Source organism: Vipera berus (genome assembly GCF_964194415.1).
Source record: "Vipera berus genome assembly, chromosome: Z".
Lineage (NCBI taxonomy): Eukaryota > Metazoa > Chordata > Lepidosauria > Squamata > Viperidae > Vipera > Vipera berus.
In genome coordinates, this window is record NC_138205.1 from 11,360,844 (window position 1) to 11,432,932 (window position 72,089).

General features: G+C 40.0%; 5 protein-coding genes across 5 annotated transcripts; all 5 read right to left on the reverse strand.

The window, feature by feature from the left end:
* Positions 1-4,156: 4,156 nt before the first annotated feature.
* On the reverse strand, positions 4,157-5,083 carry LOC308678621 (olfactory receptor 4N5-like; the record flags this gene model as incomplete). The annotated part of the gene is made up of 1 exon (XM_081345848.1): positions 4,157-5,083. One exon carries the CDS (start codon positions 5,081-5,083, stop codon positions 4,157-4,159), a length of 927 nt encoding a protein of 308 aa, XP_081201974.1.
* Positions 5,084-9,041: 3,958 nt separating this feature from the next.
* Positions 9,042-20,546, reverse strand: LOC308678622 (uncharacterized protein; the record flags this gene model as incomplete). The annotated part of the gene is made up of 2 exons (XM_081345849.1): positions 9,042-9,979; positions 19,631-20,546. 2 exons carry the CDS (start codon positions 20,544-20,546, stop codon positions 9,042-9,044), a joined length of 1,854 nt encoding a protein of 617 aa, XP_081201975.1.
* Positions 20,547-29,847: 9,301 nt separating this feature from the next.
* Positions 29,848-38,918, reverse strand: LOC308678623 (uncharacterized protein; the record flags this gene model as incomplete). The annotated part of the gene is made up of 3 exons (XM_081345850.1): positions 29,848-30,800; positions 37,365-37,440; positions 37,986-38,918. The coding sequence occupies 3 exons, from the start codon at positions 38,916-38,918 to the stop codon at positions 29,848-29,850; spliced, it is 1,962 nt and encodes a 653-aa protein (XP_081201976.1).
* A 7,048-nt stretch (positions 38,919-45,966) lies between these two features.
* LOC308678624 (uncharacterized protein) lies at positions 45,967-56,447 on the reverse strand (the record flags this gene model as incomplete). Its single annotated transcript, XM_081345851.1, has 2 exons — positions 45,967-46,925; positions 55,541-56,447. 2 exons carry the CDS (start codon positions 56,445-56,447, stop codon positions 45,967-45,969), a joined length of 1,866 nt encoding a protein of 621 aa, XP_081201977.1.
* A 9,455-nt stretch (positions 56,448-65,902) lies between these two features.
* LOC308678625 (olfactory receptor 4Q3-like) lies at positions 65,903-66,865 on the reverse strand (the record flags this gene model as incomplete). Its single annotated transcript, XM_081345852.1, has 1 exon — positions 65,903-66,865. The coding sequence occupies exon 1, from the start codon at positions 66,848-66,850 to the stop codon at positions 65,903-65,905; it is 948 nt and encodes a 315-aa protein (XP_081201978.1). The 5' UTR covers positions 66,851-66,865.
* Positions 66,866-72,089: the final 5,224 nt, after the last annotated feature.

Here is a 72,089-nt window from a genome sequence, read left to right on the forward strand (position 1 = left end):
GAGGAGGAAAAAGAGAGACAGCAAATTTTGTTCTAGCTTAGAGACTGCTAACAATTCATGCACATGAAGATTCAGAAATGGGATGTTTGTGCACTTTTTATTCATGACTAGGCATTGCTCATCAACTGCAATCCCTCTGTGCTGCAGAGAAATTGAACTGGATCCAAGTCAGAGTTGGGAATTGGAGTATGAAAAAATCCTTTAGTTCATTCTAGGAGAAGACCTTATTTCGCGGGGGAGAGGGCAGGGATGGACATTGTGGGATAGAATAGAATAGAATAACAGAGTTGGAAGGGAACTTGTAGGTCATCTAGTCCAACCCCTCACCCAAGCAGGAGAAATCTCTTCCTAACTTCATAACAGTTTTCATAACTGGAAAACATTTTCTTAGTAACTGAGAAAATTATCAGAGCTCTAATAAAGTCTGAAAATGCTGATCTAAATGACCCACCTACTGTAGAGCAGTGCCATACCTGGAATATAGAGATGACAAACACTTTCTTAATTCTTTGGTGTCCACTGTAGAGGTCCCTACTTGTTTAATTGTGTCCATGGGTGCCGATAGTGATTGCAGAATCAGTTGAATCAATTATTCTGGTATACAAACACAGATGCACATAAGTATAGAATTAGCAAACTGCAAAACTAGAGCTTTCCCAGAAAACGAAGGTCAGAACTGCTCACAGATATAAGCATGGATGGCATTAGCTTGTTTTGTTTTTCAATTAAGCAACATCAGGAAAAATGCAGGAACCCCCCCCCAATGTCTATTAAAATGTTAATTTTAATAGTAATTTTAAAAGTAATGAATGCACAATAATTCAGATAAAATGTACTGTATATTTGGGAAAGAAAGGACGGAAGGAAGGAAGGAAGGAAGGAAGGAAGGAAGGAAGGAAGGAAGGAAGGAAGGAAGGAAGGAAGGAAGGAATAGTCTGGAGAAAACTGAGTTTTCTATCAAAGGAGTTTAGGAAAGTGGATTGAACCAGCATGAATTCTATTCCATCCGTATACTAGTCTACTATTTCTTTTGTTCAAGTGAGCCAGAAGGAAAATGATTAGTGTGAAAAAAAGGAAGGGGTTTCTCTCTCTCTCTCTCTCTCTCTCTCTCTCTCTCTCTCTCTCTCTCTCTCTCTCTCTCTCTCTCTCTCTCTCTCTCTCTCTTTTTCTCTCTCTTTCTCTTTCTCTTTCTCTCTCTCTCTCTCTCTCTCTCTCTTTCTTTCTTTCTCTCTCTCTCTCTCTCTCTCTCTCTCTCTTTCTTTTTCTCTCTCTTTCTCTTTCTCTCTCTCTCTCTCTCTCTCTCTCTCTCTCTCTCTCTCTCTCTCTCTGTGTGTGTGTGTGTGTGTGTGTGTGTAGCTGAAAGTCTGAGATGGAGTTGCTATTTACCCTTCTGCTCTTCAAATGTTTGGAAGCTCTTAGGGCTTTTTATACTCCATCCTTAATATCACCTGTGGTCCTAAATAGAATGAGAATTGAAGATGTGTTTATTAAAAGAGAAAGCACGCAACACTTTCCATTTCTTACACCTGGGCTGAATTAAAAAGTTAGCCCCACATTTTCCCCCCCAGGGTATTACTCCTTCAGAGGCATTAATCAAAAGTGTATGATAGGGCAATCTGCTTTGTATTTGTCATCTCATTTTTTTTTCAAATTTGCTGCCCCAAATAGTCTGCACAAAATACTCACAGAGAATTGCATATTTGGCACCCTTAACATTTTCTTCCTGTTTGATTCCATCTTTTATGGATAAAGGTACTTGTCGACTTACAACCACAATTGGGACTGGACTTTGTTAAGTGAGCTGTGCCTGATTTCATGTTCTCTTCTGCCATGATCATTAAGCCAATCATACGGTCGTTAAAATGAACCATATGTTAAGTGAATCCAGCTTTCCCCATTGACTTTGTTCGTCTGAAGTTGCAAATAGTGTTCACATGTCACTGAGATACCCCAACCATTGTAAATATGGGCTAATTGCCAAGTGCTCAAATTTTGATCATGTGACCAAATGTTGTAACTTCAAACGTTCATTAAATGATGGTTGTAAGTTGAGGACTACCTGTGGATGACAAACTGTTGATGCATGATATATCTTCTAATACATCCCCTTTTCAAATTTTCTAAGTCAGTGTTGGAGGTCACACACACCCTCCCCCAGAGAAGGAAATATTTTGGGGAATATTAAAAAGGCAGAATATTATATTTCCCCAAAGGATCTTAAAGGCAGAAGAGCAGGCCCAGTTTTTCTTAATAGCCCCAAACAGAAATTGAGCAGGCCAGCTCTGTGGAAGTGCAGATTTGATAATCCCATTCAGAAAGACTCAGGCCCCATTCATGAGCAAATACTACCAGGCAGAAGCCAATTCAAGGCAAAATATTTTGAAATCCCTGGCAGCAAAACAGATAGCTAACAATAGCAGAGTGATAGAATTAGAACCAGCAGCCGCTCACCCAAACATCCAACACAGGACATAGCCATCAGCCCCAGTCCCAGAGAAGCAGGACATGGCCTTTAGGACATAATAGGATTAACCCAGCACCATTAGAATACCAAAAGGGCACACTGAATCTCAGGCCAAAGTTCATGCCACAGGAACATCTCCAAACACAAAAGCCCAAGATGGTATAAAACCCACCATTGCCAGTTCCATGTGTTCAGCCACCCCAGAAACACATGCAGTGTCACTGAAGTTTCTGGCAACTCAATAAAGAATCTTCCTTCCAAACAGCCTCCATTTTCTTTATTCCCAGCTTGGACTGGATCCTGATGATTTTTCTTTCAACATCAGTGTCTCTCAATCTTGGCAACTTGAAAATGTCTGGACTTCAACTCCCAGAATTCCACAGCCAGCTGAGCTAGCTGTGGAATTCTGGAAGTTGAAGTCCAGACATCTTCAGGTTGTCAAGGATAAGAAACACTGTCCTGGGAGACATCTGATCGCGTGGTTGAAAGAAAGAACAAAGTTATGTCTTTATCAACTTTCTTTCCTATGGTATCTTCCTGATGTGGTAAAAGGACAGTTGTGAGACTTGTAGAAAATTTTGGGACCTTCTATCTTTTCCCTTGGAAAACCTAAAGTGGATTCATCTTTATCATCTTTACTGTTTTGACTGGTTTGATTGAAATATAATTTTAATTCTGCTTTGATTGTATTTTAATTTCATTGTGATAGTTAATAGGAGTTATTCTAAATGGCAGCTGATGGTTGAGTGGAACAAAATATGGTGAGGTGGAAAAAGAAATATTCATCATATATGTGGCTATATGTGCAGTCAATAAATATTAATAATTAACTATAAACAATTAACCAGTGTAACAAACTGCCTTCAGAAGTTGTGGGTGGTTCATCACTGGAGGTTTTTAAGAAGAGACTGAAAAGTCACTTGTCTGGAATGGTATAGTATCTCCTGAAGAATAATTCCATATTAAAATTGACATTGAAAATTAGTCTTCATTGTGTAACAAAGTATTATGCCACAAAGCTAAATGCATAAACCAAATCCACTTTCTGCAACCAATTTGTATCATTCACATATCTAACCTAGAAGGATTCTGTACACATTTATACAGTTTTGTCTTCCACAGAAAACTCTGAAAATGTATCCCTTGAATATTGGAAAACTGTCTCATTTATATAATTACATCAGAAGTGGTTTACAGAAATCTTTTTTGCAGGTATTACATTAGGTCAGTGGTTTTTGATCTGGGCAATTTCCCAATACGTGAACTTCAATTTCCATAATTGTCTAGTCAATATGGTGATTGTTGAGAATAGTGACAACCAATGTTCTGGAAGTTATCCAGGTTGGGAAATTATTACATTAGATTTATGGCAATCAATACATTATCCAGTCATCCAAAAATGGTTTTCTCTTTGCTGATGATCCTCAAAATTATACAGAGTATATGTTTACAAATGGCATTAAAATAATCTGGTACAAGCAACCAAGATTATCTAAAAAATAAATGAATGTTCCTATCAGCAAATTTCATTATTAGATAAAGAAGGAAAGATTTGATTTTCATTTATTAAAAAAAATAGAATTACATGCCAATGTTAGACATTGTATCAGACATTGACAGTCACACAAAAGAGACTGCTGTATGGTTATGAAGTCCAGTACAAGGAAATTAAACAATAAAAATAAATTTCTTTTACTTCTCCCACTGAATGTTGCAGTTCTTCAACAGTCTCCACATGGCAACCTTGACTTCCTTATTCCTCAGTGTGTAAATCATAGGATTCATCAAAGGGAAAACCACAATGTGGAGAAAGCCCACCATTTTGTCAAAGGGAAAGTCATAGAAGGGGTGACAGTAGAGGTAAATGGCTGGACCAAACATGATGAAAACAATGATGATGTGAGTGATGCACGTAGAAGATGCTTTGCTCTTCCCTTGGCTGGTACTTGTCCTCACTTTGATCAGCAGTGCCCCATAGGAAATGAGAAGGAGGATGAAGCATCCAGCAGTTGTAAGGCCACTGTTGATAAACATAACAAATTCTAGACTGTAGGTGTTGGTGCAAGCCAACCTGATTATTTGGGTGACATCACAGAAGTAGTTGTCTAATTTATTGGGACCACAAAAAGGGAGTGGGTGGATGAGAATGATTTGAGTTATGGAATGCATGAATCCTTCAGCCCATGCAGTCACCACTAAAGCCCAGCAAACTGGCTTGGTGATAATAGTTATATAATGCAATGGAAAATAGATGGCCACCAACCGATCAAATGCCATGGACATAAGGAGACTGACCTCAGCTCCACCTAGAAAGTGGATGAAAAAAATCTGTGTCAGGCAACCTGTGAATGAGATAGTTTGGCATCCAGAGAAGAGGCTGACTATCAACTTTGGAGGGGTGACACAGCTGTAGCAAATGTCCATCAAAGCCAGGTTGGCCAAGAAGAAAAACATGGGAGCCCCTAATTGAGGATCTTTCCAAATAGTCACAATGATGAGAATGTTTCCAGGAAGAATGATGAGGTAGAAGATCAAGAGGAGGACACAGAGCAAGACTTGCAGTTCCCTGGTCTCTGCCAACCCTTCAAGAACAAACTCGGTGTGGTTGCCTGAGACCATCCTTTTTGTGTATTCCTGTAGTGGAATAGTGATGGGAATATTAAATGGGAGGAAATTTGTAACAAGTAAGGCTTTCCCCCCTCTTGTATACAAACATCTAGGCAAGAGAAAACAGTGTCACTCTTTACTGCCATTCAGGTTTTTTTCTTGTACTTTGCAGCCCACATATGATTGTGCCACAAATCCTTTGTTTTCTGTTTCTGTACATGGTCATGTTTGCAGCTTTTAAAGTAGTTGTTTGGAAGGCAAGTGTCCACTGGTCTGCCTAAGCTGCTTACTTTTTCCTCTGTCTGGGCCATCTGATGTTCCATATTCAGAATAATAGAGTTGGAAGGGACCTTGCAGATCTGCTAATCCAATCCTAGTCCAGGCAGGAAACCCTATCCAGGGGTAGGCAACCTTGGTTCTTTTATGACTTGTGGACTTCAACTCCTAGAATTCCTGAGCCAGCCATGCTGGCTCAGGAATTCTGGGAGTTGAAGTCCACAAGTCATAAAAGAACCAAGGTTGCCTACCCCTGCCCTATACCATTTCAGACAAATGGTTATCTAACCTCTTCTTAAAAATGTTCACTGTTGGAGCATTCCCAACTTTGGGAGGCAAGCCTTTTCACAGATTAATTGTTCTAATTCCCTGGAGGTGAGGTCCGATTCATTTCAAAACTAGTACATTGTAACCAGCACCTTTCTGAATAGGACAGGTAAGGATCCAATGTTTACTGTTAAAATGATCAAAGTCTTTGAACAGTCTCCTTGTTCATAGCAGATCCCCAATTTGAAAAGGCTTTGTTTTTGCCTACAATAAAGAATTTTACTCTGCAAATTGAGAAGTTAAACTGAACTTACAAGTTGTTGAAGAGGCACTTAATTTCAAACACATCTTTTTGGGGGTCTGCTTATATCTGGAAGGAAAGATCTTTCAAAATCACTGTGCCCTATCGGCCTTCTTAGTTTTATCTAAAATATATTCATTCCTTCATTGAATAGATGTTTTCTCAAGTCACCTCTACCCACAAAAAGGTACCCTACTCATAACGTGAATTAGAGCAATCTTTGAAATGCAAATTCAAATATCAAGCAACAGGAGGGCACATGGAAATAGAAAATAGAATAATGTCAGTAATAAAATTACTTAGTTCCAAGCACCTTTTGAGGGTCTGCATATAGGATTTATCTGGAAGGAGAGATCTTTCAACATCCTTGTGCCCTACGGACATCTTCAGTTATATTTAAAAATGTATTTATTTATTAAGTCGCTGTGCCACCCATCTCCCCTACAAGGTGACTTTGTTCCTTCAATGAATATATGTGTTGCCTGCTTTTCAAATCATCTCTACTCATACAAACTACCCTTTTCATAAAGTGAATTAGAGCAATCCTTGAAATGCCAATTAAAATATCAAGCAACAGGGAGGCACATGGAAATAGAAAATGGAATCATGTCAGTAGATAAAACTGTTGTTAAAAATAGTAACACGTCAAGCCTTACCTTAAGCTCTTCTCAAATGTTGTTCCTGGCCTTATTTTCACTTTGCTTGTTTCCTACAATGCAGTCTCTAGTAGGAATTATATTATGGTTGTTGGCTGATCATCTCTATTAAATTGATGGTTGACTAGCTACCCCAAATCATCTCTCAGTAATCATCAGTCAGACCAAGCACAAAAAAATATCCCCTTCATAGTTGGGAGTTTCTTTCCTTGCTTCCTCCTTCCCTCCCTCCCAATCTTAGAATGAGGTTTGTGTTGGAACTAGAGAAAAAGAACTGAGATGCAAACATGGGTGATTAATTTTAGAGTTAGCTGGGACTAACTATACATTCTTGGATGGAGGAGAAGTTCCGATATTGTTCTTAACTGCCTGCTTTAGCTGTCCCTGTTTTCTTCCATCAAATGGATCTATTTCCATAAAGTAAATATTCTGAACTCCGAATATTGGTTCTGAACTCAGAACCAATTTTTTGTTCAACATCATGATAGCAGGAACATCAGAAATATAAAGGTAGCTATCCATCTATTCAAAAGGAAATACAAAAATTGCATATTAGTAAGCCTGTTTAACAAATATCTAAGGACTGGGTTGTTTCTTTTTTCTTTCTTTCTGAATTTGGAGATCAAAAATTGTTAGTCCAGTATTAAGCAGGCCCAGATTCTGTGAGATGTTATCTCTTTATTGCATTTCAGTCTCATAAAAAACTATGAAGTCCCCCATTGACAAGGTTGAAAAGAGTGAATGTTCCCAGGTGAACTTCAATACACAATTGGGAAGAGCTTTAATAAACCAATGCATTCTTCTTTGATAGCAGAAAGTAATGTAAGAAAAGAAAGGAGCCCATTGGGCCACTACTGAGCAGTATTTTCAGAAAGTGAATTCATCCCCTGAGTCTTTTGCCTTAGTCCTATGTCAGCGTCTTGCTCTCATTCCTTCCAAGGTCTAGTTGCCATTGTGAGTGAGATGGACAGTTGGATGCCTTGGAGGAAGTGAGGAAATGAAATGGGTAAGATGGCCATATACCTCTTCCATTCTACCTATCAAGTAATTATTGATCTTCACAGGTATAATACTTCTCCTTTGAGCAAGCTAGAAGATTGTGGGTGTCCCTGGATAAACCGGGCCCTTGTGTACGATTCTTTCTGCTGGTCTCCAAGGACCTTATTAAAAAGTTCACGCTAGTCAAACTTTTTTGAAAGCAATTCTGCATTGGATTTTCCCCAAGCAAACCTACTCTGTAGGTGTCTTAAATCACAGAGACCATCTATTCAGGTAATGTTGTGATTCAGTGTCAGCCTGTGGGTTCAGCAGCTGAATCAGACAATTCTGAGGAGGAGGAGGAGGAGGAGGGGATTGGAGAGCCTGCAGAAGAAAGTTCTGAGGCATCACAGAGCTCTCAGCCAGGCCCCTCCCATCTTGTTCCTCCTCAGACCCAGCTGTGTGAGCCTGAAAGCTTGGACGAAGATGATTCACAGCTGGCTTTGTTCAAGGACGCTCAAAGCAGGAGGCAGACAAGCAGGAGTGAACAAAGGAAGGCAATGAGGCACCTCGGGAGGAGGCAAAGAGAAGCCACGCCTTGAAACTGTGTTTAAAAGGGGAATGTGTGGGAGGTGCTGGTTGCTGAAGGCAACCGTTTGAACAGCTTCTGATTTAGTCATGTTAGTATTTGTTTTGCTCTGTTTTGGATCTGTTTCATTTCATTTGTGTAAATAAATTTGGTTGGCTTACTTTCAGCCTATTGACTATTGAAAAGGGGTTGTCCCTGACATTTCTTCAGGGCCAGTAGTAGGCTGGAACAGAACAGGTAATGGCGGGATGATGGGAATTATCATCCAATCAATCAATAGGGTGCTGGCTTCAGAAAGTCTATTTCCATCAAGAACCCTGCTCCTCAAACAGTCCCCAGAAACATGTCTTGTATTTATTTAATTTATATACCATCCGTCTCACTATCCAGTCATCATGTTGTCTTCTGATGATGTGCCTGGTTTTATATGATTCAGACTGCCCCACTACACATGGTTAGTTTAATTTTTCTGTTTTGTTATATACTACCATCCCAGGAAACTAGAATTAATTAGCAAAAATGCCACACTGAGCCTATTGTGGAATCATTCAATAAAGGTTTATACATATTAGCAGTTTCTTCACTTCTACACAGTTTCACGTCTAATTCAGTCTTACCATTTTCAGACTCATAATTCTTCTATCAAGCTTAAATCTTTCTCTCAACTGAGAATAAGAAAACATATAAAGCCTTTCAACTCCACTTTTTTTTCTTCTTGTTTTCAACTTAAAATCTTCCTGGGGAAAAAATTAACAAACCAATCTTGTTATTGTTGACTCAGCCTTCCATCCTTCCGAGGTGGGTAAAGTCAGGACCCAGATTGTTGGGGGCAATATGCTGATTCTGTAAACTGCTTAGCACTGTGAAGTGACATATAAGTCTAAATGCCATTGCTATTGCTATTTATCTGCTAGTTTTAATATTCACAAGTAGTCTCCGCATGGCAATTTGGATCTCCTTGTTCCTCAAGGTGTAGATCACAGGGTTCATTAAAGGGAAGACCATAGCATGGAAAAAGGCCACCACTTTGTCCAGTGGGTAATCTCGGAAAGGGTGGCAGTAGATGTAGATGGCTGGACCAAACATGATGAAGATGATAATGATGTGAGTGATACAGATAGAAGAGGCTTTGTTTTTTCCTATACTGGAGCCCATCCTCACTTTCATCAGCAGTGCCACATAGGATATAAGAAGGAGAATGAAACATACAACGCTTGGTATACCACTGCTAAAAAACATGACAAATTCTAGAGTGTAGATGTTGGCACAAGCTAATCTGATAATCTGAGTGATATCACAAAAGAAGTTATCCAACTCATTGGGACCACAAAATGGAAGTAAAATGATGAAAATAACCTGGATGATGGAATGTATCAATCCTCCAAGCCACGAAATTACTACCATAGCCCAACAAATGACCCTGGTTACCACCATGGTATAATGCAATGGATGGCAGATGGCTACATACCTGTCAATAGCCATGGCAAAGAGGAGGAACATCTCAGCTCCTCCTAGAAAATGAATGAAAAATATCTGAGTGATACAGCCTGAATAGGAGATTGTCATCCAACCAAAAAAGATGTTGAGGATGAGCTTTGGATGGGTGACACAGCTGTAAAAGATATCAATCAAGGCCAGGTTGGCCAAGAAGAAAAACATGGGAGATTCCAGAGAGGGATTCTGCAGAATTGTTACAACAATGAGGATATTCCCAGGAAGAATGGTGAAACAGAAGAGCAGCAGAAGACCACAAAATAATACCCGAAATTCCCAGATTTGTGATAATCCCTGGAGGACAAATTCAGTCACTGGTGAATAAGTTTTATTTTCCATCCTTATACCTGTAAAGGGATATAAATTTTAAGGAATCAGTCTTAATTTTTTTCCATTTAACTTTATGCAATTCCAAATATATCCCAGCAATGGATCTAGTAGTCCTGGGGACAGTAGGTTTTTAATCCTAGTTGGATCTCAGAATCTGTCTGGACCATCTGTTTTCCTAGGAACCATTCATTAATATTTCCTTAGGAGGAACTCTAATCTGAAATAGTTATTAAAAGGCTGGATCCTTCCGGATATTCTGGATTTCAGAGTCTAAGATAACCAACCAGAAAGGCTAAATCCTGCCTTACAAGAAAATTAGTTTTCTATTTTCACTCTTATTGACCATATGGATTGTTGTTCCCACCTTTATTGTGTTATCCTGTTATTGCCATCTGTTGAATGCCAGGGAAATCAGGAGATTCGGGCAGTTCAAATAAGTATAAAGATTTATTGAAAGCTTAAGCTCTCTACAAGAATCTGAGCTACTAATGGTCAAGGGAAATTAGCGGGAGTTAAGAAAGGCATTCAAGGTGAGCTGGACTAAGATCTCTTGTGGGTGTCCAGGAACTCATGACTGATGATGCATTTGACCCTTCCCTCTAGTTTAGCCTGATCAACTCCTACCCCTTTTAGTTGCATTGTTGGATAGCAAAGGTGGCTAACAATCAAGTACTGGGATGCATAACACCAGGTGTGTCACTAGAAGGGAAAATCATAAACCCGTGTCTCACTTACTTTGGCCATGTCGTGCAGGGGAATTCACTGGAGAAAGCTATTATGTTTGGAAAAGTTAATGGTAAAGGGAAACCAGGCCATCAAAAAAACATTGTGGCTGGACACTATCAAAGCTAACAAGCTATCAGAGCATAGAATAACTCAAAGAAATAGTGCAAGATCAGAAGATGTGGAGAATCCTATAGAATCACCAAGAGTCAGACATGACTGAATGGATAACATCAGCATCATTAGATGCATAGACACTTCACAGTCAATTTTAAGAGAACATGATCCTTTAACATTTTCTAGCACTTCTTACTCTCCAGGAAAATGTTTATCTTAAGCTTCCCCAAATCTGGTACCCTCTGTAACTGACAAATTACAACCCCTAGCCTGGAATTCTGATTCAACATATTTGTAGGATCTAAGATTGGGGACAGCTGCATTAGCCTGTTTTAATGTGGAACATGATATAGTATACAAATGGATTCAATAACTCAATAAAGCTATACTTTTACTCCCTGTGAAGCATTTTTAAGGTCTAATTCATTAGAGAGTATCCCATTGACCAAAATGGGTCCGATTGATAATCAGAAGAGAAGATGACTTAAAATGTGCCCTACAGTTGCCTCCCCTCCCCCACCAAAACAAAGTCAGGATTTCTCTATTTCTACATGAGGCAGTAACATCAAGAGAGAGGGAATTTTGAAAATAGACAAAATTCAGTAGTAACCAATGTAGAATTCTTTTGTCACAGAAAGCTGCTACCATCACTCTGTTTTAAGATCAGCAGCTCATTATTCATTATGATTTCAACTGAGACAACATGTTACTTGTACCATAGATAGAGTCTATGACTGGATATGACTTGAGGTGAGGGTCTGAATGGATGTGACGTGAAGTGAGGGTCTCTCAACTGGCTGCAAAGGAACTATGTTGAAAGGACTTACCACTCAGCTCCTGAGAAAGTATTAACACATTCTGAATTCTCAGCCTACCTGTATAACTCAGAATAACAGAGTTGGAAATGAACTTGAAGATCTTCAAGTCCACTGCCCTCCTCAAGCAGGAGACCCTATACCATTTCAGACAAATGTCTGTCCAATTTCTTCTTAAAAACCTCCAGTGCTGGAGCATCCACAAGTCCTGGAGGCAAGCCTTGCCATTGAGTAATTGTTCTAACTGTCTCCTTAGTTCCAGGGTGATCTCTCCTTGATTATTTTCAATATGTTGCTTCTTGACCTGCCTTCAGGTGCTTTGGAGAATAGCTTGACCCCCCTCTTCTTTGTGGCAGCCCCTCAAATATTGGAACACTGCTATCATATGTCTCCTAGTCCTTCTTTTCACTGAACAAGACATACCCAATTCTTGCAACCATTCTTCAAATGTTTTATCCACCAGTCCCCTAATCATCTTTGTTGCTCTTCTCTGCACTCTTTCTAGAATTCTGAACATCTTTTATATCGTGGCAACCCAAACTGGATGCAATATTCCAAGTGTGGTTTTACCAAGGCATTGTAAGGAGGCATTAACACTTTACGTTAACCCCCCCACCTTTTTTCTAGCAGCTGCAAGGGTAATACATATTCCCTTCTTCCACTCCCCCCCCAAGTTCTCAGTGTGGTATGTTGAGAGAGGGATAGAGAGCAAGTGATCTGAAGTCACTCAGCAATCTTCCGTGGCAAAACCTGGATCTCCACAATCCTAGTCCCACAGCCTATCTACTACTACAGCAGAGAGGATCTGAGAGTTGTTAAGGGCTCAGAAAAAAAAAGTGATCTGGTAGCAACCCAAAGATAAGAGGTGAAAAAAAACCCTTTTGGTTGAGGAAAAAAACCCTGATCTGTTCTGTCAAGTGAGTCCTTGTCTTCTCCTCTGAACAGCAATCGGAAAATGTGCTTTGCATGGAAGAATCTGGAGGAAGCATGCAAGAACTGAAAATAAAAGATATGGGATGGAGCTGATGGCTAGAAATAAATTAAGAACTTACCATTTGTTGTCCTCTCTTAAAATTGCTGGCAGACCCTTTGGTTGACCAAGTTGTCCTTTAATGATGAAACTTCGTAATAAGGTTTATTCAAGTCAGTCACTGTACTGTAATGAGATGTAGTGCTTTAATTTCCAAGACCGTTATTGTATAAAAAAGCAGCCCAAATTGTGTTTTCTGTTCCACTAGTTTTGATTTAAGTGTTAATACTGTACACTTCTATTTTTATATGGGAACTAGTCAAGGAGAGAAGCAACCTAGAACTAAGGAGAAACTTCCTGACAGTTAGAACAATTAACCAATGGAACAACCTGCCTCAAGAGGTGGTGAATGCTCCAACACTGGAAGTTTTTAAGAAGAGACTGGACAGCCATTTGCCTGAAATGGCATAGGGTTTCCTGCCTGAGCAGGGGATTGGACTAGATGACCTCCAAGATCCCTTCCAACTTCTTCTTCTTCTTCTTCTTCTTCTTCTTCTTCTTCTTCTTCTTCTTCTTCTTCTTCTTCTTCTTATTATTATTATTATTATTATTATTATTATTATTATTATTATTATTATTATTATTATTTATGTTCAACTGGATGCTATGGTTCATGACTGTCTTTGTATTATCAAATAATAAAACTATCTGATGCAAAGTCGGTTATGGGTGGACATTAACAGTTTAAGGAATCCAAGTTAAAACATCAGTTCCCCGAAAATACTGAAGACTTGTCAGCGCTTCTGCCTCATTTAAATGTGGAGGAGAAATCTGTTGTCTTCATACCTGTGAAGCCACCAGGAGGTAAAAAAAGACTCGAAGGAGACCTTACCTACTTTCTACAAATGTGAGCTTCTTGATCCAGATGCAATAACAGATTGGCATCCCACACAAATCTGTTAGCACAGGACCTTGCAAATTAAGGTGCCTGAGCCAGTAACATCATCACTGCATTCTGGCCCAGTTGATACCTTCTGGATTATTATTATTATTATTATTAAAAAATCAACTTTTCATAGAGTGAATCAGTGAATCAATCCATCAATCCTGGTGGATGAACTCAGGAAAAAACAAACCAACCAACCAACCCACATCTAAAGTTGGTGGTTTTTGTAACTTCCAGCCCAGGTCTCTCCATTTTATGAGGAAGCAGCTTCTGATGCTGGAGCTAAAAACATATAGACTTCTAAAAGTAACATATTAACTCTGGGCTACCACTGTATGTGACTGTTCAGGGAGACTCTCACCTGAGTGCCTTCTTACCTGAAATCAGTCTTTGAAGCTGAACTTGCTGGCAGGGAGGATCTTAGTCTAGAGGTAATTCATGAAAACATTTCTGAAGGTGGAATTGTGCAACATATTGGATCAGAGGTTGGACAATAAGGTTGCAAGCCATATAGTTCAAGTTCTAACTTTCTCTGATTGATATTTCCAAAAGACATGGCAATAATAGAAGAATGTTAGTTTGCTCTCTCTTGCTATTAAATTTGCAATCTCGGCAATCTTGAACACTTGATCATCAATGAAGAATAATGGCAAGATGTGGTTTTTCTCACTTTTGCTCTCCTTCTCGGTCAAGGCTTGAAATGAGATCTGCCGAGGAACTGGATTAAACAGACTGAGATGCAAAAATGGAATTTGGAGAAGGGGATCCTTGGTGATGGAGTTATTGGGGAATGAGAGAACATTCTCAGAAATGAGAGGAGTTCAAAAATCCTTCTAATTTATCAGTGCCCTTTTTCTTTCACTAATTGCATATATTTCACTAAAACATATATACTGAACCCAAATCAGTTTCATGCTTCCACCCTGTAAAAATATTCACCAGCCCCATCTATCTAGTTATATGAGGACTGGCAAAAATGAAGTAAATCTATTTTAGAAAGAAACAAAAATCAGAATATTGGTGGGATTTCATATCACCCAGAATATCTATAAGTTGCATACCTGTCCCATAAAAATATATGCTAAGTAGAAAACAGCACGTATTTCTTTATAATACTTCAAATAAATTAGAAGTAGTGCTGATGATTATGTAGATATTGCTGGGATGGGACCAGGGGAATATTCAAAACAAAACTTAAATTTAAGCATAGTTTTGGAACCTTAATTAAAGAGTTTTTAGAAGAATTGAACACAGCCCCTCAAACTTTTACTCTGGCCTTCCATTGGCCTTCCTCTAATTCACTTTTCTTCCCATGCCTACTAAGAAGATTATGTGATGGGAAAGGGGGAATTACAGAAAGGGGAAGGAAAGGGAAGGTTCCTTGCATTTAAGTTCTGACACTCGTGCATTTCTACAAATGTGTGTCATCAGACAGCCAAAAGATTCTGGATTTCCCTGGACAAACTGATCCCTAGTGTAAGATTCCTTCAAGTTCTCTCCAAGGTCCTTATTAAAAAAATGAATTCCAGGCAAATAGTTTTGAAAACTTGTTCTCCATTAAATTTATTAACTAGATCTGATTTTTCCCCCCAAACTGGTACCTTTCAAAGTGTTAATTAAAGTCCTCATCTCTTTGTGCAGTGCAGACATTCTTGCAGATGTTTCATTACCCAACTAGGCAACATCATCAGGACTAATTTACAGCCATTTCTTTTTTCCCAAAGAGGAACTTCTAGAACCAAAAAGTTTTGTGAGATTTGGTTTGTCCAATTCTGGCTAAATAAATAGACCTGAAGCAGGTTTCCTCTGTTCTGATTGGTAGAAGAATTGTTGATGGACTTTTTTAAACAACAAAACAGATTATGGAACAGATTGGAAGTTTATTTACTTTAATGTTCACAAATAGTCCCATTAGATGGCAGAATTGACCTGATCTCAGCTAATCCCCAAAAGGCAATCAGTACCGACTTTGAAGGAAGACCCATTGGAAAACCCCAGGCCAACTGGCAAACCTCACATGTTATGTTTATGTTCTGTTCTGTTCTTTGCTTTGTTCTGTTCTGTTCTGTTCTTATGATTTGACTTGACTTGGCTTAACTTGACTTGACTTGACATGACTTGATTTGACTTGACTTGAACTTTTTATTTGCTGCCAGATACTAACGGACTCTGGGTCATGTTCAAAACTGGAAAATCCATAAAACCAGATAATACATCAAACCAAATGAACAGCCCAAAGTAAATAAATCTTATAAACAACACCAAAAAGGGACTCTAGTTAAACAATAATATGCCAACCTCACCAAGCTTGGGACCAAATTCACATTTCAGAGTTTTCTGGACTCTTAAGAGGATTTGGTCCATATCTCTGTGGGGATGCTCTTCCATACCATAGGTTGGGCTCTGAAATGGGTCAATTTGTTGCCACCAACTTGCCATGGCCATCTTACCACAGTCAACTCGCCAAGGCTTTCTCGCAGTGGTCAACTCATCGTGGGACAACTCACCACACCCTGGCTGCATGACAACTTGGTGTGGACAATTCCATGTGAGACAATCTCAATGCGAAAAAGATATGGTCATATAAGGACAATGATGAATGACTATGTAGGAGATATACTGTACATAAATATGCATGCAGTCACCATGAGTTGCAGAGGACTCAAAGGAGATTTTACTTTATTCAAGAAAGTGTGCTTTATTTCTATCACTATTATTAGGCACAAAGTATACAGTCAGATTAACATCATGCTGGCCACGACAGCAGAAATGTCTTCAGACAGCGCTGGCTCAATGGTTTTGCAACAGAGATGAGCATCGACCCCTATAGTCAGCCACGACTAATGGAATAAAATCTTCATGGACTCCTTTTTTGTAATACACTCACATAGCGAAATGTCTATGGAGATTTTCAGTCATCCAGGTCATAGTTATCCCAAAGATGCTTTTTCACAAGGCAATTGGATTTTCTTATTTTTCTTTGAAGATGATTCGCTTTTCATCCAAGAAGCTTCTTCAGCTTTGAATGGATGGTGGGGAATGGAAAAATTTATACTCCTTGCAGATAGCTGGTCATTTGGATTCTTTTAGCAAGATGTTAGTGCTACCTGGAGGCTTATCTGTGTCTTCAGGGTCACCTGAGTAAACACAGATAAGTGAAAGTGACCATGTCATACTGGAATTTAATATAATGCAAACACTAGCAATAGAAAACAACCCAACCCGTATCTTAAACTTCAAAAGAGCTGACTTTCACAAACTCAGAGAGAACCTAGGAAAGATCCCATGGATGAAAATCCTAAAGGAGAAAACAACCCAAGTAGTGTGGGAAACCCTGAAAAAGGCAATCATAAAAGCTCATACCAGCACAATACCATTGAGAAAGAAAAACAAGAAATCCAAGAAGAAACCAGCATGGCTGCACAAAGATCTCTCTGACAAACTGAAAGACAAAAGGGACAAATACAAAAGATGGAAAGAGGGGCACCTAAGGCCAAAAGATTGAGGGCAATAGAAGAAGGGGACGACAGAGAATGAGGTGGCTGGATGGAGTCACTGAAGCAGTAGGCATGAGCTTAAATGGACTCCAGAAGATGGTAGAGGACAGGAAGGCCTGGAGGAACATTGTCCATAGGGTCGCGATGGGTCGGACACGACTTCGCAACTAACAACAACAACAAAGGCCAATTATCAGCAGACAGCCAGAACATGTAAAGATGAAGTCAGGAAAGCCAAGGCTCAGAATGAACAAAGTCTTGCAACAGAAATCAGGGATAATAAAATAAAAGTTTCTTCCAAAATATTAACAACAAGAAAAAAGTCAAGAAAACTGTAGGCCCACTAAAGAGAGAAGATGGCAAGGAAATAACAGGCAACAGGGGAAAAGCAGAGCTGCTTGACTCATACTTTGCATCAGTCTTCACACAAAAAGAAACTATAGCCCAACATACCCAAAAAAAAAACCCCACTGCAAAAGACATACTAGAAACAAAAATTAAAACAAGCAAGAAAATGATAAGAGAACACCTATCTGACCTTGAAGAGTATAAATCACCAGGACCTGACAGATTACATCCCAGAGTTCTGAAAGAGCTGGCAGATGTTATCTCAGAACCACTGCACTACATCTTTCATAAATCCTGGAGCACTGGGGAAGTACCTGAGGATTGGAAAAGGGCTGATGTGGTTCCCATCTTCAAGAAAGGAAGAAAAAAAAAACGGACCCAGGAAACTACAGACCAATCAGTTTAACATCAATACCTGGGAAGATCCTAGAAAAGATAATCAAAAAACAGATCTGCGAACAACTAGAAGCAAACAAAGTCACAACCAGTAGCCAGCATGGGTTTGTTAAAAACAGATCATGCCAAATCAACCTTATGTCATTCTTTGATAAAGGGACTAAACTAGTAGACCAGTGAAATGCAGTGGATGTAGTATACTTAGATTTCAGTAAGGCATTTGATAAAGACCACAACCTACTCTTTAGTAAACTAGAAAAAAGGTGGAATAGACAACATCATCACCAGATGAATCTCTAGCTGGCTGACAAACTGTACTCAATGAGTAGTCCTCAATGTCACTACATCCACATGAAGAGAAGTAAGCAGTGGAGCACCACAAGGTTCTGTCTTAGGCCCAGTACTCTTCAATATCTTCATAAATGACTTAGATGAGGGAATTGAAGGGGAACTCATCAAATTTGTAGATGACACCAAACTGACAGGAGGAGCCAACACCCCAGAAGACAACCTCAGGATCCAAAAAGTTCTAGACAAACTTGAACAATGGGCCCTATCCAACAAAATGAGTTTCAATGTGGAGAAAAGCAAAGTTTTACACCTAGGCAGGAAGAATCAAAGGTACAAGTACAGATTAGGCGAGACCTGGCTCAAAAACAGTAACTGTGAGAGGGACCTTGGAGTCCTAGTGGACGATCACTTAACCATGAGCCAGCAGTGTGCAGCAGCAACCAAAAAAATCTAACACAATCCTGGGTTGTATAAACAGAGGCATAGAATCAAGATCACACAAAGTATTAGTGTCACTTTATAAAACCCTAGTAAGACCACACCTGGAATACAATTTTGGTCACCAAATTGAAAAAAATTCAGAGAAGAGCAACTAAGATGATCAAAGGCCTGGAGACTAAAACATACGAAGAATGGCTACGGGACTTGGGTTTGGCTAAAGAAAAGAAGAAATAGGGGACGCATGATATGGTATTCTGGTATCTGAGGGGCTGCCACAAGGAAGAGGGGTTTACTTTGTTCACCAGAGCACCAGAGGGAAGGACAAGAAACAATGGTTGGAAACTGATCAAAGAGAGAAGCAACCTGGAATTAAGGAGAAACTTCCTGACAGTGAGGACAATCAACCAGTGGAACAGTTTGCCTCCAGAAATCGTGGGTGCTCCATCATTGGAGATTTTTAAGAAGAGACTAGACAGTCACTTGTCTGAGATGGTATAGGTTCTCCTGCTTGACCAGAGGGCCAGACTAGAAGACCTCCAAGGTCCCTTCCAGCTCTATTCTATTCACTATTCACCAGCTGTCTGCAAGGAGTATAAATCTTTCCATTCTCCACCATCCAGTCAGAGTTGAAGAAGTTTCTTGGACGAAGCTTCAAAGAAAAACAAGAAAGTCCAGTTGCCTTATGAAAAAGCATCTTTGGGACACTCACATAGCATTCAGATCAATTGGAGTTAAAATCCCATCGTGTTGACTCAGAGATGCTTTATGTTTTTTCAAATACAAAATATTACACTGAATATGTCAGAACTGCACAAAGGTTTCACAAACTTCCTGATTTGCTAGAACCACGATCCACCACATCATAGAATAGATTATCAGATTTGCTGATAAGAACATATTGAGGATCATAAATTATCTTATGATATCCCCAGTACGCCACTGGTCTGAGAGTATATTATAAAATTTAATGCTTTTCTGCTGTTCAAAGGCAAAATCCAAAACCAATAATTAATAACCAAAAATGCAACACTAAATAATACTTCCCTTTGAAAGATCTCAAAATGTATTAATGTATTAATGAAATACATGAAATGCATTAAATGCATTCATTTAATAAATAAAACTAATATTGTTGATCAGTCTCCACATGCCAGTTTGGATCTCCTTGTTCTTCAAGGTGTAGATAACAGGGTTCATCAAAGGGAAGACCACAGTGTGAAAAAAGGCTACCACTTTGTCGAAAGAGTATTCTTGGAAAGGGTGGCAGTAGATATAGATGGCTGGACCAAACATAATGATGATGACGATGATGTGAGTGAGGCAGGTAGAAAAGGTTTTGCTTTTCCTTGGACCAGAGCCCATTCTTACTTTCAACAACAGTGCCCCATAGGACATGAGGAGGAAGAGGCAGCATGCAACACTCATTAGGCCACTGCTAGCAAACATGAGGAATTCTAGAGTGTAGGTATTGGTACAAGCCAATCGGATGATCTGGGTGACATCACAAAAGATATTATTCAACTCATTGGGGCCACAGAATGGAAGTGGAATTATGAGAATGACCTGGATGATGGAATGTATGAAACCTCCAAGCCATGAAGCTACTACCATAGCCCAGCAAGTAACTCTGGTTACCACTGTGGCATAGTGCAATGGATGGCAGATGGCTACATACCGGTCAACTGCCATGGCAATGAGGAGAAACATCTCAGCTCCTCCCAGAAAATGAATGAAAAATATCTGATTGATACAGCCTAAGTAAGAGATTGTTCTGCAATCAGAAATGATGTTGAGGAAAAGCTTTGGATAGGTGACAAAGCTATAGATGATGTCCAGAAAGGCCAGGTGAGCCAAAAAGAAAAACATGGGGGATTTCAAAGAGGGATTCTTCAGAATTGTCACAATTATAAGAATATTCACAGGGAGGAGCATGATATAGAATAGCAGCAGGGTAACACCAAAGAATAGCTGTATCTCCCAGATTGATGTTAATCCCTGGAGGACAAATTCAGTTACTGCTGAATGAGTTCCATTTTCCATCTTAGATCTGTAGAAGAATAATAGATGGTCTCAGTGCTAATCTTTTCCATTAACATTCAAATCACTTCAAATATAACACAGCAGTATCTACCAGCTTTCTAGAGATAGTAGGTTTTTATATAACACAGCAGTATCTAACCTGCTTTCTGAAGATAGTAGGGTTTTTTAAAAAAAATCTCAGGTGGATATTTCAAGATGGGTTTAAAATGATGGCACCTGCCTATTTACCATTGTATGTCTCCTTTCAAGAACTTTCAAGGACATGCTTTCATCTTCATATCATTTGAAATCATTCTCCAAAGCACCTGAAAGCAGGACAAGAAGCAACGGATGGAAACTAGTCAAGGAGAGAAGCAACCTAGAACTAAGGAGAAACTTCCTGACAGTTAGAACAATTAACCAGTGGAACAACCTGCCTCCAGAAGCTGTGAATGCTCCAACACTGGAGGTTTTTAAGAAGAGACTGGCCAGCCATTTGCCTGAAATGGTATAAGGTTTCCTGCCTGAGCAGGGGGTTGGACTAGATGACCTCCAAGGTCCCTTCCAACTTTATTATTATTATTATTATTATTATTATTATTATTATTATTATTATTATTATTATTATTATTATTATTATTATTATTATTATTATTATTATTATTATTCAGGCAGTCAGGTACTACATGCCAGCATGTTTGAAGAGATTCTTCTCAATGAAAGCATCTCACAGGAGATTTTTTTCTTCAGAAAGGGAATTGAATATTTATTGTCAAGGAAGATTCTTATGGAAAAAAGAAATAACTTGAATTTCTTAATAATAACTTACGGTAAATGTTCTTTTTCTGTGATCTATTAAACTTTTTTATTTCTGCCTCTTAGTCGGATGTCCCTTCGTTTCATTTTTATGACTATCATAACCACGCCTCATTCTTCTAGTTCTATACTAGGAATCATAACATGGTGAATAGGAATTACATCAAGAAATCCTTTTTTTTTTCTATACAGGAAGGAAAGAAACAGCCTTCCTGGAGAAAAAGTGTTCTCTTCGGCCCCCTTCAGTTGTGGAAGTCTTAGAAACTGGTTGATTAAGTGCCATCAACTCAGTGCTGAGACCAGATAGATAGATTCTTTCCAGACTGATCTGTCCTCAGCCAGGATTTTTAGATGTGTTGAAAGTGGATTCATTGCTTCAGTGAGGGAGGGAGTGGGAAAAATAGCAAGTTATCCATAAGCTGCTTTAAGGATAAGATTATTCCTATACCGCATGGATGGAAACAGATGGACATTTACTGGTGCTCCTGAATTATTTCTGACTGTTTGCATATGTAGGTGTCTATCTTTGTGCGCCAAAAATTAAAAAGGCAACAAGAACACTCGCTTTCCATACCCTGCTTAACTAATTTTGATAACTCACTATTCTATTTAAGTGAACTTGTCTCTGTGCCACTTCTCCTTTGCATGATCTGACATTGTTTGTGATAAATACTGTCAAATAATAAAACATTGCAACTTAGCAAGTGAATAAATGTTCTAAAATACAAAAGACCCCCACAAACCATATGAAGAACAGTTGCAGGAATTGAGTATGTCTAGTTTAATAAAAAAAAGACTAGGGTGTGACATGAAAGCAGCGTTCCATTATCTAAGGGGCTGCCATAAAGTAGAGGGGGTCAACCTATTCTCCAAAGCTCCTGAAGGCAGGACAAGAAGCAATGGATGAAAATAACCAAGGAGAGAAACAACCTAGAAATAAGGAGAAATTTTCTGACAGTTAGAACAATTAATCAGTGGAACAACTTACTTCCAAAAGTTGTGGGTGTTGCAACACCTGAGGTTTTTAAGAAGAGATTAGACAACCATTTGTCTGAAATGGTATAGGGTTTCCTGCCCAAGCAGGGTGTTGGACTAGAAGACCTTCAAGGTCCCTTCCAACTCTTCTCGTCTTATTCTTATTTACTCCTATTCCTATTCCCATTTCTATTTAACTCAAAGTACCAAAGGAACATGTCCATGAAGTGACCAGGAATGAAGCCCACTAAAAAAAAGACTTTACTTACCCAACAGCCAAAGTTTACTTACTTTTCTATGAATATAAGCTCCTTGATCCTGATAGACTGGTAGTTAGTTCAAATTGCTGAGCAAATCCATTGTAGACTAAGGCCTCTGTGTCACTAATATGGTCACTCAGTCTTGCCCCAGTTGTATCTTAGGAATCATTCCAAAGAGCAGGTCTACAATATATACTCTGGAGTAACTGGTGGAAGTAATCAACATTCTGCAGAGATTCAAGATCTTCAGCTATTTGCTGAAGAATTACTCTTGCTGAGAGTTAACTATTTCAATACAGCACAAACAATCCTGCCTATATAGAATTGCACAATAAAAAGATGCCTGTATTTATTCTGGAACTGAATCTTAGGGTTACAAGGAAGGGGAGTGCAAAATGAAACTAGTGGATTGTTCACAATGCAGGAGAATCTCTCAGTTACCATAATTGGGAACTGATGAACGGTAGTTTGTAATTTTAGATAAAATTAGTTGGGAACAAGGATGCATTTTTGGAAAGGGGATAGCACAGATCTATCACTGAGTCCTCAGCTTAGCAGTCCATACTTTCTCCCACTATGTTAGTACACACTTAGTAAAATAAATATGCTGAGTTCTGAATTTAAAGCCAATTTCATGCCCTTCTTCATGTGTCCATAGAAGATGGAGAATCTTCTTGGTGAACATGTCACATTTCTGGTCCTTTTATCAGAAAAGTTTATCTGAGACAGAAATTATCAAGCGTTTACTTGTAATATACAGATCAGCTAAAGGCAATCAAATGATGGAAACTGCTGTGATGAAAACCAGGAAAATAAATTATTTTGGGGACTGAGTTGGGTATATCATTGGAAGATTTTTTAGAAGACCTGAATTCAGCCCTTGAAGCTGTTCAGTCAATCTCTGGCTCCAAGTTCTTCCTCATACATATGAAGAGGATTTGAGAAGGGAGTGACCAAATTAGGTAGACAGTAAGGAAAAGGACAGTAAGGACAGTAAGGGATGCGGTGGCTCAGTGGGTTAGGATGCTGAGCTTGTTGATCAGAAGGTAGGCAGTTTGGTGGGTCGAATCCCGAGTGCCGCATAGCAGAGTGAGTGCCTGTTACTCATCCCAGCTTCTGCCAACCTAGCAGTTCGAAAGCACGTAAAAATGCAAGTAGAAAAATAGGGAGCCACTACAGTGGGAAGGTAACAGCGTTCCGTGCACCTTTGGCGTCCAGTTATGCCGGCCACATGACCATGGAGATGTCCTCGGACAAGCGCTGGCTCTTCGGCTTTGAAACGGAGATGAGCACCGGCCCCTAGAAACGACTAGCACACATGTGCGGGGGAAACTTTACCTTTACCTTACTAAGGAAAAGGTGGATAATGTGTTCCTTTCCTGCATTTGCCTTAAGATCTGACAGTCATTAATTTCTAGGGATATATTATTTCTGCCACAAGAGAGCCAAAGTTTGTGTATTTCTCTGTACAAGGTGGACCCTAGAGCACAATTCCTTCCTATAGTCTCCAAGGTCTTTCTTATAAAGCTAGAATCAGACAAACTTTTTTTTAAAAAAATCAGTTCCACGTTGTTCTCAACTTACAACTATTTGCTTAGTGACCATTTGAAGTTGCTTACAACTTACTTACAAATGTTGCATCATCCCCATGGTCTGAAAAAAAGTGACTGTTATCCACACTTATGAGCATTGCAGCATCCCCATGGTCATGATCAAAATTCGGACATTTGGCAACTGGCTCATATTTATGACGGTTGCAGCATCCCCCGGGGCCATGTGATCAACTTTGGCAGCCTTTTGACAAGCAAAAGTCAATGGGGAAGCCAGATTCACTTTACAACCATGTTACTAACTTAACAACAGTCGTTATTCACTTAACAACTGTGGCAAGGAAGGTCGTAAAATGAGGCAAAACCCACTTAACAATTGTCTCCCTTAGCAACAGAAATTTTGGACTCAATTGTGGACACACAGTAAGTTAAGGATTACCTGTATACATTTGAAAACTGTTTAAAGAAAACTCATAGTGGCCATATTATTTGTGACCATCAGCATATTCTGCAGCAGTTTTTAAAAAAGTAGCATCAAGGTATAAAACCCGTGGTGCCGCGGTGGTTAGAATGAAGTATTGCAGGCTAATTCTGTTGACTGCCAGGGGTTCGATCCTGACCGGCTCAAGGTTGATTCAGCCTCCCATCCTTCCAAGATCAGTAAAATAAGGACCCAGATTGTTGGGGGCAATATGCTGACTCTGTAAATCACTTAGAGAAGGCTGTAAAGCACTGTGAAGCAGTATATAGGTCTAAGTGCTATTGCTATAACTTCTCCTTTTCTGTTGTTTAAGAGATCTTGACTATCAGCAGATGACCCTCTAAACTTTCTCCAACTTCCCATCTTCCATGTTTGTTGGACTTCAGCTCTTGGAGTTCTCTCCAAACAGAACTTGCCCTTACAATTTAATTTTGACATCCCCCAAATCAATATTTTTTTTCCTGCCAAGAGCATGTTTAATGTAGTAATCAAGGCATCAGCCAAGGAACTGGAAGATTATGAGTTCTAGTTCTACCTTAGGCATAAAGCCAGCTGGGTGATCTTGGGCCAATCACTTTCTCTCAGCCCTAGGGAGAAGGCAATGGCAAACCACATCTGGAAAACCTTGTCAAGGAAACTGCAGGGACTTGTCCAGGCAATCTCTGAGAATTGAACCCAATGGAACAAAGGTGGCAGCAAAGCTAGGAAGAAAAGCTGTCTTCGTTCAACTTTTGGATTCAGATTCTCCTAATTTTGGGACCCTGCTTGTTCACATTAAGCCAAAATCATTTCACTAAACTATTGTAATGAGTTGTCCTTGGTGCTTTCTGAGCTTGGTTGTTTTCTTGCAGATGTTTCTTTACCCAAACTAGGTAACATCATCATTGCTAGTAGGAAGTGGGGTTTACTCTCAGTTTGTATTCTAATGACTTGCTCTGTTAATGAGACTGTTAATGAGACTGTTTGTTTGTTTGTTTGGATTGTTCGCTGTTAGCTTGTTTGTTTAAAAGCTGCAAGACTGACTGGAGAATTATTGTACATACTAATCTTTTCAATGATATGTATTTCTCTGGACACGATCCTATGCTGCCTCTATGAAACTACTCTTTCATTTTCATTTCTTTTCTGAAATGTTTAAACACAAGTTCATCCTTTGGTCTTCAGCAGCTCTCCACCCTCTTGTTTGGAGTCAATTCTTCCAGTGTGTACTGATACAATAAATACTGTAGTGAGCTTTGGTTATTGGTTTGGGGTTCTGAGTTTGATTCCCCAGATTTAATTAATTTAATTAATTTTAATTTAATTTTATTAAATTTATATACCGCCCTTTCCCGAAGGACTCAGGGCGGTTTACAGGGTATTTAAAATCAAACACTACAAAATACAAAAGTTAAAAAACAATTTAAAAAGATTAAATTATCCCTTAAATAAAACCCCAGTTAAAAATTCTCAGCCTGGGCTGGAAAGCTCAAAGAGCCAAGTCTTCAGGTCCCGGCGGAATGAACGAAGGTCAGGGGCGGTCCTAAGCTCCACGGGCAGCTGGTTCCAGAGGGCAGGCGCACCCACAGAGAAGGCCCTCCCCCTGGGTGTTATCCACCGGCAATCTTTTACCGGCGGCACCCTGAGAAGACCCTCCCTGTGTGAGCGCACTGGACGAAGGGAACTTGATGCTGGCAGGAGGTGTTCCCTCAAATATCCCGGACCCAAGCCATTTAGGGCTTTATGGGTCATCGCCAGCACCTTGAATCTCACCCGAAGGGCAACTGGAAGCCAATGCAACTCGCGGAGTAGAGGTGTTACATGGGAGTATCGGGAGGCCCCCATCACAACTCGCGCGGCCACATTCTGCACCAGTTGAAGCCTCCGGGTGGTCCTCAAGGGCAGCCCCATGTAGAGAGTGTTGCAGTAGTCTAAATGGGAGGTCACGAGCGCATGAGTGACTGTGTGTAGGGCATCTCGGTCCAGGTAGGGTCGCAACTGGCGCACCAGGCGAACCTGGGCAAAAGCCCGCCTGGTCACGGCACCTATATGGTCTTCAAAATTGAGCCGTGAATCCAGGAGGATGCCCAAGTTGCGATCCCTATCAACGGGGGGTAACACCTCACCCCCCATCGTTAAAGGTGGAATGAACTGGTTAGTCCGAGATGCCGATATGCACAGACACTCAGTCTTGGCAGGATTGAGACGAAGCCTCAATTTAATTCTTATCCACCCCATCCCAAAGAAATTGTTGGTTTAATTTGTGAGGGGAGTTGCACAAATTTAGAGGAACACAGGACCGTTTGAAGTGAAGGCATTAGAAATGGCTGGTGTCTATTCATGTCAGTATTATTGCTAAGATCCAGTCAGATTTTCTGATTTGCTCCAATAACCGGTAGGGCTCTTCGCAAAGGGATCAGAAAAATTAACATGGCGGGCATGACTGTACAATCAAAGTCCTGCCCCCTTTTAAATGTATATGGAAGAGATATAATGAAAGGGGTGCAGCTTTAATTACATGACTGCACCTGCCACCTTGATTTTTTTTTACCTCTTCCCATGATAACAGTTAATTGAATTCATTTATTAATGAAATCAAATTAGGAATGGAAGTTTCTGGCTAATTCATATTGTCTACATATAGCAGAAGTTGATACTGTGTGCTTCCCTCTCTTTTATACTTGCTTAATTTTTTATTGATAAAAAGCCAACAGTTTAAAAGTCTTCTTCCATGGTGTAAATTGTACAGTGCAGTAATAATATATTATTATGATTAGTATGATGATCCTGTTAAGTTTATATTAAGCAGAGACCGCCCAGGAGATAAATGAATGCATAAAACAAGTTAAAAGTTTATTTTTAACAAATTGAAATGGAAGAAGAAAGAAAAGGGGAAAAAAAGATTTGATCTCATTTGGAACCTAAAATAAAGTTCATATTTATTATTATTATTATTGTTATTTTTTTATTAGTTTTCCAATATTACAATAGTATCTCTAAAAAGCAACGTGGTGTCTGGGTTACAATACTTCCATTTCAGACAAATACATATTATTACAAATCTCCAAATTGTTGTAACCAATACTTCCTCTCTCTTTTTTCCTTTAATACATACTATCTCTTATCTAAATTAACATATTTCTCATTGCTATCCATCAGTCATTTAATAGTTTTCTTATATTTATCAATACTTTAGTATATTTTATATTTTAACATTCCATCTTTAAAACATCAAACACCTTATGTATTTTTCTAGCTTTAATTTTACATTGATATTAAAATTAAACATTTAAAATGTCTCATTTCCATATTGCTAAATAACCTCCTTTCCCTTTACACAATTTTCTCCAATACCTAGTAATATAATACGCTTCTTATTTATCTCATTTCCATATCAATATTAGTAGTACAATATAGAATAGTAGTCATTAGAATACCAATTGCAAGGAGGAGAAAGAGGAGGACGACCATATAATATTCTTGTTTCTCATTTATAGTTTCCATATATTAAAAATTAACCAAAATTTCTTCCATTTCAACATTTAATACATCCTTTCATGTCACTACATCCAAGTATATTAGTTACATTCTATCATTTTTAACATATATACATCTTAATCCATATCATTTAAGGAACCCAATATTTCAATGTTAGTATTCATACATCTGTGTTTTATTTTTATTATTATTATTTTTAATTACTCAGTATTTTTATCTACTCATCAAAACAATCTCTCGTAATCCAAGTACAATCCTCTCTATTTTGGTATTATCTATTTCAGGCCTCTTAAGAATGTCCATATTTCTTCAATCTTATTCTTGCTTTCTTCCTTTTCCATGTCATTTTTCGCTTCTTTGCCTCAGGATCATCAAAACATTCTTGTGTTGTTATATCATATTGAAGTGGCCCTCCAGTCTCCACTTTTGAAGGATTGAGAAGTCTGTTAACAGTACCAAATCATCTCATTATTTTCACCTCTTGATATAATTGTCCTGGTCTGAATAGATTTTTCCCCACCTGTTTTCCATTATAATCTTCAAAAGTCTGTATTTGTTGAATATTTAATTCTTCTGCCAGTGTATTTGATTGTTCAATTTCTTCTGCTAAGTTCTGTCCCAATAAAATATTAGTTGTAGTCACAGTTTGAGTTTGTTTCTTCGAGATGTTTTCTAGTTCTTTTCCAAAAGCTCTTATTTCATCGCCAGCTGAAGAAAGGAACTCATAAGTTTGGTAAGATATTTCCCACAAAACATAGATTTGTTTTTGAAACTTTTCCATAGTGAAGTTTCACATCTGGTGTTCAAGGTTAAACTTATCTTGTTTTTCTTAAATATTTTCTTGATTTTTTTAAAAAGAGAAAGTCAGATTGCAATTTCAGGTTTAGCCACTGGGTGTCCCCCAAGTACTTTGAAAATTCTTTTCTTTTAGTCCATTTCTTTTTTCAATGTTTTTTTTAAAAAACACCCCTGGGCTTGCTCACCGTTTATTTGAAGGGTGGGTTGAATTCCCCCCTTCCTTTCCACAGTGGGGAAGGTACTTAGCAGCTTATTTATGTGAAAAAAGAAGATTAAGGTATAAGAATCTTACCCCATCTCTTCCACGCTGCTTTAATGTTGCCTGATGGTAAGTTTGACTTCGGCTGTCTGCAGCCTAGTAACTGGCCATATTGCTATGGCCAGTCTTTCATCCGCTGGTATGAAGGGAATGCAGGCACTAACGGGGGGTTGTGGCTCCCCCACATTTCTGCAAAAGGCTCTTCTTTCTGGTCGCCCCTCCAGGGTGACTCTTCGGCCCTTTTAGAACCCCACAGTGATGTGAAACTAGACGTGAAAGATGAGAGCCGTCCTCCAGACGTCTATGTCGGCTGACTTGGCAAACCCGAAGTCTATTATTATTGTTATTATTATGGTCAACTACAAGTAGTCCTCAAGTTACAATCACAACTGAGCCCAAAATTTCCATTGCTAAGCAAGACAGTTGTTAAGTGAATTTTGCCCCATTTTACAATCTTTCTTGCCACTGTTGTTAAGTAAAGTAACATTCTTGTTATGTGAATCTGGCTTCCCCATTGTTTTTGCTTGTCAGAAGGTCACAAAAGGTGATCACGTGAGCCCAGGAAATTGCAACAATCATAAATATGAATCAGCTGCCAAGCATCTGAATTTTGATCCACAGGACCACAGGGTGCTGCAACAGTCATTGGTGAGAAAAATGTACAAATTAATGTAAAGTAAAAGGAAAGAGAAAGAATTTTTCCCACCTAATTCCCATCCCTGTCAACAATTATTTCCTTGCTTCTCAGTTTGCTCATGGCCATCTTCACATCTTTGTTCCTCAAAGTGTAGATCAAGGGATTCAACATAGGAGTAATAATATTGTAAAGGAGGGAGACCAGTTTGTCCACTGAGAAAGTGGAGAAAGGACGAGCGTAGATGAAGATGCAAGGTCCAAAGAACAAGGTCACTACAGTTAGGTGTGAAGCGCAGACACTGAGAGCTTTACGGCGCCCATCAGGAGAACGTATCTTCACCAGGATGGTGGTATAGGAGGTCAATAAGATGATAAAGCAGCCAGTGGAGATAAGGCCACTGTTGGAGACCATGAGGAGCTCGATGACATATGTGTTGGTGCAAGCCAGTTTAATGACCGGTGGCACATCACAGAAGAAGTTGTCTACCCAGTTGGGCCCACAGAAGGGCAACCTCATGGTGAGGATGGTCTGGACTGTAGAATGAATTAAACCACCCATCCAGGAGGCTGCTACAAGCCAACTACAGAGCTGCTTATTCATGATACTAGGATAATGCAAAGGCTTGCAAATGGCCACATACCTGTCATAGGCCATGACGGTGAGGAGAAACATCTCCGCAGCACCTACAAAGTGGAGAAAAAAGAGCTGGGCCATGCAGGCATCAAAGGAGATGCTTCTCTTCACCACCAAAAAGTCCACCAGCATTTTAGGAGCTGTGACAGTGGAGTAGCAAAGATCCAGGAAGGACAGATTCCCTAGCAGAAAGTACATGGGAGTGCGTAATTGGGGAGCAGACCCCACAGTTAGCATTATGAGGGTGTTTCCCACGATGGTGGCTGCATAGACTAGGAGAAAGACCACAAAAAGAGCAGCTTGGGATTGCCATGTGGGAGAAATGGCTGCCAACAGGAATTCGTTGATTCTTGTGCCATTCCTTTTCTGGAAATCCATCTTATCTGCAGCTGGAGGTTGACAGATTCATTCTATGAGACAGCAGGATTCTTTCTTCAGATATGATTTGCTTCCAAGGGAAAGGAAAGCCAGAACAAGAAATTAATATTATTATTTATTAAGATGTTGAGACTCTAGAAAGAATGTAGAGAAGAGCAATAAAGATGATTAGGAGACTGGCGGCTAAAATATAGGAAGAATGGTTGCAGGAATTTAATTTAACAAAGAGAAGGACAAGGGGTGACATGATAGCAGTGTTCCAATATCTCAGGGGCTGCCACAAAGAAGAGGGAGTCAAGCTATTCTCCAAAGTGCCTGAAGGCAGGAAAAAAGCAATGGATGGAAACTAACCAAAGAGAGAAACAACCTAGAATAAAGGAGAACAATCAACCAGTGGAACGGCTTGCCTTCAGGAGTTGTGGGTGCTCCAACACTGGAGGTTTTTAAGAAGAGACTAGACAGCCATTTGTCTGTAATGGTATTGGGTTCCCTGCATATGTGGGGGGTTGGACTAGAAGACCTTCAAGGTCCCTTCCAACTCTGTTATTGTGTTATTTCTCATCCCCATGGATTCTTCCTGTTTCTGCCCCTTGGCAAATAAACTTTTCTCAACAAGAGTCTTTTCAAATATTTTGGGATTACAATCCCAAGAATTTGGAGCCAAACATAGCTTGTAAATGTGCATGTTTCTTAGTGTTTATGTATGAACATCAAACTCACAAAACTGGAGGAGGAGGAAGAAGTATTTGGTATGTTTACCACCTTGAATTATTTCAAAAATAATAATAACAGCAGGATAAAAAAATCTAATACCAAATATTATTATGAAATGAAAAGTAAACATTTATATAAAAAAACATTGTTTGACCCAATTTGGATTGCTCTCTCTCTTTCTCTCTCTGTCTCTGTCTCTCTCTCTCTCTGTCTCTCTCTCTCTCTCTCTCACACACACACAAACACAAACAGAAACACATGAAAAGTACATGTATCCATGCAGTAGAGACTAAGATACTCACTTCCCTTAGTGCTCATTTTCTTTCAAATAATGGGCTGTAAATAAAAAAATAAAAAAATAAAGTAAGCAAATAAATACAAATATGTGAACTTGAAAGAGATCCAACTCTCCCTCATTTTGTGCTAAATCCCCTCCCTCTGTTAAGTTCATTGGTGGTAAGGGAAGGTTTTGCAAATTTCAGTGTTAAACAGGAAGAAAGGCAAGGACAGGGAGAAAAAGAGGGGAAGAGAAGAAGAGAAAAGAGAGTTGATGCAGCAAAAACAGGAGAGAGGAGGGGAGAGAGGGAAAGGGAGAGAGAGAGAGAGAGAGAGAGAGAGAGAGAGAGAGAGAGAGAGAGAGAGAGAGAGAGAGAGAGAGAGAGAGAGAGAGAGAGAGAGAGAGAGAGAGAGAGAAGGAAAGGGAGAGAAGACAGAGACAGAGACAGAACCTGTGGTAAGACCAGAGAATAAAATGCAGGATGAATGTGAATGTGAATGTGTGCGAAGTCACTTTAGGACAAAGAAAGTATGTTGTGGGAAAGTCATACAGATAAGAAAAGCTACATCTTAGAGCTAAGGCCAGGGTCGTGATTCTACCTGGAAATTTAGCGTGGGAACAATAAAATTTGAGCATCGTCAAGTGGGGTCTTCCTTTATATCCAACCCTCATAAATGCTCTAATGTTTTAAGCAACAATCAAGGTCAGATATTTTATTTTATTTATTTTTATTTTTTTAATTACATTTATATCCCGCCCTTCTCTGAAGACTCAGGGCGGCTTACAAGCTTAGCAGTAGCCTTCATTCTATGTATATGCCTGCTTATTAGGGCTTTCACACACACCCCAAGCGGCATTATTACAAAGTCAGCTTAATTGCCCCCAACAATCTGGGTCCTCATTTTACCTACCTCGGAAGGATGGAAGGCTGAGTCAACCTTGAGCCTGGTGGGATGCGAACCTGGTGTTACTTAAGGAGGCATTAGCCCACTGCTCCACCAAGGCTCTATCTAGAGAGATATCTAGAGAGACAGCCAGCATCCTAAGATGCTGATGGGGTTTTTGAAGAGCCTCTGTGCCTCCTCACCTCTCACTTCTCCAAACTGCAATTTATTCATCTCTGTGCAAAGAATTTTAATAAATAATTTCTGCTTAACTTCTCTAGCTTTTTCCAGGGCCACTAAAGGAAAATCACAAGAACATCACAGGCTATGATAAATGCTTTCATAAACATCGTGTACTGTTCAGAAGCATGCCTATCAATGCTATGTCCCTTTTTGCTGAAATTATCAGCTGGCCCATGCAAAACTCTTAGACCTTTTCCCAAGAAATGACCTTATTTCTGTATTTCAAAATAATGCCTTTATGCCTCACCTTGATTGTTCATTTTCCATGCATGCTGGGTTCCTTTCCTAGTTCCACATTCTTACTTTTAAAATATCACCCACGCATATAAGGAGCATTTTATTTTAGAAATGCAGATGCTAGCCTTCAAGTGATAATGTTTCAGCCAACTGAATTATGCTCATAGTTTTTTCCATGTTTGGAGGGAAGTGGAGAAGGAGACAGAGAGAAAGAGAGAGATGAAAAACAGAAGGAATGACTTCATAGAAGAACAAATGAATAAAGAATTGATATAATAGCCCAAAAGAGTATTCACTTTTAGACCCAACATACCTGTGAATTTTATATCTGTAGAGAAAAAATAGGCAAAAACTGATTCCATCAAGTCCAACCTATTAGATACCTTTGTCTAGTCTTTGAAGGAAGGAAAATACTGCAGTAAAATCTTTTATTCCTATAACATGGATTCAATAATTGACAAACCAATTACAGTACCACTTCCTGTGTGATTTGCAAAAATGTCTAAAGCCAGACTTATCATAAATGTTGCAGAGTTAACATTCAGATTCCAACTTTTATGCATGTTTTCATTGAAGAAAAAATTCATTAGTATTTTTCCCTCCTAAGATTATTCTACCAGATCCATCCATCTTACCTTACATACTTGCCTGAGGTTGCACAGAATCCTTCTCCCTACTGTCAAATCACCTCTTAAAATGGGGTCTTTGGACATCACTGAATGCTTTTGAATTCTCCCTGACTCTGACTGTAAAACTGGCAAATGAGAGTATGGAAAAAATTCTCTCTTTGGATGTCAGCAAGGCAATTGGGAGTTCTCAATCGATCAGCCCCAGAGGAGATGATGACCAAGTTCTAGCTAACTTACATTTTAAAACAACTTGTTAAAGCTAGTAGGGTATTTTGGCCCATTGAAATGTTATTTGTTATTTATTCTTTTGCTTGCTTACTTGTTTATATGTTACCTATTCCTTAATTATATGTGAAATCCACCAAATCAAATGTTATTGCAGTCATATGATTATATGTAGATCAAGGAATATGTATCATCGATCATAATCATAATAATGATCATAATCATAGAACATCTCTTTACTGAGAGTAAGAAAAGTTCCTTGCCCCAAGAAGGTTACAGTCTGAACTTCACTGCAAATAAATAATAAAGGGAAATTAAGTAGAGAAGAATTAAAAGATTGGAATGAGCTGAAAAGTACAGGTTGGGTAACCAGAAATTCAGTTGTGCTTGCAAGTTCCCAAACCTCACCCTACTGTTCTAATTTTAAATGAAACTAAAAAGGGAATTGTTAAACAGATGTCTGAAATGGCATAGGGTTTTGTCTGAAATGGTATAGGGTTTCCTGCCTGAGCAAGAGGTTGGACTAGATGACCTCCAAAGTCCCTTCCAACTTTATTATTATTATTATTATTATTATTATTATTATTATTATTATTATTATTATTATTATTATTATTATTATTGTTGTTGTTGTTGTTGTTGTTGTTGTTGTTGTTGTTGTTGTTATTATTATTATTATTATTATTATTATATAAAACTTTTATTTATAAAACATGAAACTCAGTCAACTGAACACTCACATTGACTGGCACTAATGGTTGACATGGGTTGCTGCCAGCATCCTAGGTATCAACCAGGTATCTCCTTAAAATGTAAGATGTTCTGAGTAACACAGTTTTTTGTAGCTTTTGTGGAGTTATTGCAGGAAGCTGCAATTTCTTGATGTATTTTGCAAAGTTTTTGGACATAGTTCCCAGTGCCCCGATGACAATGGGTATCACTGTTACACGTTTCATCCATAATCATGCAATTTCAATGGCCAGGTCGCGGTATTTCGTAATTTTTCCCAGTTCTTTTTCTTTGACTCTGGCATCTGGCATTATTATTATTAGTAGTATTAGTATTAGTATTAGTATTCACATTAATGATTTTTAATTGATTTAACTTACATTTGCATTCAGTTTCAGTTAAATTTAATTTTTTGACCTGATCCTGCCTCCTGCCTACTCATTCTCTTTTCTTTCTCCATAGTGATTTAGAATGTGATTAGCTTTGCACCAAAACTGAACTGTGTTGTATGAAGTCCAGCCATTTTAATTAATTCAGTAAGTGAAAATTTAGCAATTGGGATTATTGAGTGGCATGAACAGAGCCTGTCAAATTTTGAAGGTTTTTTCCCCCCGGTCACTTTTATGGAGACTGGCCTCTGGCTTATGGCTGATACTCAAGTCCATCCCTTGGTTCACAAAAGTTGGTGGACCTCACCATAGCTCCTGGGAAATAAGTGGCAAAGTATGACATGTTATAACAGAGTTGCAAAGGGCCTTGGCAGTCTTCTAGTTCAACCTCCTGCCCATGGTAGGAGATCCTATTCTGAACAAATGGTCGTCCACTCCAGTCTCTTCTTGAAAACCTCTGGTAATGGGGCTCCCACAACTTCCAGAAAGAAGCCATTCCCCTGATTAATTGTTCTCATAGTCAGGAAATGTCTCCTTAGTTCTAGGCTGGATCTCTCTATAATGAACTTCCACCTGTTACTTCTTGTCCTGTCCTTAAGTGCCTTGGACAATAAGATGACCCCTTCTTCTCTGTGACAGCCCATCAAGTACTGGAAGACTGCTATCGTACCATTCCTAGTTCTTACCAAAACCTCTAGTTTCCTCAATCGTTCATCATATGGTTTAGTTTCAAGACCCCTTATCATCTGGGACAAAGTGAAAAGGCAATGATGTTAGGGAGAGGGGCAGCTTCACATCAGTGGCTTCTCTCCCCCTTCAAAAGACAGAAAGGGTGAGGCCAAGGATCATAGAATCAACTGCAGAGCTGAACAAGATTACAAAGGTCATTTAATTCAGGGCTTTTCAACCAGTGGTACGGGTACCACCTGTGGTACATTGGCACCTGGCAGGTGGCATGCGACCATCCTACAAAAGTGGTAGCGGGGGAGGGGAATGAGCTGAACCGGTGGCAGCAACGCACAAGCCTGAGCGAGAGACGGCTGGAGCTGCAGGGCTGTCAGGACTCAGCAGAAGCACCAGGATCAGTGCCAGGCTCCAGCTGGAGCTCAGCGCTGATCCTGGCGCTTCTGAGCCCAGAAGAAGCACCAATCAGCTGGAATGTTGCAGCATCTCCAGGGTCTTGTGATTTACATTCAGATGCTTGGCAACTGATTCATATTTATGACGGTCACAGTGTCCCAGGGTCATGTGAAGTGACCAAAACCTGCTGCAACCACCCAGCAGACAAGGGAAATAAAAACCAAACACCTCCCACCCCATCCTCACTGCCAATCCTCAACAGAAATGCTCATAACAATGAAAACCTCGGACAGGAGGAAGAGCACCGCTGGGTGGGCAGGCAAGTGTCTTGCTTGGCTGTGGCTTGGGGGGCACTTTATTCAGTGCCATTGTAACTTCAAACAGTCACTAAGCGAACTGTTGTAAGTCAAGGACTACCTGTACTTCATCACTTTTTTCTTTCTTTCTTTCTTTCTTTCTTTCTTTCTTTCTTTCTTTCTTTCTTTCTTTCTTTCTTTCTTTCTTCCTTTTTTTTGGTCATCAAGTTTTTGACACCTTGCTAGGCAACTGGTGGTACTCGGATGTTCCCATATCCTAAAAGTGGTACAATGGGTGAAAAGGTTGAAAAGCCCCGATCTAATTCAGGCCTTCTAAACCTAGATCAATTTCAGAGGTTTGATTAAAATATTTAAAATGTTTCGATAATTGTATTTGAGCAGTTATTATTTTCCTTTTTAGTACATCCAAAACCCGATGACAATCCACTTTGCCCAGTCAAGTCATAAAATATTGTTATGGGACAGCAACTCTGAGTCTGGCCAGACACTTGGCAATTGTCCTCGATTCCCATGGTCTGCTTTCTTAATCTTTGAAGTCTGCATTCCACAGCCTCTCCCCTCTCCCTGAATTCATTGGCAAATTGAGAAGCAAGTTCTGTCACACCAGCAAGTCTGTGCTTCAAAACCTGACACCCCAATTTCCCATTAATATCTAAAACAGTTCTCTTTTTGCGTTAGAAAAGAAACAAACTGTGTGTGTATTGACTTCGTCAAGAAAAGAAAGAATAAACCATACCTGGCCAGCATCATGGAGAAAAAATGTGTAAGAAAATTCCTCTCATTGAAGAAGCTTTGGGAAGACATCTTGGAATGCTACTGACCGATCCATTTTAAGTATCCCTCCCTTTTACCTCCCATCGTGTGACACAGAGCTGAGCGTATATAGCCCACTGTGTAGCTTCCACACAAAACATGCACAGATGTCCCCTGAGAAGGCAGCAGAAACAAAGGAGGCCCATCCAGCATTTTATTTCATCTCATAAAAGAAATCACATTTCAAGAGATCTACAACCCTTACAAACATTTGCTTAGTGGCTATTTGATGTTACAACATCACTGGAAAAATGTGACTTATGACCAGTTGTCACACTTACAAACTTTGCGGCATCCCCAAGGTCATGTGATCAACATTTGGATGCTTGGAAACTGGCTCATATTGATGACAACTGCAGTGTCCTGGGGGTCATGTGATCACCTTGTAATGGCTTCCCCAGAGCCGACTTTCCTTGTCATCTGAGCTGGCATGCAGGGAAGCCATAACACACCTTTTGTAAACTTCTGACAAGCAAAGTCAATGGGGAAGCCAGATTCACTTAACAACTGTGTTACGAACTTAACAACTGCAGTGGGTCACTTAACAAATGTGGCAAGAAAGATTGTAAAATGGGGCAAAACTCACTTAGCTTATTATCAGCCTGGTGAACAGGAATGCAATTTATAAATCCACAGAATGGGTCAATACATCATCCTACATATTTCCTGCAGAGGAGGTACTCAAGAACCATCTTTTTCATGGCTGTAGTTATTTCCTTGTTCCGGAGGGTATAAATAATGGGGTTTAGGAGGGGAAATATGATGGTATGGAAGACAGAGACGACTTTATCGGGTGCATATTCATCAAAAGGACGGGCATAGATGTAGATGGCGGGACCAAACATGAAAATGACAATGGTGATGTGAGAATAACAGGTAGAGAGAGCCTTACTAGCTGATTCACCCACATTCTTCTTTAGCACAGTGAGCAAGAAGGCGTAGGAAACCAAGAGTGCCACAAAGCAGACCACAGAAATCAGGCCACTGCTGAAGATCATGACCATCTCCTCCCAGAAGGTATCAGCACAGGTGATCCTCAGGACTTGGGTAATGTCACAGAAATAATTGTCCAGTTCATTGGGCCCACAGAACGGGAGGCGGATAATCAGCACCACCTGGATGAGGGAATGGGTAAAACCTCCCACCCAGGAAGCCACCACTAATACAACGCAAAGTCGTCGGCTCATCTGGACTGAGTAATACAAAGGCTTGCAGATGGCGACGTAGCGATCATAGGCCATGACGGTGAGTAAAAACATCTCTGCAGCCCCCACAAAATGGAGGAAGAAAAGTTGAGCAATGCAGCCCCCGAAAGAAATGACCTTGCGCTCGGCAAAGAAGTCAACCAACATCTTGGGCGCAGTGATGGAGGAATACCAGATATCTAAAAAAGCCAGGTTGGCTAATAGAAAATACATCGGGCAGTTGAGATGTGGATCTCCCCGGATGGTAATAATGATCAGCACATTGCTTGGTAAGACAATGAGATAAAACATGAGGAAGAGAGCAAAGAGAAAGAGTTGGACGCCACGTTCATGGAACAGACCCATCAGTATGAACTCAGTCACGTCAGAGCTGTTTCTCACTCCCATAGATGGTGGGTGAAATGGGGCAGAAGGTGACTCTACCGTTGCAGATTCAGCGACTCTTGTTCCAGTCTTCAATTTTTTGGAAACAAAAGGAAAATGGAATGGGCATCAGTGGTGGGAAAAAGAGAGGGAAATAAGAAACCGATCAACTGAATGAAGACAAAGAACTGATGCAAACTAAGGGCAGAATTATTCACATACAGCTCCATTAATTTTACCTTCCACTACTTTATCAGAGGTAGACCCACTAGGAGATGGGAAACATTTACTGAAATAAAGGAAGGGGAAAAAAAGAACAGAAAACAAAAATAGAAAGAGTGGAAAAGGAGGGGAAGAAAAAAGTGAAAAGGACAATATTCTAGTACATAATAAGCAGTTCAGTTTGTCCACGTTGTGTTAAACCTTGACGACAGGATGGAATTGGGATAATTTTCCCCCATTATGTTTAGAGCTCCCATTATATTTGCAATTCTGTGACCTTCTGATTTAAACGTATGTAATTCCCTCATAAAAGGTAAAGGTAAAGGTTCCCCCGCACATGCGTGCTAGTCTTTTCCGACTCTAGGGGCCGGTGCTCATCTCCGTTTCAAAGCCGAAGAGCCAGCGCTTGTCCGAGGATGTCTCCGTGGTCATGTGGCCGGCATGACTAGACGCCAAAGGCGCACGGAACGCTGTTACCTTCCCACCGTGGTGGTCCCTATTTTTCTACTTGCATTTTTACGTGCTTTCGAACTGCTAGGTTGGCAGAAGCTGGGACGAGTAACAGGCGCTCGCTCTGTTACGCGGCACTCGGGATTCGACCCGCCAAACTGCCGACCTTCTGATCGACAAGCTCAGCGTCCTAACCCACTGAGCCACCGCGTTCCTTATAAATTCCCTCATAGATTAAGGTAATTAGCAGGACTACCTGATTCTGTGATAGCTTCGTTCCTTATGCCATCCGTCTGGTAAACTCAAAAGATTCGTTTTTCTTGCCATGCACAGGTATACATAATCCGAACTAGACTGTCTCTCTATGTCATATAATATACGTATGTGAGTATATGCATAATTCTGTATTTATTTATTTTTGTCATAATTATGTAGTGTATATCAGAGGTGGTGACCCTTTGAGAGCTGGTTTTCCTTCCTTTTGAAACTATAATACTCATTACGCCACTGCCTTTGTTGCTGTTGTTCTTTGAATTTTTTTCCTCCTGTCTCTCTCAGCACATTTCTTTGCTTTATTCCTGATATCCCCGCAACTCCTGATTTATTCTTAAACCTGACAAATAGTCCAAAACCATTTTTTCCCTTCATTTATTTTTTGTCTGAAATGTTTTTTTTTTTGGAAATTTCCTTAATCTCAATTCCTAATGAACTTTTACCATTACCTTTATTGATAACATATATTTCTCATATTATGTTCATCTCCCCCCACCTTTCTGCACCAGTGTAAAATTCCCATTGCCGATTTAAACATGTTAGAAGAAAAATTCAAAAATTAAATAACAGACAGGTAGTTGTAGAAGTAGCCAATTATTTCCTACTGCATGTATGGAGCATCCTCTGTGAGGCAAACTGCTATTGTAAAATAAAGAAGTTTCTGATATCAATGGATAATTTGATGTCACGTCTCCATTTACCGTGATTAACAAAGCTTTAGTAATACTTACCAGCAACAGAGTTGAAGAGAGGAAGCAACTCCTTTCTGCCAACAAAGGAACTCCTGTTCTGGGAGGATCATCTTCTCAAGAACATCTAAGTTGACCTACAAAATGCAACAGCATAATGGCATAAGGATCTGGGATCAGGCAACACTTAAGGATTCACTAGAAGATATGTGAATTCTGTGGGGAAATCATTAAAAGTGCAACTTGTCTCTTTCCCTTGAGGGATGAAGAAGACAAAACTTTAAGGAAGTCCCCAGATAGGTCTAAAGGTTACACTCAGAGCTGAAAAATATGAAGGGTCTGTAAGCAACATGCTGATATTAAAGAACATTGATGTGTTCCTTGTTATCTGTACTCCTGTCTATTTTTTTTGCATTTTTTAGAATTATGTTAATACCTGTATAAAAGGGACGCAGTGTCTCAGCGGGTTAGGACGCTGAGCTTGTCGATCAGAAGGTCGGCAGTTTGGCGGGTCAAATCCCGAGTGCCGCATAACACAGTGAGCGCGCCTGTTACTCGTCCCAGCTTCTGCCAACCTAGCAGTTCGAAAGCACGTAAAAATGCAAGTAGAAAAATAGGGACCACTACGGTGGGAAGGTAACAGCGTTCCGTGCGCCTTTGGTGTCTAGTCATGCGGGCCATATGACCACAGAGATGTCCTCGGACAAACGCTGGCTCTTCGGCTTTGAAATGGAGTTGAGCACCGGCCCCTAGAGTTGGAAACGACTAGCACACATGTGCGGGAAAAACTTTACCTTTACCTTTACCTTTAATACCTGTATAATGTATGAAAGCAGATAGCATAGGAATACTATGTCATGACTAGAGGTGACATGATAGTCTTCCAATATATGAGGGGTTGTCACACTGAAGAGGGTGGGGGTCAACCTATTTTCTGAAGCACCCAAGGGCAGGTCAAAAGCAACAGATGGAAAGTTGTCATGCAGAGAGCCAACTTAGAACTAAATAGAATTTTCTAGACAACAGTTAATCAGTGGAATGTCTTGCCTTCAGAAGTTGTGGGTACTCCATCACTGAGCATATTAAAGAAGAGATTGGATAGCAATTTGTCCAGAATAGTATAGGGTCTTCTGCTTGAGCTGAGGGTTAGACTAGGAATCCTTCAATGGTCCTTTCCAACCCTGTTATTCTGTTATTCTGTATGTATTGACAATGGTACAGGATTAATTTTCAAACTTCCTCTTTGGGGAGGAATTGTTATTTCCTAGTCTAGCCTACTCCTTTTGCCCTTTCAAGTACAAATTGGGACCAGCCCTGCTTAGATAATAAAGCTGGCTAGATGCTTCCATTGAGGCGGCCAATACAATCGATCAGAATAGAGCTGGACGGGACCTTGGAGGTCTTCTAGTCCAACCCCCTGCTCAAGCAGGAGACCCTTTTCAGACCATTTCAGACAAGCGGCTGTCCAGTTTTTTCTTAAAAATGTCCAGTGATGAAGCATCCACAACTTCTGAAGGCAAGCTGTTGCACCCGTTAATTGTCCTCACTATTAGGAAGTTTCTCTTTAATTCCAGGTTGCTTTTCTCCTTGATTAGTTTCCCTCCATTGTTTCTTGTCTTGCCTTCTGGTGTTTTGGAAAATGAGTTGTCCCCTTCTTCTTGGTGGCAGCCAGTCAAATACTGGAATACTGCTATCCCTAATCCTTCTTTTCTCTAGACTGGCCATGCCCAAATCCTGCAAGCATTCTCCATATGTTTTTGTCTCTCCTTAATCATTTTAGTTGCTCTTCTTTGCACTTTTTCCCAAATCTCAATGTCTTATTTTGTAATGTGGTGACCAAAACTGGATGCAGTATTCCAGGTGTGGTCTTACTAAGGATTTATAATGTTGTACTAGTATTTTGTGTGATCTTGATTCTATGCCTCTGTTTATACAACCCAGGGATTGTGTTAGCTTTTTTGACTGCTGCCACACTGTGCTGGCTCATGTTTAAGTGACCCTCCAATAGGACTCCAAGGTCCCTCTCCCAGTTACTGTTTTTGAGCCAGGGTTTGCCTAATCTGTACTCATACCTTTGTTGTTGTTTTTTCCTGCCTAGGTGTAAAACCTTGCTTTTCTCCACATTAAATTTCAGTTTGTTGGATAAGGCCCATTGTTCAAGTCTGTCAAGATCTCTTTGGATCCTGAGCTTGCCATCTGGGGTGTAAGTGATGTGTGGGAAGTCTCAGACCTGAGTTATGTCATGGGCTACTGAAGGGTTTTCCAGGAGTAATCTATCATTGCCTTTTTCCTAGGACTGAGAGAAAATGTCTAGCCCAAGGTCACCAACTATCTTAGCACCACAAGTGGATCTAGGACTTATGATCTTCTGGTGTCTAGCCTGAAATCGTAACCCACTACACCTCTTGATTAATTGAAGGACTTCCTTGCAAATTACAGAAAAAGGCAAATGTATTGGTTTCAAGTGTATTGTTTGAAAATGACTAAATAAATGGATTTATGCAACTCTGTAAACCAAATGTATTTCTTCCCTGTCTCTGGATTTGTGAGAAAGTAACACTCTTTTCTTTGGTGAGAGTCAAGAGCAGAGGAGGGTCAATATAACATAATAATAATAATAATAATAATAATAATAATAATAATAATAATAATAATAATAATAATAATAATAATAATAATAATAATAATAATAATAAGTTGGAAGGGACCTTGGAGGTCATCTAGTCCAACCCCCTGCTCAGGCAGGAAACCCTATACCATTTCAGACAAATGGCTGTCCAGTCTCTTCTTAAAAACTTCCAGTGTTGGAGCATTCAGCACTTCTGGAGGCAGGTTGTTCCACTGGTTAGATGTTCTAACTGTCAGGAAGTTTCTCCTTAGTTCTAGGTTGCTTCTCTCCTTGACTAGTTTCCATCCGTTGCTTCTTGTCCTGCTTTCAGGTGCTTTGGAGAATAGCTTGACTCCCTCTTCTTTGTGGCAGCCCCTGAGATATTGGAGCACTGCTATCATGTCACCCCTCACCCTTTTCTTTGTTAAACTACACATACCCAATTCCAGCAACCGTTCCCTATATGTTTAGCCTCCAGTCCCCCAATCATCTTTGTTGCTCTTCTCTGTACTCTTTCTAGAGTCGCGACATCTTTTTTACATCGTGATGACCAAAACTGGATGCAGTATTCCAGATGTGGCCTTACCAAGGCACTGTAAAGTAGTATTAGTACTTCACGTGATCTTGATTCTATCCCTCTGTTAATGCAGCCTAGCACTGTGTTGGCTTTTTTGGCATACAGCCTTCTTTTCTAATTATGCTGCATCTACACTCAATCCTGACCTTTCCTTGTAGTAGTTGTGGTATGTTAGTCATGTTAGTGGCATACACTTTCAAGAGCTGCAGCACCCTTGTTCATAGAGTGTCTAGTTCAGGGGTTCTCAACCTTGGCAACTTTATGATGTGTGAAATTCAATTCCCAGACTTTTCCAAGTGCCAGTGGAACATCCACAATTCGTAACACTTCTTCCCTTGCAAGTAGAAAATAATTTAGGTGGATCCCAATGACTTTTCATGCAATGGAATTACAAGTATTGGCTATTAGCACTCCCGAGATAGTTATCTCTCATTAACTTTCTTTTAATTGAAGAGTTTGGACTCTCTGGAATAAAAAAGACATGTCTAGAGTCAGGGCATCACTTTTCCTTGTCTTCCCTCGAGATTTTCCAAAGCCACTTGGAATGTTTGGCTCCTCTGGGTGTAAATGAAGGGACTCCGGATGGGAGTGGTGACAGTGTAGAGAACAGAAGCTGCCTTATCCAAGAAAAAGCTGCAGAAGTGATGAGCACAAATAACAGAATAACAGAGTTGGAAGGGATCTTGGAGGTCGTCTACTCCAACTTCTTGCTTAAGTAGGAAACTCTACACCATTTCAGAAAAATGGTTGTCTAATCCCTCTATAGTTCCTAGGAAATAAGTCGCAAAGTAGAACGTGGAATAAGAATGTTGCAAAGGGCCTTGGAAATCTTTTAGTAGTCCAACCTCCTGTCAATAGTAGGAGATCCTGAACCATTCTGAGCAAATGGTTGTCCAGTTTCTTCTTAAAAACCTCTAATAATGGAGCACCCACAATTCTGGAGGCGAGTCGTTCCACTGATTAATTGTTCTAACTGTCAGGAAAATTCTCCTTAGTTCTAGGTTGCTTTTCTCCTTGATTAGTTTCCATCCATTGCTTCTTGTCCTGCCTTCATGAGAATAGATTGTCCTCCTCTTCTTTGTGGCAGCTCCTTAGATATTGGAACACTGCTATCATGTCATCTCTAGTCCTTCTTTTCACTAGAGTAGACAAATGTAGATGCAAGGTCCAAAACACAGAGCTACCACCATGATATGAGATGTGCAAATGGAGGTATCCTTGCTCTGGCCTGGACCAGACTTTGCCTTGAGCTGAGTATTCCTGAGAAACATGTATACCCAAGTTAATCTTGCCTTAGGTCCAGGAGCCAATTGGGTGACTTTGATCCAATTACTCTCAGCCAATAGGGTGACTTTGACCCAATTACCTTTCTTCCTAAGAAGAAGAAGAAGGAAGTAGCAAGTGACTTCCTAAAACGTTGCCAAAAAACCTCTATCATCTTGCCCATATAGTCCCCCACAGTCAAAACTGATTTGAGGTACATATGTATGCATGTAATAGACACACACAAACACACACACAAAAACTCAAGGTTTCATGAGGAGCAGGGCCTTTTGGGAGTGGGCCCTTAGTTATGGAATGACCTTCCAATGAAATTATCCTTGGCTTCTATGGTGAAGCATCTTCTGAAAGGTCTGTTGGAGTCAAAGATTCAGATATGGGGTATCAACCCACTTCATGGGTCTGAAGTCTCTTCTTGGATTCTAGAACAGAAAGTTGCTAGGAAAGGATGTGAACAAATGAATATTACACATTTAAGTAAAGGGAAATGATACTACTTTATTGAATAACTGTTATCAAGCCATCACTTGTAACACCTAGATAATTATAGACACATGACAGGTAATGTCTTTATTGTGATTAAATGTAAATTAAATATGTTTAAAAATTGTGGCAATTTGCAGCAACAAGTTTATTCATGATTAGTTTCTGATATGCCAAGGAAGTGGGGGGATGCCTCTGAAAAATATGAATGTGCTCCATCTGAGGGAGTCCACGGGATTCAATTAATTAATTAATTTTCATTCCATCCATCTCCCATGAAAGGTGACTCTGGGTGGCTTTCAGGTTATAAAGCAAATAGAAAAATAATTAAAATATTAATACACAGATCAAGATTTAAATATATATATATGGGTTTCCATATCTACATATTTATTTGCATAAAGAAATATTCACTTTCAGTATTCAGAAAAAATATCAAAAGTGAGCCATCAGCCCCACCTCACCCAAAGATTTGCAAACCAATTAGTGCTAAGTTTTCTTCTGTGGTGCTACAATGGGAAAGATGTATTTTCTCTGTATTTGGCTCATAGCGTCCCTCATATCTCGGTTTCTTAAGGTGTATATGATAGGATTGAGAAGAGGGGTGACTATTGTGTAGAATATGGAAGCCATTTTGTTCACACTGGTGTTAAACAGGGGGACAAGGTACACAAAGAGACATGGTACAAAAATGAGGCTGACTACTATTAAATGAGAGCTGCAGGTGTACAGAGCCTTCCCTCCACCCTCTCCGAAACGTCCTTGGAGTGTGGTCAAGATGATGGCATAGGAGATCAGCAAAATAATGAAGCACATCAGGGACAAGAGACCACTATTCACCAACAAGAGTATCTCAGTCACTCGGGTATCAACACAAGCCAGTTTGGCAATCTGTGGAACATCACAAAAGAAATTGTCCACTTCATTTGGCCCACAGAATGGGAGCCGCAGGACCAGGAACACTTGGCTGCCAGAGTGAAGGAGGCCTCCAGCCCAACACCAACACAACAGTCTAATGCAGCGTGGCCGGTCCATCTTGGTTGTGTATGTCAGTGGGTGGCAAATGGCCACATAGCGATCGTAGGCCATGAGGGTAAGGAGGAACATCTCTGAACCTCCAAGGAAGTGTAGGAAAAAGATCTGGGACATACAGCCCGCAAATGAGATTGTCCTGCCACAGATGATCAGGTCTGTTGCCACCTTGGGAACCACCACTGAACCCAAAGCAGCATCGATGATGGATAAATTCGCTAAGAAAAAGTACATGGGCAACTTTAGTAGACGTGGATCTACATGCACCGTCAATATTATGAGAATGTTACCCAACAGTGTGGCAACATAACACATCATGACCAAGACAGATAGAAGGAGTTGGGTGGGTCGAGATCTGGAAAGACCCAAGAAGGTGAATTCGGCAACTCTGGAGGCATTCATGAAGGTGACAGGACCTTGGAAGAAAAAAAGAATAGTTTAGCTCCACAACTATTCCAAGTTAGCTTCACAACTTCTAACAGTTCGTGGATCAATAAAAAAATTGCATAGGAATAAAATGAACCTCCGATGCCACCTAGTGCAAAGAGAAGCAATGTTAAACTTCCATATCTATTACAAGACACCCTTCAGATTGCCTTTCACATTGTCTACTCCAAGTCAGTTCATAGAAACCTGAGTTTTCATGGGTAAGTAGATGCTGGGTTACTGCAATTCTTCAGTTTTGGGAAGGTTACCAGTTTCTCTTTTTTTTTTATTGAAAAATTTTACAATACATTTTTTTAACAAAACAAAACCCCTCCCAACCCCCTCCCCCCTCCCAACACCTCCCTCCCTTCCCCCTCCCCCTCCCCAACTTCCCAGAGCTAAACACAGGGTATAAAAATACAAACAATCATAATCTACCTTATGCAAACAACAATAAACTATTAAATCTATCGCACTTTAACTCGTATAAAATAACTACAAGCAATATAAATATCACATCAATACTTATTCAAATGCTAAATGAAACTTTTTAGTCCCATATTTATTCTGGATATAATCAATCCATTTTTTCCACTCCACAATATATCTCTGTTGCGAATGGTCTTTCAAGTACGCTGAGATCTTTGCCATTTCCGCCAGGTTGGAAACTTTTAAAGTCCATTCCTCTATAGTCGGCAGTTCTTCCTTCTTCCAATATTGCCCTACTAACAGTCTTGCTGCCGTAATTAAGTTCAACATCAGCTTAGTGTCCACAACAGTAGTATCAGTAATAATGCCCAGTAAAAACAGTTGCGGACAAAACTTTATCCTTTTCTTGAATATCTTTTGCATGTTCCACCAAATTTTAATCCAAAAAGCTTTAACATTTTACAGGTCCACCATATATGAAAATACGTTGCATCTTCACCGCCACACCTCCAACATTTGGGCTGGCAGTTCGAATACATACTTGCTATTTTTTTAGGATCTAAATGCCACCTATAAAACATTTTATAAAAGTTCTCTCTTAAGTTTTGAGCCTGCGTAAATTTTACATTTCTCACCCAAATCTTTTCCCAAGTATCCATTGTAATGACTTCCTGAAAATTCTGAGCCCACTTTATCATACAATCTTTAACAAGTTCTGTCTCTGAATCAATTTCTATCAATGCAAGATATATCCTTTTAATATGTGCTTGACCTTGATATCTAATTTGCTTTACCAGATTTTCATCAGTCATCGAAAAACCAATTTTCTGATCTTCTTTCCACCTGGCCTGTAGTTACCCATACTGAAACCAAGTTTGAACAATCTTTTCTTCTCTTAAGATATTATACGGCTTCAAATACCATACATTCCTTTCCAAACTTAAAATTTCCTTATATGTAGTCACATCATGTTTAAACCCAACACTTATATTTTCTATTGCATGTTTCGGTATTGCCCATATAGGTATCTTATAATTTAGCTTATGTCTATACTTTTTCCAAACTCGCAACAGAGCATGTCTTAAAATATGCACCTTGAACACATTATCCACCTTCTTATGATACAGTAGGTATGCATGCCAACCAAATAACAAATCATGGCCTTCAAGATTTAATAATCTCACTTGTGTTAAATTAATCCAATCACTTATCGCTGACAAAGCAGCAGCTTCATAGTATAGTTTAAGATTAGGCTACTAGTTTCTCATTGGGAAAGAAGCCAAACTTCCACTGAACCTGAAAGCAGATTCTAAATTTTTCACCATCCAGTATAGATTAATTTATTCATTAATCTATTCCATTTTCATAATGGAAAAATAAAAATGAAACAGTTCATATGCAGCTCATGAAATACAATGTTTTTCTGGAGATGACACATGATCTCGTTTAAGTAGCTTCTCAAACACAAAATAAACAGATATGTCCAGAATCTTTTCCACCAGTACTGCAAAGATCTCCAGAAGATTAAAAAAATTAATAGTACTAATGACAGCAGTAATGCTCCAAGTTGCATACACTGATATGATCTAAGAAGCAGAGAAATCTAGCATAGAAAGGAACCATTAACCATCAAGGAACACCATGGAAAAGGACTCCTAAAATTGTCCAGCTAAGGATGACAAGGAATGACTTTCCCTATCCAGCCAAAGTCCATTTAAGATATGATTCTTTGCAAGAATTACTTGATTCCGAGGTTCTATGGGAAGTAGCGAGTGGAAGTTAGATCCCCATTCTGCTCTTTTCGAACTCAAAAATTCTCATAATTTTTCAAGGGGAAAATATAACACCTTAAATACGTAGATCGTGTCTGCTGATCTAGAATTAACTCCCGCTGACAAAGAGTCTCAGATTTAAGTCCACACATAGTTCTCGATGGTCAGATATTCATCCAACTTTTGACTAAATCCTGAAAACGTGAACCTATATCAGATCTGCTATTTCTGATCAGGAGATAAACAGAAGCATAAGAGTCGAGATTTATTTATTCACTCACTGTAGCAAAACATTTTCAGAGTCTTGAAAAATGTGTTATGGCAATCTGATCTGAATGATCAGAAGTCAGCACAATGTGTAGGGAGAATTATGCACCAGTTAAATAGGCATGTAGCTAGAAAATTCTGTACGTGCATGTGAATCTGTGTGAGATTTGTCTTCCCTTTTCTTCTTGCTTGCGTGCTTGTAAAGCTGCTCTGGATTTTAGGTCAGTAAACTATTTCTGTGGTATTAGAATAAGAGCAACTAGCACAGTGGGAACAGGATACCGACTACCATCCCACTCATTCCACCAAGGTATATAGAACATATATGTTATGTGTGTGTGCATGCTCACAGAGAGAGAGAGAGAGAGAGGGGGAAAGAGAGACAGAGACAGAGAGACAGACAGCGACAGAGAGAATAAGCCAACATTGTTTTATAGCTATTCTGTAGGAGATGACCAGGCTGACCTGGAGGGAAGGGTCAAATGCATCATCAGTCATGAGTTCCCGCATGCCCAAAAAAGATCTAGGTCCAGTCCACCTTGAATTCCTTTCTATTCTTAACTCCCACTAATTTCCCTTGACCGTTAGTAGTTTAGATTCTTGTAGAGATCTTAAGCTTGTAATAAATCTTTATACTCATTTGAACTGCCTGAATCTCTTGATTTCTCCAGCCCTTGACATATTCTCCAAAAGAATGGACAAAACGGTGGGTTGGGATCCCACTCTAAGGTCTCTAGCTAAGTCCACCTTTAAACCATCCATCTCTCAGGATCGCTAACTGTCCATGATTCCATGGCCATCATTCTACTTCTAATTCCCAAGATGTATCGTTAGCCTGCCTTATAATATCTTTAGAATTGTGGTCCCTTGAGAGATCAAGGAAATTGGTAAAGTGTTGAAGAGGGAAAAATAAATAAAGAATAAGTAGCACTCCATCTCAGGATAATGACTAATAACTCAGGATAGCATCAATGCAGAAATGGAACTTACAAATCCTTCTTCTCAAGTTCCTCAAACCCCCATCCCAAAATAGACAAGATCCTCACTGCATATCAAAGTCACTCCAAAATTCTTAATTTTGAATTTGTAGCCCTGATTTGTTCAGGACTCACCTACCTTCTACAGTTACTTTATTTCTGAAACCAAGTGGGGGAATCTCACATTATCTGTTCATTCTGCTTGCTTAGACAGACCTCCGAGATGCAATAAAGATCACACCTTACCTTTTTTCCTCTTTTCCTCTTTGGAAAATCAAGCACAGGGTGTGACAAGGGAATGACTCCTGCTTCTCCTGCCTCTCCTGCACCAAGTAACATATAAGAAATATTTCGGCAGCTTCTTATTAAGCCTTGGGGAAGCCACTCTTTTGAGGCCCTTCCCTGGTCCCTTATTAAAATCAGGTAATTGCAAAAAAACAAAGAAAAATATTTCTGCAGGAAAGAGAGCAGGCAGCGATATGAATTTTGGTTTTAATGTGCACCTATGTACCACCAGCTGAACCAGGATGAAAGTGGTGCAGCCAACTTTGTGCTTCTTGATCTCTCAGTGGCTTTCAATATTGTGGACCATGATATCATTCTGGGATGGCTCTGGGGGGATTGTAAATAGGGGTTATCATTCTACGGAGGCCTTTTATTCCTCTGGGATAGTTTGGTTGGTGGGGGACATCATTCACAAGGTCTTTCATTGTGGGGTGCCTCAGGATTCAACTCTCTCCTCCTCTAATGTTCAAAATCCACATAAACTATCTGAGTGAGATCATTGGCTGATTTGTGGCTCAATATCGTTTGTTCATAGGGACACGGTGGCTCAGTGGGTTAGGACACTGAGCTTGTCAATCAGAAGGTCAGCAGTTTGGCGGGTCGAATCCCGACTGCCGCGTAACAGAGTGAGCACCTGTTACTCGGCCCAGCTTCTGCCAACCTAGCAGTTCGAAAGCATGTAAAAATGCAAGTAGAAAAATAGGGACCACTACGGCGGGAAGGTAACAGCGTTCTGTGCACCTTTGGCGTCTAGTCATGCCGGCCACATGACCATGGAGAAGCCTCGGACAAGCGCTGGCTCTTCGGCTTTGAAACAGAGATGAGCACTGGCCCCTAGAGTCGGAAATGACTAGCACGCATGTGCGGGGGAACCTTTACCTTTACCTTTATCGTTTGTTCATCCCAGGCCATGTGAAGCTTTTAACATTCAGTCCCAATATTTGCACATTATGCGAGCTTGGTTTGGCTCTCTCTGACTAAGATGAGAGTGTCAAGTTTCTGACTAGCAAACCCAATGAAGCAAACACTTCCGAGTCTCTTCAGGCTCTTAGTACAAAACTTCATTGAGTACAGCATATCAGCACATATGAAAGTAAAACTAGCTCTGGCAGACCCCTTCACCAAACCCCCATAGTAAAAGCATTGACTTCTTCCTCCTCCCTCTGGGTCAGGTCATGTTGGCCAATCAAGTTGGGAAATCTTGTTATGACAAAGCTTCTCTAGATCCAGCAGATGCCTGGCCATTGTCCTTGATTCCCACAGTCTGCTTTCTTAATCTTTGACCTCTGCATTCCAAACCTCTCCCCTCCCCTGAGTTTGCTGGCAAGCTGAGAAGCAATGTCTGTCACACCAGCAAGACAGGATTTCGAAACTTGACAAGGAGCTAGTGTGGTGCAGTGTTTAAAGGTTTTGACTGACAATGAAGAGACACAGGTTCTAGTTCATACTCAGCAGTGGAAACTCATCAAGACCCTGGGGAAGTCACTCTTTCTCAGCCCAACCTACCTTACAGGGTTGTTGAAACTTGGCAGAAAAAGAGGAAGCAATATGTATATAAAAAGGATGGAATACAAATCAAATAAATAAAGGATGCGCCCCTGTGGTCTCCTGTACTGAACATAGAAATGTAGTGCTTAAGTACATGTAGTTCTCAACTTACAACTGGTCAGTTATGATGGACTCCCAAAGGACATATTTAAAGTTCCAACAACCTTGTTGGTTTCTCCCTCCCAGAGTCATATGATTGCATTTTGGATGTTTGTCAACTGGCCCACATTTACAACAGTTTGCAATATCATGTAGTCATGTGACTATGATTTATGTTTATTGCCAAAAACAACTGCTTATTTCTTTGTTTCTGGCAAATATAAGTCCATTCCCCTGAAAGTAGGACATTTGTCTTGGAAAATATCCATATTTCATGTATTCATATCCATTTATGCTATACTCCTTTGCAACCAATGCACATTGGGTTAATCCTTCTCCATCAAAGTTCTGCTCTAATGAATTCAGCCCATGTCTACTGGCTGAGCAAGGCAGAAAGACTACAGCCCACTCGCAAAGCTAAGGGGGATCCATTCTTCCTTCCTTTCCAATTTCATCAAAAATAAAGGGAGGAATTTCCCTTATCAAAATTATAATCCTTGCATGGCCAGGTGTAAATGGTGACTTGGTCTCCTTGCATTCACTGCATAGTCTGACATTGGTTGTTGTTGTTGAAATGGAACTTTTTCTTCAGTTTGCATTCATGGATTAATTCATACATGATCAAACTATTGCCGGGTTGTTGTTGTTTTGCTGGGGGTGGGGTGGGGGTTGGCTTTCATATAGATGGCTTCAACCAATGTGGAAACCAACATCTAAAAGCAACCATGACTTGGCAAGATGAGGGAACACAGCCATTCTGCATGAGAGGAGCACCAGCTTTGAGAAGACTCATAATGCCCAGACAGGTTGTTTCAGATCAATATAAATCACTTTTCTGAATACAAATCAAATCCAGCCACAGGTCTTCTAATATAAAATTGGTATTTGTAAAATGGAGGAAGAAGTATCCTCAACCTTACATGGCAATACTTTCAGAAAAGGACTTAATAATATAAGCAGTTTTCTATGTTTTCCGACTTGCCTGAGATCTATGTTGAGCCAGCCGTGTGGTTCCTGGCACATCGACAGATTCTAAACAAAGGATTGAGCCTCACATCACAAGCTCTACCCCAGTGCTCTAACCACTAGAGCAGAGGTCCTCAACCTTTTGGGCATCAGGGACTGGTTCCTTGGAGATTTTTCTGCAGACCAGAGAATGGTTTTGTGGGCTGCCTGCATCTTGCAGATGAGGCTTTGCTTGTTTGTGTGGACCAGTTGCTGGCATGCCGCAGCCTGGTACCAGTCCACAGACCAGGGGTTGGGGACCACTGCACTAGAAGGGTGATAATAACTCTGAAGTCCTCATTATTCTGGCTTCCTTCTATACAAATGATGTTAATGAGATTTTGAGTTCAAGAATATCAAGAGGACTTCCATATACTGTTTTTTCATGGGTACAATGAGGTCACAATATATAGTGAAAATAATGACTAGGAGTGACATTATAGCAGTTTTCCAATATTTGAGGGACTGCCACAAAGAAGGGGGAGGTCAACCTATTCTCCAAAGCACCTGAAAGTAGGAGAAGAAACAATGGATGGAAACTAATCAAGGAGAGAACCAACCTAGAACTAAGGAGACAGTGAGGACAATTAACCAGTGGAATGGCTTGTCTTTCAGAAGTTGTGGGTGCTCCATCACTGGAAGCTTTTAAGAAGAGACTGGACAGCCACTTGTCTGGAATGGTATAAAGTCTCCTGCTTGAGTAAGGGGTTGGACTAGAAGACCTCCAAAGTTTCCTTCCAATTCTGTTATTCTGTTACAGTTGTGAGCTTTTGGATTTGAACAACAATGTCATTAAAAAAGGTTATAGAAGACCTAGGGGTTGTATTAAGAAATTATACTGCATACCCCAACTTTGCTTAAATTTGTTTGGTTTAGTTTATTAGGAAGCACAACTTTATTGATGGGTATTTGATTCAGCACGAAAATGGATCAAAAATACTTCAACATTAAGTTCGCCTATTGCACAAATGCAGCACATGACTTTGTATTTATTTTTTATTTTATTATTATATTTATTGTGTTTTATCAATGGGAATAAAATATAAAACAGAAAAAAACATACATACAACAGCAACAACAACAACAAAGGAAAAAAGGAGAAAAAAATGCCCCAAACAGCCAACGTTAAACATAAAAATAAAAAAAATCCACCCTGGCTGTATGCTGGAAAAAAAAACCCATGACAAATTCTGCTCTCCTTACATAATGGGTCTGCCAATAGTTATAAACTTTCTCATCCTTATTTAACAAGAAAGTTAAACAGGAGTTACAACTGAATTGGATATCAATTTATGTTCTGGAGATGACCAATTGATTGCTAAAGTATATAAAATGTTACTTAAGATGAACCTGCAAGATGAATAGGTAAAAGACTGTATGCTAAAATGGGCAATTTGTGGGGGGTATAATATAGCACTAGACAAATAGGAGAATGTATGGACGAATGGATTAAAATTTACTTTGAATTATAGTTTTGAAGAATTTTTTTTATATATAAAATGATATGTCATTGATATTTGACTCCAGATAGATTAGCTAAATGTATAGAGGGACCTCTAACAAGTGTTGGAAATGTAATCAAAATCCAGGTACATGTTATCATATGTAGTGGTCCTGCAAATATGTGAAAACATTCTGGATAAACATGTAAGGATAATGCAGAAAACACTTACGATTTTGCATTTCTGAGATTTAGTTTTTGGAAATCTATCCCATAAAGAAAAGGAAGAACATGATGCTTCAGATGAGAAAACATTTGACTTCAGCCTTGGGTGCACGTTCACCTGCAAACCTGATCTTCCAAATAGCTATTTACTTGCAGAATATAGGTACAGAATGTGTGCTGTGTGCTGTTGAGTTTGGTATACAATGCCTTGATTATTATATTATGATAATTTTCTTACAGCCCCCTGTTTTTGATTGATCAAGAGAGGTTTTATTGAACTGACCTCATCATTATGTTTTTCATATGTAACATGAGTAGTGAAGTAAATTTTCTAAACAAACAAACATACATTGGCTCTGAAAAAGATCACCCTCTTCTACTTGGGGGATTTGAATGACCATACATGGTGACTTGGACTTGTATGTTGAACAGATCTGCAATTACTCTTTTAGTAATAACAAGAATTATTCCTAAAAATCTGATCTCTAAAATCACAAAGGTTTTTGAGGCATCTACTCATAGTTTCCCATTCTTCTAAGACCAATGGGGAAAAATACATTTGTTCTTCACCCGTCTCATTGCTTCCTTCATTTCCTGATTTCTTAGAGAATATATCATAGGATTAAGGAAAGGAGTGATTGTGGTATAAAATACGGAAGACACCTTGTCCAGACTGGTGCTGAAGATGGGGACAAGGTACACAAAGAGGCAAGGTAGGAAGAAAAGGCTGACCACGGTCAGGTGAGAGCTACAGGTGTACAGAGCCTTCCTTCCACTCTCCTTGAAGCGGCCTTGAAGTGTGCTCAGGATGATGCCATAGGAGATCAGCAAGATGATGAAACAAACCAGGGACAACAGGCCGCTATTGGCCACCATGAGTATCTCAGTGACATGGGTGTCAACGCAAGCTAGTTTGACTACCTGCGGAACATCACAAAAGAAATTGTCCACTTCGTTTGGCCCACAGAACGGCAGCCGTAAGACCAGGAACAATTGGCTAGAAGAGTGGAGGAGGCCTCCAAACCAACAAAAGCACATCAGTCTAATGCAGCGTGGCCGGTTCATCATGGCTGTGTATGTCAGTGGATGGCAAATGGCCACATAGCGATCGTAGGCCATGAGGGTTAGGAGGAGCATCTCTGAACCCCCAAAGAAGTGTAAGAAAAAGAGCTGGGACATACAGCCCCTAAATGAGATAGTCCTGCTTTGGGTGATCAAGTCTGTTGCCAGCTTGGGAACAACTACAGAACTCAAAGCAGTATCAAGGATGGACAAATTAGCTAAGAAAAAATACATGGGTGACCTTAGAAGGCATGAATCTATATACACCATCAATACAATGAGGAGGTTTCCCAACAGAATGCCGGTATAGCACATGGTGACCAGGACAAATAGAAGAAACTGTGTTGATCCAGACTTGGAAAGACCCAAGAAGGTGAATTCTGTGACTCTGGAGGCATTCATGAAGTTGATAGGACCTTACAAAGACAAAAGTCAATTATTTACTATTGCCATTTCCAGCATGTTTTCCCAGTAACCAGCAAAGTGAACCCAATTTGTCATATGGTACAAAGAAAGGTAATGTCAGTTTCAATATCTATTCACTAGCTGACCCTCCTGGTTCTTCCCTTAGATTATAGAGGTCTGAGTTACCGTGATCCAGTGGATTCTTGATACTATAGTTCTGCAATTTTTAGTAGCTACCATTTCCTCACTGGGACTACAGCCAGAACTTTCATTGAACCAAAGAGCAAATTCTCAACTTCCTTTACACCCAAATTTTGCTTCATTAATCCATACCATTTTGTAGGACAGAACCAGAAAATCTTTCAAAGAATGTCCTATTTAGCTGATGAAGCACATTTTTCTGAAGAGATCCAAATGTTGTGTAATTTGCCTTTTGCCAAACATGAAATGAAGTAAATGAGAATTATCCAGCCACATCCTGAATCTCTTCCATTAGTATTTCAGAGATGTCTGGAAACTTAAAAATGAAGATCAGTAGCATAAGCAGCAGCAATACTCCAAGGTGTATGCACAGGTATGATCTAAATGTAAGAAGCAAGGAAATCTAGCATAGAAAGAAAACTTAACCATCAGTGAGAAAAAATTAGACCTTGACTGGGTCTAATTTTCTACTTGCATTTCTACTTGCATTTTTATGTGCTTTCAAACTGCTAGGTTGGCAGAAGCTGGGATGAGTAACAGGCGTTCACTTGCAAGTAGAAATGCAAGTAGAAAATTAGACCCAGTCAAGGTCTAATTTTTTCTCACTGATTTGACAAAATGACCTCAAAAACTTTCAAACTGACCTCTAATATCAATTAGCAGCTCTCCGTTGTTTATTACTCAGCTATCTTCTAATTAACTATTCCCTTTCTGAAGCCAAGTGGTAGAAACCCACATTACCTGTTCATTCCAGTTGCTAAGAGGACCTCCAAGTTGGAATAAAGGTAACACCTAAAGGTTAACAAGGGACGCGGTGGCTCAGTGGATTAGGACGCTGAGCTTGTCGATCAGATGGTTGGCAGTTTGGCGGGTTGAATCCTGAGTGCCGCATAACAGAGTGAACGCCTGTTACTCATCCCAGCTTCTGCCAACCTAGCAGTTCGAAAGCACGTAAAAATGCAAGTAGAAAAATAGGGACCAGTACGGCGGGAAGGTAACAGCATTCTGTGCACCTTTGGCGTCTAGTCATGCCAGCCACATGACCACGGAGACGTCCTCGGACAAGCGCTGGCTCTTCGGCTTCGAAACAGAGATGAGCACCAGCCCCTAGAGTTGAAAACAACTAGCACTTGTGTGCGTGGGAATCTTTACCTTTACCTTTAAAGGTTAACATCTGGAGAAGTTCACCATTACCTTTTTTTCTCTTCAGAAAAGCAAGCAATCAGACTAACAACGAATGACATCTACTTCTCCTTCCAACAGTGTACCAAGAAACACATAAGAAATATTCAGTGTCTTGTTATTATACCTTTGGGAAACATTCTTATGAGGCCATTCCCAGGTCCCCAATCAAAAAAGATAATTGCAAAAGCAAAAGAAGATATGGAAAGAAAAGGATTAGATTTTATTACATCTTTTTTTCTAATATGCATCATTATATCATGATGATGAGAGTTAATGGGGAACAGTGGTTAAAAGGATTGAAAATGGGCACGGGGACCTAGTTCTAGTTTATCGTCAACCATGGAAGCTTATTTGATAACTTTGGACCATTTTCTCTAACAGCCCAACCTGTTTCTTAGGGTTGTGGTTAATTGATTGAAAACTACGGGGGAGCACTTGAGCTCATGTGTGGGAAAAATCTAGTAAATAAATTAGATGATGATGATAGTGATGGTGGTGGTGGTGTGGGAGATGGAAAATACAGCCCCCTCCTCTTTTATCAAGATGAGGCTGTAGCAAACCTCAGATAGGCCCCACAGTAGTGATTCAAAAGAATAAAAGCTTAGCTTGAACTCTATATTTCACAATACGGATGTATTATTTGTAATCTGCTGAGTTATGCGCAATATGAACTTGCAAAGTAGATAGTTTTGTGTATATTTGGAACATGAGTATTGCAACAGTGGAAAATGAGGAAGTGAAAGTAGCAGACGGATAGAGGTTTCAGATGAACACAGGTGCATGAGGAAACTTCTGGTCAGCACAAAAGAACAAGGAAGGAACTGATTTTGCAAGATACTGACTATCTGAGGGTGGTCTTTAGAAGAAAGGTATAAAAATGTTAGTTTAAGTCCAGCTCGGGGCCATTGGCCTTTAGCTGTCCTTTGGAACCTGCTATTGCCATATGGTCCTCATTGCAATGGGTTACTAATGTAAGTGATGTTGTGTTATTATGCTTGTTATGTTCCAAATTATTAGTAAAATAAACCTCTGAATCTTAAAGTAAGAATTATTGTTTTGTGTTGCTGTCTCTTGTATTTTTCAGTGGGTTTTTCCATGACAGTGGTGATGATGATGATGATCAAGAGGAGGAGGAGGAGGAGGAGGGGTGGTGGTGGTGGTGGTCTCCTTTTGTTTCCCATGTTGCAGGATGAAATGGAGTTTAAATTGGTATCAGAGAGGGCTGCTGATGGAATTATTGCAATAAAATGATAATGGCAGCTCTTCAGATAATACTGAACTCTGTCCTCCATCATGTTCTGGAAACATATTTAAAATCCAGTAACATGTCAGACATTTGACTCCTGGCTTGGGGACAACTCCTGTATGTTTGTGGGATGATTGAGCTCTGTTCTAAGAGCTTAATGATACCCACAAACCCACATGGATGGAAAATTAAGATAGTAGATCCTGATTGCAAATCATTACTAACCAAAATATGGATCGATTTCCTTCCTTCCTTCCTATGACAAAGAAAATGGAAGCATTTATAAGCAGTATACTGAATGCACATGGCTTCCTAAGCGATTGAGCTTCTTTGTCCAAACTCGTGTGTGCATCAAGAATGAGCTTGGTGAACAATGTCTAGGAATAACATGTTGTTGTTGTTGTTAGTTGCGAAGTCGTGTCCGACCCATCGCGACCCTATGGACAATGTTCCTCCAGGCCTTCCTGTCCTCTACCATCTTCTGGAGTCCATTTAAGCTCACGCCTACTGCTTCAGTGACTCCATCCAGCCACCTCATTCTCTGTCGTCCCCTTCTTCTATTGCCCTCAATCTTTCCCAGCATTAGGCTCTTCTCCAGTGAGTCCTTCCTTCTCATTAGGTGGCCAAAGTATTTGAGTTTCAATTTCAGGATCTGGCCTTCTAAAGAGCAGTCAGGGTTGATCTCCTCTAGGACTGACCGGTTTGATCACCTTGCAGTCCAAGGGACTCGCAGGAGTCTTCTCCAGCACCATAGTTCAAAGGCTTCAATTCTTTGGCGCTCAGCCTTTCTTATGGTCCAGCTTTCACTGCCATACATTGCAACTGGGAAGACCATCGCCTTGACTATACGCACTTTTGTTGACAGGGTGATGTCTCTGCTTTTTAGTGTGCTGTTTAGATTTGACATGGCTTTCCTCCCAAGGAGCAAGCGTCTTTTAATTTCTTGGCTACTGTCCCCATCTGCAGTGATCTTGGAGCCCAGGAAAATAAAATCTGTCACTACCTCCATTTCTTCCCCATCTATTTGCCAGGAATTGAGAGGGCCGGATGCCATGATCTTGGTTTTCTTAATGTTTAGTTTCAACCCAAGTTTTGCACTCTCCTTCTTCACTCGCAACAAGAGGCTCTTTAGTTCCTCTTCACTTTCTGCCATTAGAGTGGTATCATCTGCATATCTTAGGTTGTTGATGTTTCTTCCGGCAATCTTAATTCCAACTTTTGATTCATCTAGCCCTGCCTTTCTCATGATGTGCTCTGCATATAAGTTAAATAGGCAAGGCGACAGTATACAGCCTTGCCGGACTCCTTTCCCAATTTTGAACCAATCAGTGGTTCCGTGTCCAGTTCTCACTGTTGCTTCTTGGCCCGCATATAGGTTTCTCAAGAGACAAATAAGATGGTCTGGTATGCCCATCTCTTTAAGGACTTGCCACAGTTTGTTATGATCCACACAGTCAAAGGCTTTAGCATAGTCAATGAAGCAGAAGTAGATGTTTTTCTGGAACTCTCTAGCTTTCTCCATGATCCAGCATATGTTAGCAATTTGATCTCTAGTTCCTCTGCCTCTTCGAAATCCTGCCTGTACTTCTGGTAGTTCTCGATCCACATACTGCTGGAGTCTAGCTTGTAGAATTTTAAGCATAACTTTACTAGCATGAGAAATGAGTGCAATGGTGCGATAGTTTGAACATTCTTTGGCACTGCCTTTCTTTGGAATTGGAATGTAAACTGATCTTTTCCAATCCTGTGGCCACTGTTGAGTTTTCCAAATTTGCTGGCAAATTGAGTGTAGCACTTTTACTGCATCGTCTTTTAAGATTTTGAATAGCTCAGCTGGAATACTGTCACCTCCACTAGCTTTGTAGTTGCTCAGCTTTTCTAAGGCCCACTTCACTTCACATTCTAGGATGTCTGGCTTGAGGTCAGTGACCACCTCATTGTGATTATCAGGGACGTTAAGCTCATTCTTGTATAGTTCTTCTGTGTAATTTTTCCACCTCTTCTTAATCTCTTCTGCCTCTGTTAGGTCCCTGCCATTTTGGTCCTTTATCATGCCCATTTTTGCATGAAACGTTCCTTTCATCTCTCCAATTATCTTGAAAACATCTCTGGTCCTCCCTATTCTATTGTTTTCTTCTATTTCTTTGCATTGTTCATTTAAGAAGACATTCTTATCTCTTCTAGCTATTCTTTGGAATTCTGCATTTAATTGGGCGTATCTTACTTTTTCTCCCTTGCCTTTCGCTTCCCTCCTTTCCTCAGCTATTTGCAAAGCTTCCTCAGACAGCCATTTTGCTTTCTTGCATTTCTTTTTCTTTGGGATGGTTTTGGTTGCTACCTCTTGTACAATGTTGCGAACCTCTGTCCATAGTTCTTCAGGCACTCTGTCTATCAGATCTAATTCCTTAAATCTATTTGTCACCTCTACTGTATATTCAACAGGGATATGATTTAATTCATACCTGACTGGCCTAGCGCTTTTCCCTACTTTCTTTAATTTAAGCCTAAACTTTGCAACAAGAAGCTCATGGTCTGAGCCACAGTCAGCTCCTGGTCTTGTTTTTACTGACTGTATAGAGCTTCTCCATCTTTGGCTGCAGAGCATATAATCAATCTGATTTCTGTGTTGACCGTCTGGTGATGTCCATGTGTAAAGCCGTCTCTTGGGTTGTTGGAAAAGAGTGTTTGCTATGACCATCGTATTCTCTTGACAAAATTCTATCAGCCTGTGCCCTGCTTCATTTTGTACTCCAAGGCCAAACTTGCCTGTTATTCCAGTTATCTTTTGGCTTCCTACTTTAGCATTCCAATCCCCCATGATGATAAGGACATCATTTTTGGGTGTTATTTCTATAAGGTGCTGTAGAGCTTCATAGAACCGATCAATTTCATCCTCTTCAGCACCGGTGGTTGGGGCATAGACTTGGACTACTGTGATATTGAATGGTTTGCCTTGGATTCGAACTGAGATCATTCTGTCATTTTGAGGATTGTATCCTAGTATTGCTTTTCCTACTTTTTTATTGACTATGAAGGCTACTCCATTTCTTCTAAGGGATTCTTGCCCGCAGTAGTATACCTGATGGTCATCTGAATTAAATTCACCCATTCCTGTCCATTTTAGTTCGCTGATACCTAAGATGTCGATGTTTAGTCTTGTCATCTCTTGTTTGACCACGTCCAGCTTTCCTTGATTCATGGATCTTACATTCCAGGTTCCTATGGAGAAAAAATCTTTACAGCATCGGACTTTCCTTTCACCAACAGACATATCCACAGCTGAACGTCCTTTCGGCTTTGGCCCAGTCGCTTCATTCTTTCTGGCGCTACTAGTACTAGCCCTCTGCTCTTCCCCAGTAGCATATTGGATGCCTTCCGACCTGAGGGGCTCATCTTCCAGCGTCATATCGTTTTGCCTTTTGGTACTGTCCATAGGGTTTTCATGGCAAAGATACTGGAGTGGTTTGCCATTTCCTTCTCCAGTGGATCACGTTTTGTCAGAACTCTCTGCTATGACCTTTCCGTCTTGGGTGGCCCTGCACAGCATAGCTCATAGCTTCATTGAATTACGCAAGCCCCTTCGCCACGACAAGGCAGTAATCCATGAAGGGGAGGAATAACATGTGTCAGGGCTATTAAAAGTCCATTCTTCTGAAAGCAGGATATTGGAATAAATTAGGATTACATCTGTATGTCGTACATACGTACATACATACATACATACATACATACATACATACATACTACATTATTTGAAATTTGAAACTGAGGTTAAAATTTGGAAGGCTTCTCCATCAGTATTCTTCTTTAACAAATGTGGTATCTACCTGCTGACTAAGCAAGACAGAGAAAAGTTATCCGACTTGCGAAAACAATAGGAATATATTTTTGCTTCCTTTCCCATTTAAAGGGAGGAGTTTCCTTTATCAAAAGCATAATAATTTCATGGCCCATTCTGAGAGGCCAATTGCTCACACTGTAAAAGGTAAAGGTAAAGTTTTCCCCGCACATGCGTGCTAGTCGTTTCCGACTCTAGGGGCCGGTGCTCATCTCCGTTTCAAAGCCGAAGAGCCAGCGCTCGTCCGAGGACGTCTCCGTGGTCATGTGGCCGGCATGACTAGATGCCAAAGGCACACGGAACGCTGTTACCTTCCCACTAGAGTGGTCCCTATTTTTCTACTTGCATTTTTACGTGCTTTCGAACTGCTAGGTTGGCAGAAGCTGGGACGAGTAACAGGCACTCACTCTGTTACGCGGCACTCGGGATTCGACCCACCAAACTGCCGACCTTCTGATCGACAAGCTCAGCGTCCTAACCCACTGAGCCACCGTGTCCCTCACACTGTATTGACTGCCTAATGCTGGATTGGTGGCCCTTGTTGAAAGAGGAACATCCTTCCCAGTGTGCGGTCATGAACGTGTTCATAGACACTGTTGAGCAATTACAATTGTTGAAGCTTCTTGGATGAGAAGTGAAACATCTTTTTCTTCTTCTTCAAGGAAAAAAAAAACAGGCCAGTTGGCTTTTGAAAAAAAACACCACTTGAGACAACTATGACCGGGATGATTGGTTGCAAAAAGTGACCTATGACTGGTCCTTGCACTTATGACTGTCGCAGCATCCCTACAGTCATGTGATCAAAAACTCAAGTGCTTGGCAACTGGCATGAATTTATGACAGTTGTACATCTCAGGATCATTTGACTCCCATTTCTGACCTTCCCAGCTGCCTTCCAACAAGCAACATCAATGGGAGAAGCCAGATTCACTTAACAACCTTATGATTCATTTAACAACGGCATATACAATTTCAACACCTCCTTTCTGCCATTGGGAACATGGAGATAAAGGGACTCAGGAAAATAAAGATTTGATTCAGAAGAAAGGCAAAACCAACTGAACTTATAGTTCAAGTAAACAAAATTGGAATTTTTCCAGCTGAAACTTAGTTGGCCCTGCTCAGCTAGTATGTTTTTCCAGGACAGATTAACCTTCATGTACAAACCTCCCTTAAAAATCCAAACACCAAAATGGACATAAATGTACAAGGAAAACAATACAAGGAAACATTGGGAAAGGTGAATTTATTTCAACAATGTACATCTAAAAGGTTCTTCACATCCCGTTTGGGTTCTCTGTGTTTGTGGGAATCTTTAATCATTAAACTGCAGAACAACCCAGGCCATACTGATGGAAAATTAAAATGGAAGATCATCACTACAAATAATTTCTAACCAATATATAGACTTCCTTCCTTCCTTCCTTCCTTCCTTCCTTCCTTCCTTCCTTCCTTCCTTCCTTCCTTCCTTCCTTCCTTCCTTCCTTCCTTCCTTCCTTCCTAATTTGACCCTGGCTTACTGGCTGAGCAAGAGAGAGAAAGGGAAGTCCACTTCCCAACAGACAGGGATCCATTGTCTTTCCTTTTCCCATTATTCATGATAAAAGAAAAGGGAATGAATTCCCTTATCAAAACTATAATAACTGCATGGGCAAACCTCAGTGGTGACTTGGTCTTCTTGCAGTCACCGCATAATGTTTGTTAGGTGGCCCTTGTTGAAAGAGGAACTTTCTCTCTAGTTTGTATTTGTGGGATGGTTCACACATATTTTTAAGCCAAGGATTCCTAAATTTGGTTGGTTATTTCTCTATTCTTCTTTAGTTCCTCTTTTATCCCTTGGGTGTCGAGGGAATTTATCTATTTATTTAACTAATCTATATAGATGCCCATCTCACCAAAAATGAATAATCACTCCTCCCTTCAGGTTAACCTTCATGTACAAACCTCCCTTAAAAATCCAAACACCAAAATGGACATAAATGGACAAGGAAAACAATACAAGGAAACATTGGGAAAGGTGAATTTATTTCAGCAATGTACATCTAAAAGGTTTTTCACATCTCCACAGGACTAAGCCATAATGTAATAGGTTTTCTTTTGACTTTCCATGTGTGAATCCAATTACCATGTATGCTAGTGTTCTTATGTTCTTATTAACATACTGTGTACATTGGTTTTATCCTTTGCTTCACTGATAAATTTATGAATCAGTGCCTGGTGTGAACCTCAAATAGTTCACACTTTCAAGATAAGCTTGTTGTACAAATGAAACCCATATCTTTGTGTTTCTCAGAGACCGGGTTCTTGTGAATCCATTCCTTAGAAGGGCAAGCCTTTTTAGTTAAGCCTTGATGGTTACCTTGCTCTAAAAAACCTACTTCCCAAATAAGAAAACATAGTCAGTTCTTTGAGGTCCAAAAATTCCTTTACTTGTTTATTAGAATCATTCATCTCTCTCTCCTCTCTTTTGTCCTTCAGTATTTCATTTTAATCCATAAACAACTTGTTATGACTAATTCCACAAGACTTTCAGGGAACAATTCAAGGGCTTCTCATTCAAGAAGCTTCTTCAGCTATGACCAGCTATCCGGAAGGAATATAAATCCTTCCATTCACCACCATCAGGTCAGAGCTGAAGAAGCTTCTTGGATGAGAAGTAAAATGTCTTCAAAGAAAAAACAACCAAGAAAGTCCGGTTGCCTCCTGAAAAAGCACCTTTGGGAAAGTCATAACCTGGATGTCTGAGAATCTCCATAGACATTTGGCTAAAACCTCTATAAAGTGTAAAGCACTCATGTTTCCACTAAAATCAGAGCTCCAATGTCCCTAAAGGAAATATTGACTCTCATATATTTGGTTGTGCTCTATCTCAGGGAACTTATATGCTGAGGTTCACCACCACTGCCGTTACACATACAATGGTAGGAACTACACTATCAAATAGGATGATCTGAAACGAACAAGGGTTTTCGAAAAATCTACTCATCCTTCTGCTTCTTTCTGAGACCAGTGGGAAAACGTTAATTTCTTCCTCACCCGGCCCATTGCCTCTTTCATTTCCCGATTTCTTAGAGAATATATCATAGGATTAAGGAAAGGAGTGATTGTGGTATAAAACACGGAAGACACCTTGTCCAGACTGGTGCTGAAGATGGGGACAAGGTACACAAAGAGGCAAGGTAGGAAGAAAAGGCTGACCACGGTCAGGTGAGAGCTACAGGTGTACAGAGCCTTCCTTCCACTCTCCTTGAAGCGGCCTTGAAGTGTGCTCAGGATGATGCCATAGGAGATCAGCAAGATGATGAAACAAACCAGGGACAGCAGGCCGCTATTGGCCACCATGAGTATCTCAGTGACATGGGTGTCAACGCAAGCTAGTTTGACTACCTGTGGAATATCACAAAAGAAATTGTCCACTTCGTTTGGCCCACAGAACGGCAGCCGTAAGACCAGGAACAATTGGCTAGAAGAGTGGAGGAGGCCTCCAAACCAACAGAAGCACATCAGTCTAATGCAGCGTGGCCGGTTCATCGTGGCTGTGTATGTCAGTGGGTGGCAAATGGCCACATAGCGATCGTAGGCCATGAGGGTTAGGAGGAGCATCTCTGTACCCCCAAAGAAGTGTAGGAAAAAATGTTGGGACATGCAGCACGCAAATGAGATGGTCCTGCCACAGGTGACCAGATCTGCTGCTACTTTGGGGACTACCACTGAACCCACCGATGTATCAATGATGGACAAATTGGATAAGAAAAAATACATGGGCAATTTTTTAAGATGTGGATCTACGCGCACAGTCAATACAATAAGAAGGTTGCCAAACAAAATGGCAGCATAGCACAACATCACCAGGACAAATAGAAGGAGCTGGGTGGACCGAGACCTGGAAAGACCCAGTAAGATGAATTCAGTGACCCTGGAGGCATTCATGAAAGTGACAGGACCTTGCAAGAAGAAAGAAGAAATAATTATCATTACAACTTTCTCATACTAATCAATGACAACATGGAATAATGACTAATGTGGTTTTTCTATTTGAATCAAAAGTAGACTGTACTCCTAAAGTCTTGTAATGCAAAGAGAAAATATTGAAATGAGCATTTTTTACAAGAGTTTGCAGCAAATCATTTCCTTCCAGATTACTGGTTTATATTACTCCTGGGGCCTTATTGTGGACTAGAGATACTGGGTATTGCGGTTCTGCAGTGTTTGAATATTACAATTTCACACTCCAGGGAAGAATCCATAATTTAAACTAAATCGAGCAGCAGATTCTGAAACCCTAATGATGATGATGATAACTTTATTGTCACTTTGAATGTACACCAATCGGCATACATCAAAATGAAATTTCGTTGCATACAGCTCTCAAAGGGTCACCACCTCTGATATATACTCCTTGTTTGGGGCCCGCTCAAATTTCACATTGTCCATTTTAGTCTCTAGGGAGTGAACAATGGCAAACAGGACAGATGGAAATGGGGCTCCATGTGGATTAGCCCTCAAGTTAGCTTGTATTCTGACAACCTCGCCTTCTTTCCTTTTTCTGATGCTGACTCTTCCACCCTTTCCTTAAAGAGGCCTTGCTTCTTTTCGCCCCTGGAGCACGCTGCTGCCGCCGCCACCAACTCCTCCAAAAGCCTCTCTCTCTTCCTCTGGGCCTGCCGACAGCCTCATCCAGTTCCTTCGCTCCATAAGCTACAGGTCCTCTCTGCCTCCTCTGGAAACAGCCCTGATTTGCAGTAGAATCCATCACTGGGCCAGCAGTCAGATCTTGCTGCTGGTAGAACAAATTCAAACAGCACCAATGACTTTTAACGGTCTCACCAACAGTTCCAAAACAACTAGAAACTCGCCAGGCCAGCAAAGATTGTCGGTCGTATGTCGTATGTTACCTTAGTTCCACCATGTTGCTCAAACACATTAAAATCTTCCTGATCATGTGGCCTATAGCCCTTACTATCCCTCCCAAAACAATTCGCCTTCAAGAGCCAATGCAGCCGCAGCCATTCCATTCCATCGTCATATATAAATGCTTTATGATGTCCAGTATTTCATTTTATAGCTTACCAATTTCTCATTGAAGCTTCTTTTGTTAAACTGGCATTAAATAACTTTGGTGAGCCAATGTGTAACTATCTTCCCCATGCCTCACAGATGTATAGAAGAAGCATTTTCTTGTAGAATATTGTATGCAATATATATGTAACACGTTATTACATATTAATATTAGCAGTAGTAGCAGTATGTTCTAAGGGAATGAATTTGTTTTTTTAAAAAAACAAATTGAAAAAACAAGGAAATCTACCATATAAAGTAGTAGTTAACAACAGTATAACTAATAAGGCAAAAGAAATTGGGTTCATATTTAGGATAATGAGTGATGATTCCTGTAGCAAAACTAAGGTCCATCTAAGCCATGACTCTTTGCAAGACTCTCCCAGCTTCATACTTCTATGAAAAATAGTAAGTTAGATATTGATACTCTTTCTCCAATTTTCCAATCTACTTCCACAATTTCTTCAAGGGGAATTTTTCACCCTTTAAAATTGTTCATACCCACTTGTCCACAAGCAATTCCACTAAATATATATAGTTACAACTTAGAAATATTTCCAAATCATGAGAAAAATTCAAGACATAGTCCTGAAAACCTGTACCCTGTATACTGCTAACTACTAACCAGAAGGAAAAAAAAGAGGTATGAGATTAAAATATTATAGACCCAATGAATAAAGTGGATCATTTTCAGATTCACGTGAAAAGTTTAGTTCATGCAGTCATGCACATGACAGATTGGAAATTAGTACAATGTTTTTGTCGAACTATTCTCTACAAAAATAAGTATATATTGGCAGTATAAAATCATATAAATAATGTAAATAAGGATTATAAAGATATATAGTAGATATAAATATACACGCAGACACAGGTATACATCTATTCCTTTGTATTGGAATGTAACTGCAGTATTAAAATATTCTGTGCAACAGTCTCTCTCTCTCTCTCTCTCTCTCTCTCTCTCTCTCTCTCTCTCTCTCTCTCTCTCTCTCTCTCTCTCTCTCGCACACACACACACACACACACACACACACACACACACACACCACTACCTATAATATTTCTGTGATCCACAGGGCACTAGAGAGACTTCTTCATCTGCAGCATCCATATCCATTTTGTTCCCTGGGGTGTGGGGGTGGGTCTGTTTGCTTCCAAAGCTATCCCGAATAGTAATTTAGGAATCCATTTCTAAGTCCCCATTAATACCTAGGCAATAGAACACCCACAGTCTTGCCAATTCCATTAAAAGGTAGGACACCTACAGCCCACATTTCTTCTCAGAATAAATTTTTATGTATGCTGATCCATTTTACATCTGTTCCCCAAAGGATGCACATATGAACGTTTCTAGCTAAGCATTCGCTTAAGCCATCCTTCTTTCAGGACAATTAAGAGAAGGAATCTGTATTAATTTTGCTTTAATTTGGTTCAATAAAGGATGATTTCTCTGTACATTCAAGGTCAATCCAGGTCATGAATCTCCCAGCTCCATAATTCTACAAACACCTGTCAGTAAGCAGTGTTGGGATTCAGCCAGTTCACACCAGTTCGGCAGAACCGGTAGCTAATTTTTTTGTTGCCCAGGCTTGGAACGGACTTCCAGAAGCGGCATCCACACAGAGAACCGGTTGTTCACATATTTGAATCCCACCACTGTCAGCAAGGTATAGATGTCCATTCTCTCCTCTATTCTCTCTTTCATAGACTTTTCCTGGGGGAGAATTTCCCTACTTTAAAATGATTCATCATGTGCCTCCTTCTTTGGAAGTAACCTCAATGACTTTCCAAAATTAATAGACATCTTTTAAAATGCTGTAGGCCACTACAAACATCAACTAAACTTTGGATTTAATCCTGAAAATTGTGGGCTTTACACAAATAGCCACTATTGGCCAGGAGAGAAAACCAGCTATGTGAGTAAATATTTGTATATCCACTAGTTTCAGCAAATCATGATCAGACTATTGCAGTGCAATTCTACACAAGAGTAAGCCAACTGAGTTCAAGAAAAATATGCCTAGGTGGTATGGATATGTTTGGAGCCTGACAGCTGCTAAGAAACCAAGAATGAAACACAGTATATAATTCAGTGATCTTCTAGGTATTAAAGTGGCCGCTTTTTATCATTGAAAATGTTGCTAATTTATTTTCATCCAGATTTGTGATCCCCTTTCATTCTTAGGAGATTGCTGGTTTGCTTTTAAGTGATTACACTTCATTTTAGATTAGCAATCCATTTCAGTGGTATTAGAATGAGAGATCCTTTTAACTAAGACATTGATTGATTGATGATTATGTGCCATCAAATCATTTTTGACTACTAGCGACCACATGGAAAGATTCTTTCCAAGACACAAAGACATGTAACATCAGGGACTTACACACGCCACCAAAATTCTTCTTGTAGTTGTTAATCATGTATTGTATTGTAATATTGTAAGCCACCCAGAGTTACCCTGTGGTAAGCTGTCCCAAAGGGGCTTTTTCAAAAGGCAACTGGACTTTCTTTTTTGCTTGAAGACATTCCACTTCTCACCCAAGAAGCTTCTTCCGTTCTGAAGCTTCTTCTGCTCGGTGGAGAATGGAAGGATTTATATTCCTTGCAGGATTTATATGGAAGGATCCTTCCATTCTCCACTATTCATTCAGAACAGAAGAAACTTCTTGGATGATGATGATGGTGATGGTGATGGTGATGGTGATGATGATGATGATGATGATAATAATAATAATAATAATAATAATAATAATAATAATAATAATAATAATAATAATAATAATAATAATAATAAAAGTTGGCAGGGACCTTGGAAGTCATCTAGCCCAACCCCCTGCTCAGGCAGGAAACCCTATACCATTTCGGACAAATGGCTGTCCAGTCTCTTCTTAAAAACGTCCAGTGTTGGAGCATTCACCACCTCTGGAGGCAGGTTGTTCCACTGGTTAATTGTTCTAACTGTCAGGAAGTTTCTCCTTAGTTCTAGGTTGCTTCCCTCCTTGATTAGTTTCCATCCATTGCTTCTTGTCCTGCCTTCAGGTGCTTTGGAGAATAGCTTGACTCCCTCTTCTTTGTGGCAGCCCCTGAGATATTGGAACACTGCTATCATGTCACCCCTCGTCCTTCTCTTCGTTAAACTACACATACCCAATTCCAGCAGCCGTTCGGAAGCAAAACATCTTCAGGCAAAAAAATAAAGAAAGTCCAGTTGCCTTTTGAAAAAGCACTTTTAGGACAACCATAACCTGGATGACTGAGAATCTCCACAGACACCTGCAGCCAATAAATATGATTAACAACAACAACCACAACAATAATATATGAGAAACCTATTTTAGGTCTTCTCTCTCCAGGTCAGCACAAAACAATGTTGTGATACCATCATAACATGGTTCCTCCCTAAATAGATTTTTGAAGCCATCTCTCTTTCATGGTTACTTACTGTCCATTTCTTTGGGCCAAGATATTCTTCCCCTTCTTGTTCCCAGGTTTGGTAGTGTGTAATAGCACTGAACTGCATTAGGATATCTTCAGAGCTGATGTCCCTGAGACGTGAAGGAAAGCATAAAAAGAAAGCATTAAGGGGCATTAGGAACTTCAAATATCTACCTTATAAAGGTAAAGGTAAAGGTTCTTCCGCACATGCATGCTAGTCGTTTCCGACTCTAGGGGCCAGTACTCATCTCCGTTTCAAAGCCGAAGAGTCAGCACTTGTCTGAGGACGTCTCCATGGTCATGTGGCTGGCATGACTAGACGCCAAAGGCGCACAGAACGCTGTTACCTTCCCACCATAGTGGTCCCTATTTTTCTACTTGCATTTTTACGTGCTTTCGAACTGCTAGGTTGGCAGAAGCTGGGACGAGTAACAGGCGCTCACTCTGTTACGCGGCACTTGGGATTCGACCCGCCAAACTGCCGACCTTCTGATCGACAAGCTCAGCGTCCTAACCCACTGAGTCACCATGTCCCTATATCTACCTTATAAGAGTATCTTAAACTTAGTGTTCTGGTGTAAAGGCAAACAACTGATTTGCTATAACAATTACAAATGAAGCATTCAGATATAGCTGCTTTTATATTTATATTTATATTTTATATTTATTTGA